This window comes from Talpa europaea, assembly GCF_964194135.1.
Source record: "Talpa europaea genome assembly, chromosome: 15".
Taxonomy (NCBI): domain Eukaryota; kingdom Metazoa; phylum Chordata; class Mammalia; order Eulipotyphla; family Talpidae; genus Talpa; species Talpa europaea.
The window spans coordinates 12,726,370-12,798,458 of record NC_140083.1 but is presented as its reverse complement, the minus strand read 5'-3'; the positions used below and the strand labels follow the sequence as shown (position 1 = coordinate 12,798,458).

The window sequence follows — 72,089 nt, the reverse complement described above, 5'->3', positions numbered from 1 at the left end:
TCTTGCTTCTTTTGACCATACCTTTTTTTTCTGGGTGTTCACCAGTGTTTTGCAACCATCCCAGGCCAGGTAGGTTCACCATGGGTTCTAGCGACTTGAAAGAGAATATTGGAAAACTTGAGATCATTTTCACAAGCTTTAATGGTAAGCAGGGGAAACAAGCCAGCAGGGAGACAGCAACTTGAGCCCCCCTGAGAATCTCCATACCTCTTCTCTGGCTCTCTCTGGTGTTCTCTCGTGGTCTTGTCCTCTTGTGATTACAGCTTGTCCTCTCATAGCCCTTCCGCCATAGCTGTTTCTGAGTGATGCCGCCCTTACATCCCTGACCCCTAGACTCAGGTGTGCACACTTGCACATGCGCACACACCATGCTTGGGTGTCCATAATCAGGTACGCACGCCCCACACCCACATGCCTTCCACATTAACAAGATCAAGGCCGCAGGTGATAGCCACAGAACCCAATGACTTAAAAGCCTGACCAACTTCATTACCCTACCGCCAGGTTTTACATATCGTAGGCTTCACATGTATAAGCTAGTTTCTAAAACCAGTCCTAAAAGGTTGATTCTGTCTTTAGGCTCCTCATTTTATAGCGGAGGCAAAGAAGTGATGCTGGTGATCTATAGTTCTGAGCTAGTAAGTGATCAAAACTAGGCTGTCTAATTCCTGAATCCATATTCCTGAGCACTGTCTTAGTTGGGATTCATTTTGGATGTAACAGAAAGTTAAAATAACAGTGGCTTGAACTAGATTAAAGCTCATTTCTCCCTTATGTAAAAGTTCAGAGGTTGACAGTGCAAGACTAGACCAGACACTCGGCTCCACACAATGCTCAGGGCTCTAGGCTTCCTGATTCCAGTGCCCTGATTTGGCAGTTTCCCCTTATCTGAGAGGGATACATTCCAAGATTCTCAGGAGATACCTGAAACTGCAGATAATACTAAACCCTATATGTGTGAATTTTTTTCCCCTGTACATACATACATACAAACATACATATATACATACATACATGATAGTTTATAAGTTAGGGATAGTAAGTGATTACCAGCAATATCTGATAATAAAATAGAACAATTACAACGATATACTGTAGTGAGAGTTGTATGAATTTGGAGTCTCTCTCTCAAAAAATTGTATGTAATATTTTTAGACCATGGTTGGCTGATGGCAGTGGAAACAGATGGAAAATGAAACTGCTGGTGTGGACAGGGGTGACAACTGCGTATAGTCTATTCTCAACATCTAAAACAGATACTAGAGCTTCACCCAGTTCATAGGTATTCTAAGCAGCAGGATGAAGGAGGGGGGTAGGATAGAAAAGGACAAAACCATGCTGGTTAGTTATTGTGGACTATTCTTAGATGTGGCCTTATCACACTTTGTTTACATCCCATTGTGAGTCATAGTACTTGAAGACTGGGAAATGGAGCCATTGTTCTGGATGACTTTGTCATCAGTTAAAAACTGGAGTATTTTATTACTGAAAGAAGTGGAGAGTTAGTCAGGGTCTTGCTGGATCTATGGAGGAGGAGCGGGAAATGAAGCTGGAGAGGTGGGTGTGGGGTCAGAGATGAGAGCTCACCACTCTAATCTTTGGGTTCATCTCCCATTTCATCAGGTATCAGGGGAAGGCAGGGCTATCCCCCGACAGCCACCAGTGATGGCCATTGACTGAAGTTTGTAGTAGGTAGTCCCGGAAAACAGCACCTGAGTGTTCTCCTTGTGATAGCCTAGAAGTTGGTTCTAGGCTGAAACCCATTAGCTTATTAGGTTAAACTGGGGGTGAACGGCTTCTGGTTTAGAGTCAGAGGGTAAGGTGGGGTAGAAGGACACCAGACCACAGGCCCTGAGGGGCCCTGAATGTCCAGAGAGAACTTGGACGCCACATGCTGGCAAGTACTTTGCATTCCTATAGGTGAGTTTGCTTGAAACACACACTGAGATGGTGATAAGGGTTGTTTTATCCCCTATTTTTCTCATGGAGAGAGAGGAAATCAGGATCACCTGTGATGGTCAGTAGGATGAGGTAAGCACTTAGAATCTGTGTTTTCGTTTCCTTTTTTTTGTTTGTTTGTTTAGAGAAAGAAAAAAAATTATTAAGGAGAAAAGGAGCAGAAATAAAGTATAGAATCTGTCTTTTCAAAAATGTGCCAGGTAATCCTTATGTTCAAATAACTTAGAGAAACATCACACTCAGTGTTGAGTAATATGGGAGGATCAAATCCAGGGTGACAGACAACCAGGAGGCCATAAATTCCATGATGACATTGCTTTATGCCTTTCATCATCACCCTTGTACCTGGCACGTTGCAGTTACTCAATAACTATTTGGTGAATGGATGAATGAAGACAAGCTTATGTATCTCATGTTCTTGGTTCCTACTTTTAAAGCCATGGAATAATCCTAGGATGAGGTCACATTTTTTCATACTTTTCCATATTTAGCACCGTCAACAAGGTAGGAGAGTTTGTTCCTCTGTTTTAGAAGTACAAACTAATGCTGAGTGGCTCAAGTTTGCATTGATAGTAAGCTATAGAACTTAGATTCAAACCAGGGTCTCTAATAGACACTATTTATTCCTTATCAGGAGACTTACCGTAGCTCAGATTGTTCCTGATGAAGCAGAAAAAGCCAATTCCATAGATATTTACTATAACAGCTGACCTAGTTCACGTCTGTGAAGTTTTGTCATTGATCAGGCTGGGGTGCAGTTTGTTGAATTAGACAGTGGCCTGTTGAAACCAGAAGCGTCTGGACTCTTCTGTTCTTTCAAAAGAGGCATTGTTTCTTCAAGGCCTTTAGCTGAAGCTGAATCTTAAGGAGATGTGAGATCCTGTCATGGAGAAATTACATCAAAAGGACCCCAAGTAGACCTGGAAGAGTACAAGTGCTTGTGGGGGCCCCCATCTAAAATCTCCTCTCTTTTCTGGCAATAAATTAAAAGGACAAGAGTTGATCCCTTTTCTGATGTGCTTTTCAAGGCCACCACCCCCTTCTGTATCTACCTCCTCTGCCTGGGTTGGGATGGTCTCTGTTCCTTCTTGTGTGGACATTCCTTTAGATATTTGGCCTTAACAGCTTTCGTGTGTTTTCTTGTAGGTTTTCATCTGTTTTAGATGCAGGCAAGTTGGCCCCTCCACTGACCGACCACTGCAACCCCGGGGCATGGGGTTCAGCTAGTGGGCTTCATGAGAACTTTGCTTTTTCATTCAGCTACTTTTCCTGAAAGAAGAGTTGAAGACTCAAAGGAGACTACATGCTCCTTTGAGGCGAACAGCCGGGACTGAGTTTTGGATCCACACAGGTGATGAGTTTTGATGATACCACATGTCAACTCAGTGACTGACTGAAGCCAGATCTCCTGACATTTGATGGCAGTGAAGCTTTTTGAAAGGGTTGGCTATGAAAAAAAAGGGTGGATGTGGGAGATGAGAATAATGGTGATGGTTGAAAGTCTATCTAGGGGGGCCTTTCTGGTGGTGCAAAGAGTTAAGACGCAGCACTATGAAGCAATCCGCAGCCACTGCAGCATGAGTTTGATCCCTGGCCAGGGAATTAACCTACATGGTGCAGCAGACTGCTCCTGACTCACCCGCTGCTCCCCTCAGCAGTATATTTCAGTAGATCCACCTGTTCTGCTCCCCACTCTGTCTCTGGTGAATCCTCTCACCCCCTGCACCTCTGGTCTGTACCCCATCTCTTATATGCATAAATAAATAAATCTTTAAAAAAAGAAAGCCTATACAGGAAGTGGTGTTCGTAGCCTGAATTTGTCTTTTTCTAACTCAAGAAAAATGTTGTCATTTTTTTTCTTGGTTACAGAAAAAAAAACAAAATGTTTTATGTTTCCATAATCCCGTATCTGATTTCTTAGACTTTTGACATTTATGTCATGCCTCTAATAGTTACACTGTTTGTCTTCTGAGATATCTGCTCATTCCTCTGGGAAAAGCATTTTGTAATACACACGGATCCAGCCACCTCCCTTCATTTCCCCATCCCCACCCGCCACACCTAAGCTTCCCCAGATTGTAACTCATCAAGTAGAGGGAACTAGAGGACTGAGTTGTGCCCTCTGGTGGGGCTGGCAGGATATGACAGTGGGCAAGGCAATGGGGGCTTGAAGATTTGAGCAGGTCTACTATTGGATTATGCTAGGTGAAATGAGTCAGAAGGAAAACGAAAAATATCAGATGGTTTCACTTACATGTGGAATACAGGGAAATCGAACAAAGGGTTAGGAAAAAGACAAAATGTGCAAGCTGACCATAGCCCTGAAGCATACAGCAGGGGAGAAGGGGAAGAAGGGGTCACAACTAGTGGGAAGAGCACAAGGGACTGTGGTGATGGTTCTGGGTGATGTGGTGGTGGGAGGTATTGAGCTTCCTGCCTTTAGTTCTATGGTGCACATACATGGGATTCACCTTAATATAGGAAAGTGAGGAAATAGTAACATGCACCTTCTGAATGTTGTATAAGAATTCTTAACTTTTAATACATGAAAGAAAAAGTCAATCTCAAATTGCAAAGAAATTTAAATTTAAACAAGGCATTTCTCTCCATTCAATCATCAAAGATGCTTTTAAAAGTCACACTCAAATGATGGTGACAGAGGGTGCAGTGAAATAGGTATGCATGTGCGCTTTTGTTGGATATATAAATAGGTATAGTTCTCTTGGCTCATAATTTAGAGGCTTAAATTTTGACTCAGTCATGTGCTTCCACCAAACTTTCATTAAAAAATAAGCTGCAACTTGGAGAAAAAAAATCATACACAAAGATGTTCATGTTCATTTGTGTTATTTATGGTTTTATTTATAGCTCTATATACATGTGTTGCTTAATGACAGGCCATTTGATTTTTGGTGACCCACTGGTGTGTGTGTGCATGTGTGTGTGTGTGTATTTCCTCATGAGTAAGATTAAGTATGTCATGACCTATTTTATAGTGATTTTGTCAGAAAGTAGGAAAAATAATTCATGAAAAGCATTTATCACAAACTTGGTATGTAGCAAATAATGACAGCATAAGAAATGTATGGTTGCTTTTATTATTATTTTTAAATATCATATCCTTGTCTGTCACAGTAAACTGAGCCAATATAAATTTGTTTTTGTGAAGCCTCAAAAAAAATTACTCCTTCCAGATAAAATTAAATATAGGCATGTGTACATGTTAACTCTTGCTGCATAAAAAAAGCACCCCAAAATGTAGTGGCATAACACACTCTCAAAATCTGTGGGTTGGCTGAAGTCTCTGCTCTGAACTGGCTCAGCTGGAGCTGGATGGTTGGAGATGGCTCACTTACACGTCTGGGACAGCTGGAACAGCCGGGGCAGCACAACCTTTCCCTCCATATGGTCTTTTATCCTCAAGATCAACTTTGAGCTGTTCTAAAAGCTTTAAGAGAGCAAGTCCATTTGTTTTTTCCACCACATTTCAAGCCTCTGCTTACATTACATTTGCTAATGTTCCATCAACCAAAGTAAGTCACACGGCTAAGCCCAGAGCTAAGAACTGGAGAAATCGTCTTAACTTCTTGATTGGGGGATCTGCAAAATATCATGGCCATTTAAAAACATATCACACCAGGAGATTTTCTTTGGATAATAAAATGCAAAAGCTTTTGAGGAGGAAATTAAAGAACCAGTGCATCCTTTCCTATATTCTCTTCTCCCTCTTGCACACTAACCAGATGCACTGGAAAAGGTGGTGGCTCCATCTGCCTCAGTGCTGGATTACTCAAGATGAGCAGAGCCTTAGCTAACTTGCACTGGACATGTGGCTTGCATAAGGAACAGACCTTTGTTGTTTGAGGTCATGCAACCAAACTGAGATACTTTGCTACAAAATTTTGGTGTATCCAAACTCAAACAAAAGTTGTACAAGCATTCAAATGATATTTTAAAAGAATAATTATTTATGTGGAAAATAGTTCATTATATAATTCTACATAAACTGGCAGATGATAAGCCAGCATATACTTAGATGCTAAATAACTCTAAATTTGTCAAAACAAGCAAATAAATGCATGTGTGTCTTTGCAGGAAATATAACAGTGTGAGCAGTGGGATTACAGGTAATTTTTATTTTCGTCTTTCTTCTCTGTAAATTTTGTACAAGTTTGTAGTATCATGGTAGATCATATTTTGTACAAGTTTGTAGTATCATGGTAGATCATATTATTTGCTCTAACTACACCCTAGCACCTCCCTCTCCAATGCCATATGATTTCCCTGCTCAGTGTGGCAGGATGTTAGGTCCTAAACTCATCAGATTTGGGCTTTGCCATATGATATACTTTGGCCAATGCAATGTGATTAAATATGCCATTCTCAGTGTTGGAACAGAAGGTTTAAGGTTCATTTTTTGTTTTTATATCTTTTTTGTTTTTATATCAAGCTAACATTGGCTTACAATACTGTGTATTGTTTAGGGGAATACATTCACACCTCCTCAGATATATGTTACCACTCCACTCCCACCACCAAAGCACCCACAGTCCTTTACCCTAGGCCACTGTGCCCTCTTCTTGCCCCCCTTGTTCCCACCCCAACCTTTTCTCCCACTCTAGTGGTCTCTGTCCTGCAGTTATATTTCTAGACTTTGTTTTGGTTTAGTGTTGTTTGCTACTTTGTTTTCTTCTCTATATTCTACATGAGTGAAATCATCTGGTATTTTTCTTTCTCCTCCTGACTTGTTTCACTTAGTATAATCCCTTCCAGTTCCATCCATGTATCCATCCAATTTCATCCTATATTCATTGCAGCACTATTTATAATAACCAAATTATGGAAAAAATGTAAGTGCCCAGCAACAGAGGAATGGATTAAGAAGTTGTGGTATATACACACAATGGAATACTATTCAGCTGTTAAAAAGGATAAAGTCTTGCCATTTTTGACAACATGCATGGAAGTTCTCTAGTGCTTTCCCAGGCATGACCCATATAGGGGTTGCTCTTTCATTCTGGGTCCTGAAATGAGAAGACAGAGCAAGGCCAGGGTGTGAGATAATAGCAAATATGTGTGTGTGTGTGTGTGTGTGTGTATACATGTGTGTGTATCTATCTATCTATCTATCTATCTATCTATCTATCTATCTATCTATCTATATATATATGTACATTTATTGGTCTTCAGCCAAAATTCCTGGCACAGAGCTCCAAAATCCCTGGGAAATGCCTCGGTGGTAACATTGTGTTTTGCTCTAAAGAGGTGATGCTTGGTGGGCTCCTAGATGGGCCATGGGAAAGACCAAGTTGTGATTAGAAGCTTGAAATTCTCAGCCCAATCCCCTATTCCAAGGGAGAGAGGGAATGGACATAGAACTAATAATTGATCAGCCTTATGTGATGAAGCCTCCATAAAACCCCCAAATACAGAGCTTGGAGAGTTTCCTGGTTGGTGAACAGGTGGAGGTGCTGAGATCACCAACACATCATGTTGATGCCCGAGAGGACACGGAAGCTTCCAAGCCTTTCCCACATACCTATTCCACATGTCTCTTCCACTTGGATGTTCATCTGTTTCCTTTATCGTATCATTTTATCTTAAATTGGTAAACAGTACATAAACTATTTTCTTGAGTCACTCTTTCTTAAATCCAGAAAGGGGTTTCTGACCTAGAGCCAGTGGCCAGAAGCACAGGTGACAACGGACTTATGACTGGCATCTTATGGGACTGAGTCAATGCACCTTCCAGGTAGATGGTATCAGCATGGAGCTGAATTGTAGGACACCTCTGCAGGTGTCATGGCATTGCTTGGAGTGAGAAGATAACCCACACAAATCTGGTGTCAGATGTGCTGTGATGTGGGGATGTTCATAAGCCACAAATAGAAAGGGGCGGATCACTTACTAAACACAATATGCTCACTTCTTCACAGAAAGTGTGGCTTTTTCACTTTTCTATATTACTATAATCTGGGCCTCCCTGGTGGCACAAGGGGTTAAGTACAGCACTATGAAGCAATCTGCAGCCTCTGCAACACGAGTTTGAGCCCCAGCTGGCCATGGAGGTGACCCACATGGCGCAGCAGACCTCTCCTGCCTCACCCGCTGCTTCCCTCAGCAGTGTATTTCAGTCAGTCTGCCTGTTCTGTTCCCCACTCTGTCTCTGGTGAATCCTCTCGCCACTTGCATCTCTGGCCTGCACCCCAACTCTTGTATGCATAAATAAATAAATCTTAAAAAAATAAATTACTATAATCTTCCTATGAGCCCCATCCTGCTGAGTAACAAGGAAACTCATTTGAGTATGGCACTGTTCCCTCCCGTCTCCGCCTCTAGAATGCCAGTTAGCACCCAGGTTCACTTATCAAGTTGCTTTGGAGATGGGCAGGTAAGGACTCAGATCCCCTGCTCCTCCTAGGAACCTCACCTTTGGAGAAATTATGTCTCTGTTTCCCTGGCCACTCTTTGCCCCGGGCATCTTCTGTGGACAGCTATGACTAGAATATTCCAGTCTGTTCTTTCTCAGTCCAGTCAGGTCCTCGGGTCCCCCTAGCTTACTTGCTCCCTCTCAGCTCTCCAGGGATTTCTGTCCCTGAAGCAGGGCTGTGATTCCCAGCTTGGGAAATCTGCCCTGCTCCCCTGTTTTTGCAGCTTGCCAGCAATACCATTAACTTCCCCCTCTGCGCTTGCCTGGGCCCCCGGGGGCCTTCTGGACACTCTCCAGGCCACGTGGGCAATGGAGACACCTGGGCTCAGCCCTGCCCTGCGGCCCAGCCAGGACGGGTGGGGCCACTGGGTCTTACTCCTCTCACTCCCCTTGTGCAGATGAGCAAGAATGCGAGCTGGAATTCCTGTCCTTGGGTGAAGGTCGTGGAAGGAAGGGGCCACCTCCCAAGGGTTGGAAATGAGGGCTCTGTGGGTTCCTCAAGCCGGAACGAGATTCTCTGCTGTTTCTCCGGGAGCCAGGCTCGGGCCCCGTCTGGCAGGATAGTTCCCATCTGGTTTTCATTTCCCCGACACAGAATGTGGGAGGCCAGGATCACACAGCATTCCCTTCTTATTCCCAAGATGCCTCTGAACTCTCTTCCTTGAATTTTTTGTTCTCATCCATGCTGAATTACTTGAATGGCTCCCAGCACACACCACACTGTTTCATACTTGGGAGCCTTTGCTTGTGCCATTTCTTCTGTCCATACTGTCTTTGCAACACCCATTTCTCTGAAAGAACTTCATTATCTGCCCCCTCCCCTGACCAACCCAAGTCTCTGCCCGGGATTCTTCCTCCAGGTTGCTCCCTTCCTTCTTGGCACTTTGCACATGAACTTTATCAGAGGGAACATTCGTGTCTGTCTGCATCTATTTTTTTTTGGTAACTTGAACTTTTTTCCTTAATATATTTATTTTTATATTCCCCATACAATTGCACCCCCTTATTTTGACTCCAATCACTCCTTTCCCCACGCCTCCCCCATAGTGTGTCTCTGGTTTATAGTTGCTTGTTGATTTTGATTTTTACTTTATTACAATTAGTCTTTTCCCTGGTTCCTTATTTAAGTTTTCTAGATTCCTGCTATGAGTGAGACCATCCGGTATTTTTCTTTTTCTTTCTGGCTTATTTCGCTGAGCAGGATCTATAAGGTGCTGAGGGGCAGGGTCCCCTCTGAGGCATCTCACTTTTCTGACCCCCGGCACAGAACAAGTGCTCAAAGAGTTGGTCTAAAATTAAACCTTGGTTCAAAGTTCCAGGGCATCTCTCTGTATTATTTTTTGCGACTGCATAATTAATTGTGAATTGATAATTATCTCAAAGACATTGGATTTAAAAAAAATTACTTAATGAACAGAGTTAAGAATTCTCTAAAGCTCCCTCTAGGAGACCAGAGTCCCAGGTAAGCGCAAGGCCTTTATGATTTGTTATTTCCAAATGGGGGTAGTGAGCAGCCCTGATCCCCACCTGCCCTCAGAACCTTCAGTTCTGAAAGGCCTTGAGGGAAATGAAGACCTTGTGAGCACACACAAATCATACCATTTACACCAATTATAAAAGGGAGTCCCGCCAGCAGGCGAATCAGAAAAAGTGGTCTCTTCTAGGATTTGTGGGTGTGTAGTGCGTGTGGAATCAAAGTGTGGCACCCGTCTGCCCCCCACTCTGCATGAGAAGACTGTTGGTAGACTTTAGCACCCCTGCCCACCTCCCTGTCCCCCACCCCCCCAGCTGGGCCTGCTGTTTAAGGCCAGGCCTTCCTACAGCTGCCCAGGCTAGAGAATGGACCTTAATTGCCATCTTACCTCAAAGAGCCAATAGGGCCATGATTCCATCTGCTGGGAGTGTCTCAAGCTGAAATGTTACTTAGGGGTGTAGCAAAACTAGTATTTTCTGTTAATTTTCTCTAATAAGGCAATGTAAGTAAGGATATAGTGTTGTGATTCTTTCTCCACAAAAAAGTAACAATCCCCTTTAGGGATTGTTTCTCTTCAGTAACAATCCCCTCCTTTTGGTTTGTTCCTGTGGAAGTTCTTGTCAGATACAGTCCCCTGTGGGCATCTTTTGACCTCGGAGAGTGACAGTGAGGGTCTGGGAATCAACTTGGCCCCCTTTCTGAGTGGCCCTACAGAATTTTGTGAACCTGGCTGAAGTATGCATTTTTTCCTTTTACTTGTTATTTATTTATCTAGAATTTTATGAACTTGCCGCTCATTTACACAACTATATACTTTTGGGAGTACAACTTCACACCTCCATAGGGACACAAGCTTTCCTCACCCTCCACCAAAGTTCCTGTGCAGCTGTCCTATCACCTTCCTTCCCCGTCACTGGCTCCCCACTCCCAGCCCTCTGGTAACCACTCTATTTTCAGAGTCTAGGAATTATTTTTGCTGTTTTTTTCCCAGTTTCTTTTCTTTGATTATTTACATTATGCAAATGAGTGAACCTCTGCAGTATCTTTCACTTTCTGACTTATTTCACTTAGCATAACCACCTCCAGATCCATCCATTTTGGCACTCTTTTGACTTTTTTAATAGTTGAGTAGTATTCCTGTGAGTGCATATATATATATATATATATATATATATATATATATATATGGCATGATTTCTTTATCTAGTCATCTGTTGATGAGTATTTAGGGTGTTTCTATGGTTTGGCTATTGTGGATAGTACTGCTATGAACATAGGGGTGCCTTACTCTCCTCGTACTTTGTGTCTTACATTCTTTAGGTAAATACTCAGCAGTGGTATTGCTGGATCATATGGTATTTCCATGTTTATCTTGTTCAGGTATCTCCATTCTGTTTTCCATAGAGGCTGCATCAAATTATATTTCCACCAACAGTGGATGAGCATTCTTTTTCTCCTTGTCCTTGCCAGCATTCATTTCCAGCCTTTTTGAAACAGGCCACTCTCACAGGGCTGAGGTGACGGCTCATTGTGGTTTTGATTTGCATTTCCCTTATAACAAGTGATGCTAAATATTTTTCATGTGCCTGGAGGCCATCAGCATGTCTTCTTTGGAGAAGTGTCTACAGAGATGTCTTTGACACACAGCAGAGAGTGAAGTGTGGTTTACTGAGGAAGCCTCCATGGAAGAGGCAGCAGAACACCTGGCAAATCCCGGGCTGACATCACTTGACAGAGAGATGTGTGTTAGATTGACTTGAAATGGACACACCCCAGAAATGGCTCCAGGGGAAGGATCATCCCGTGTACTGCTCTACCATGTATAGCAAAAGGATCTGTTTTGCATGTGCCTCTAATGTCTCAGCACTGAGCAATCTATGCAGCAGAGAGACCTTCATTGGGAAAGCTCCCTGTGGCAGGAACTGTGTGTATCCTGTTCCTTTCTGTGGACCCAGTGCCGAGGCCAATGCTCGGCTGCCATTGGAGCCAGCATGTCCTTGTGGGATAAAATCAGGGATGTGTATGTAACAGAAAACCAGCAGTTTGTAGAGTCTTCTTCCTGAAGTGACTCAGGAAGCTCCTTGCCCCAAATCACATTCCTCTACCAGGTCAAGGGAAGGAAGCCGTGCATATTCAGGCTCTTTGTACATTTGGTATTTCAAATTCAAAGCAAGCATTACTTTATGATCAAAATGAATTATCCTGACATTCTATCACATCTTATCAGACTCTTCTTTATTCAAAATGTTGTTGGTACTATTACTTAATAAACTGGAGCAAGCAATAAATTCCACTGGTCTACAGAGACTGCGGTTGGGTTCCCAGTACTAAAATGATTTTGATTATTGAGTTGGCATATACCTCTAAACATTCCTAAATCAGTGGTTGGCAGCAGCAAGATTCTGAGAGAAAGAGAAAAAAACAGCGTGCACACACACATCTAGCAGCTTCAAAGTCTCTTCCACATTAATGGATTCCTTATGGATGACATGGCTGTAATTGTGAAAGAGGACAAAGAACCAGAAAAAAAAAACTTATTTTTTTAAACAAAAAAATTTTTTTTAAATATTCCTTTAAAGTCAATTTTCTGAAGAGAGTTGGGGGGCAAGCTAACATAATGGAACTCTTAAAAAACGTGTGTGTCGGCAATACAATAGGGAAGGAGACGAGGCAACCACATGAAGCTCAGCACAAAGAGAGTTCATCTGTGCTCTAGTGCAGATGTCGGTGGAGAAAACAACCAGCAGAGTAGAGAGTAGTAAAGAGGGAGAATGCCAACTCATAGTAAGAAAGTCTGGGGTAGGGGTGGGCGTGGAGAGGGGGGTGGAACATTCTAGAATTCAAAACAACAGACTAATCATATCATATTCCTAAAATCTGTATAATGAAACCTGTTTATATTATCCTCAAATTAATTGTTCAATGTTCAAATTTCAGTGTTCTGGCCAATGACCCACCAACAATTTCCTTGTTCATAACATTTTCTTTTCTGGTCCCTTGAAAAAATAACGAATGAGTTTCTCCATTTATAAAGTTCCTCTGAAATGTCTTCTGACGTCATGGAGGCTGGGAGGTCATCTTGGGACAGTGGAGGTAGTGGAGGGGTGGTGGGCGGGGGACCAGGAGGTTTGTGATTGTGAGGCAAGTTCTGATCCCATTAGCTGATGGTTGACTGACATTTTGGAACACGATTTTGCAAGAGACTGGGGAAAGGAAAAGAAGGACCATGGGAAGGAGGGACTTATAAGACAGAGAAGGCAGGAATGAACTGAGCACTCCCAGATCCGAGGAGGATTTTGTTATTGGACTCAGATCTGTAGTGAGCTTTCAGCCAGGATCTCAAGGCCCCGCTCGAGAGGCCTAGTATGGGTTTTCTTATCAGCTTTGTGCTGATCTTACCAAGCAAACTGATTCTGTGAGAAAAAAGTTAACTTCTTGTTCATAAAGCAGGCTGTATGTGGGCTTAAAGATAGGCCCTCCCTAGAAAGTTGAAGGTTATAGTTTAGAAACAAATTAAGGGAAGGTGAGCTTTCCCTCCACCCCTGGAAGTGATTTCTCAGAGAAGTGACATAAATAAAAAGTAACTACTTTCATGAAAGGTTTGTCTAGTGTCCTTGATGCTAGATTTGTAATAATTTATTACTCGGAGTGAAGGACTTAAGGGGATGTTCTTCAGTTTTTCTCAACAAACCTATCAGAGGCAGAATACTGATTGGTTTAAACAGAATCTGGCTGAATATGTAATTTCTCATAGAAAACAGTAATTCTGGCCGATCTCCAGAAGCCCCTTTGTCTAAAATGTGTGACAGAGTAAAAAAGCAACAACAACAGACTTTGCAACCAGACAGCCCACCTTGAAGTCCACTTGCTGTGGGACCTTGTGTAAATTAATGTCTCTGAACCTCTGCTTGGAGATGAGGCAAAAATGTGCCCCACGGGCTTTCTGTGACAAGTAAAAGAGATCTTATATTTGAAAACCTGCATGGGGTTGGGCACATAGTAGGTTTGCATTAAGTGTCAGCACCATTTATTTCCTATATTCTCCTGCCCCTTCCCATCTCTTGCATTCTGATTCTTGAATTTCCTTTACCCAGTGACAGAGCCTTTTCTTGCACAATAGCAACAACAACAATAATGGCAACCAGCATAACAGCATATAAATAGTTTAACAGCATTAAGTACTTACCAAATACTTCACTTCATTTGATCCTCAGAAGAGTTCTATGAATGGATGCCATTATGGGCTCCATTTTACAGAGGCAGAGACCAAATCTCAGGGAGGTTAAGTGCTGTTTCAAATTAAGACTGTTAGAGGGAAAAAGAAGAGGAGGGTTGGGGTGGGAACAAAGCAGGGAGGGTACCTTGGTGGTGGGGGTGGTATAGCAACACACATCTGAGGTGAGAATCTAGTCCCTAAAATCATACAAAGTGTTATAAACCAATGTTACCTCAGAAAAGAAATAACAAAGCAAAAATAAATACTATTTCAATTATCCACTGTTGCATCACAAACCACCCCAAAAGTTGTGGCCTGCAGCAATGCTGTTTTATTTATCTTACGATTGTCTGAGCTGACAGACCCAGTGGGCAGTTCTTCTGCTCCAGATGGTGTTGCCTGAGGCTGTGTCTGTCTGGGGGCTGGGCTGGAACTTCCAAAGATGGTCCCCTCACATGACTGGCCATAGGTGCCGGGTGGCAGGCACCCAGTGCTCATCTGAGGTTGTCTACAGAGCACATCCATGCCACACATGTGCTCCTCCTGGGATGAGCCAGACTCCAGAAGGTTCATTCCAAGAGGAAGGAAACAGGAGCTTCCTGTTCTCTGAAGGCCTGGCTTGGCAGTCTCAAAACGCTACTCTTGCCACCAATGGTTGCTCAGTGCACTCAAAGACCCAGTGAGATCTAAGAGCAGAGGCAACAAGTGCTCAGTGGAGGAGCAGCTGGGAGGGAAGGAGTGGATGACAGTTGCGACTATAGACTATTGACCACAAAGGCTTCACTCAAAGTCACAGAGCGAGTGAGTATCCCAGTCAAGAGGCCAACACATCAGCCTGATTTCAGAATCCATATGCTTGGCCACTAGGTCATTTACATACATGTGATAACATACAATTAAATGCCAGGTCGTTGGAAAACATGGTAAGTGCAATATAATTTCACAGGAGAGATTGGCCCGAAACAAAGAGTTTTGAAGACCCTACACTGAAAAAAGTAAACTTCCTCCCCACAGCCTGCAGAATAAAGGTTCTGGAAATGTCGCAAAGGTTATGTATCCTGAAAATTAAAACGAATTCTTTCTATATTTTTCCATTTAAAAAATTTGGATATATTTATTAAACCTCAGGTGTTTTCTGTGTGTTTGATGGGGGCTAGAGATGAGGTGGTGGTGAGGGCAGTGGTGGTGGGGTGGGGTGAGGCCTCTGACTTACCTTTCAGGTAACTCATGGCTATGTGGGAGAGATCCCAGAGGCCTAGACTTGGCCAGGGGAAGCTCCAGAGGGAAGCAGAATGTTGCCTAACTCTGATTAGGGTTTGACATGAGACAGAGGAGGAAGGGAAAATCTGAACAAGACAGAGTTGGCAATGAGAAGTGAGTAGCTAGGTGGGTGGAGAAAGGGATTAGGTTGAGTAAAAGGGTCTGGATTTGAAAATGGGAGGGCTGATTAATAATTACTCGATAATAGGAGCTCAATTGGTGCCCCAACTTCAGAGATAGCCCATAGTAGCACTGAGAACCAGATTACAAAGAATGAAGATCCTTATGAAACCCAAGCCCAGCTGTATAAACTGTTTCAGCCTTGGCCCCACTGAAGGCAGATGCCTGGAGAGTCCCCCTGTGGGCTGGGTAGGAAGGATCACCCCAATGGCTGATCCAGGATTATCCAGGCTCACTCAACTTTCTTTCTAGTTTTATATGGAAAGGGATTAATAAGCATAAAGCACCCAGTCAGAACCCTTCTTCTAGCCCACTCCATAGTGTTCACTAACCCAAAGCTCTCTTCTAGTACCTTCCCGGTGAAGGTATGGATTTAGGGACTTTTTAGAACCATTCTGAGCAAACTTCATCTTCAGACTATTTTCCTGCTAAGGTGGCTTCTATCATTCTCATTTGCAAAACCTTTTCTCTTTCTTTCACATTTGAAAGAAACCCAGTAAGACTGTTGTCATTTTTTTTTTCACGTCAATTACAAATATTTAGAATCCCTGTCAAGGGAATGAAATAAAAGCAGATGTTTTCCCTTATGCTAGCCCCTAGTAATACCACATTAGAAAACAGTATTTTTCAAGTCTCGTCAAAAAATATTTCAAGGAAATAAACATTTGTTGAATGCAAACAAGAACAGAAGATGGCATTTTTAATATTCATATGGAATCCAGAGCTAAGGGATCTGAGGCCCAGAGTGACCGTGTGACCTGTGTCAGGTCCCAGGATGTGTTGTCAGCCCCATCGGAGTCTGAGCTACGTCTCTCAAATCCCAGCCAGATGTGCTTTCTGTTATTGCTGTGACTAATGGCTCGAAAAGATGATCACAGGTCCTCAGGCCTCCCTGTATCTGGGTTCTTTGCAATATAACTCAGGAGCTCTTCGTATGTCGAGGTACACTATTTCCCAACTTCTTGAATCTGGGTGCCTTTGTGACGTTCTTTGCTGGTGATAGAATTGGATAGAAGTGATGGTGTCCCATTTCTGAGGCTTGGTCTCAAGAGGCCACTCTGTGGACAAGCCGAGGCCAGCCTGCTAAAGGACTTGGAGTCACAGGGAGAAGTTTCCAGTTACACCATTAAAAGTCTGAATAGCCAATAACTTGTCAACCAGCATGTAGAGAAGAGGCTGGCATCTAAGGTCAGTGCTCACAGTGGCTCATTAAACCTAATTGAGTTCAGAAAAACTGCCCAGCTGACTCATGAACAATATATATTTCTTATTTTAAGCAGAATCTAGTATACTTTTCCTTAAAGAACCAGAGAGTGAATATTATATTTTGTGAAGCTTAAGCTCTGTCATGCCCCTTTGCTATGATAAAGCCAATAAATAGATAAGCTAGATTGTAAGTAACAAATATGAACAAATATGTCCAAATAAACTATTCACACAACCTGTACTCTGCACTCCCTTCATATGGTTCTGTATTTTGCTCACCTAAAAGATATATACTTTTTTTTTATTTATACAAGCACTGGGTACAGTCAGAAGTGAGGGAGGGTGAGAGAATTCACCAGAGCCAGAGTGGGGAACAGAACAGGTAGACCGATGAAATACACTGCTGAGGGGAGCAGGGGGTGTGGCAGAAGAGGTCTGCCACACCATGTGGGACCCTCGCCGGCGGCTGGGGAATCAAACCAGTGCTGCAGAGGCTGCGGGCAGCTTCACAGCCCAGTGCTCAACCACTGCGCCACTAAGGGAGGCCCTAAAAGATATTTCTATAACACCTACTACATGTTTGGAATTGACCAGAGACTACAAAGATAAAGATATATTATCAGTCCTTGGCCTTGAGGGACTTAAAGTTAGGGCAGACCGGGGCCTCCCTGGTGGCGCAGCAGTTGGGCGCTGGGCTGTGAAGCTGCCCGCAGCCTCTGCAGCACCAGTTTGATCCCCGGCCGCCAGGCGAGGATCCCACATGGCATGCAGACCTCTCCTGCTGCCCGCTGCTCCCCTCAGCAGTGTACGTCCTCACTCTACCTGTTCTGCTCTCCGCTCTGGCTCTGGTGAATTCTCCCACCCTCCCACGCTTCTGACCGTATCCAGTGCTTGTATAAATAAATAAATAAATCTTAAAAAAAAATAAAGTTAGGGTAGACAGACATACAATCAAAAATGCACTTTTGAAGACTTACACTTAAAGACTTTTGAAGACTTGCACTTTTAAAGACTTACACTTTAAACAAAAGATGGAGAAGAAAGAAAATTTTGCTTTCACTTCATCCTTACTTTATTCTTCTCTATATTTGAATTGGTAGAGATCTCTATTTTAGTGCAGAATTCTTTTTTTCCCTTCTCAAATTTTTTGATTTTGCCAACTATTTACATGATTATATAATTTTGGGGGTACAACTCACAATGTCATGTCTCTATTTGGGCACATGCTTCACTCACCCTCCATTAAGACTCTAGTGCCAAGGTCCTAGCACCTCTCTCCCCTACATCCTCTTCCCTTCTCCACAGCCTTAAGGGAAGAGGTCATGTCTGTTTATCACAGTCCACAAATAAGACTTGACTTTGTACCATATGGGAGCTCAGATAAAGGTTACTAGGTTGTCCCAGACAATATATATTTACTCTACACCATTATGTTCACAGCTCTGTGTGTGTGAATTTGATAATGCAAAAAACCCTGAGAGATGGTATAGTATAAAAATGGCATTACTTGGGTGAATTCATTTGAATTCATTGGCTCCATCAATTAGTTTCCTCACCTGTATTATTTGAGAATTGTTGGAAGAATTACAACATTCCATAGCATGGTGCCTGGAAGTAGTAGATGCCTAATTAGTGATGGTTTTTCTTATGTAAGGAGGCAAGACACATACACCAACCCATCGGGTAAATAGTCAGTGGCATATAACTGGCAAAACATGAAAAATTGGACAAGAGGGGAGGAAGAAACCACATGGGCTGGAATGGACAAAACAGATTATTAATGTTTCTTAATCAAGGCTTCCTTTTAGAATACATTTCATTTTTAAATCTAATGTGGATGCTACATCTAAATGTTCAACTTTCATTCAAGGATCACTAACAGAGGTATAAAGAGAGAGAGGAATACATTTTTTTTCTAGGAGAAAAATTCCTGTATTGGATAAAAAATTCACAACAGGCACTGCTGACTCATACATATACATGAGTGTGTGTGTGTGTGTGTGTGTGTGTAATATGCATGCTACATGCATCAGGGATAGCCATAAAAATTGTTCATATGTTCAGAAACAAAGAGTTTTGACATAATTTCTAAAGTTGTAGAGATCCGCAGTTATAAGATCTTGCAATCCACACCATTTATCTCATGGTTGAGATGAAATGACTTTTTTGATAAAGTAGTGAAATGACTTTCTTGAGGCTATACAAGTAGGAAATTGTTAAGCCAGGTCTTGAACCTTATTCTTCTGGATTTCTGGCCCAAAGCTCTTACCACTAACTCCTTTCTAGTAAAGACCTAAGGAGTTGTTCCATAATGCCACTGGATAGGCCTTCTTAGAGGTATTATATAGGGGTTGAAGAGTTTCCAGTACTATGGACAGAGGTGAACGTGAACAAAAACTCTGCTGAAGTACAGCACAAAATGGTCCTTATTTATTGAACACTTGCTATATGCCAAGGTGCCTGTGTCCAGGGCTTTGCATATGTAATTCATTTATTCTACTGCATGCCATCTAGGCTAGGACAATAATGAAAAGACACACATGGCACTTAACTCATAGAACTTCTAGTCTCCCTACAGAACAGAGACTCCACAAGGCTTGTTTTACCGTATCTGTTTCACATGTGATTAAAAGCACCTAGAGAATAACAGCAATGGTTACCATTTAGTGACCATCAACCCCGCATCAGATACTTTTCCTGAGCACTTTCTGAGTTAGTCTGTTCAATGGCCCTTTAGAAAAGGAAATGGAGGACTAGGAAGAGGAAGTGGCTGGGAGTAAGAGGTAGAGTGAAGACTTGAACAAGATGTTTGGTATCAATGTCTGTGATGCTAACTACCATTGATACATACACTAGCCAGTTGGATTCCTGCTCTTACTCTTTTTACTAAAAGATCATGCACGTTATGTCAAAATTCTGCTGTGATAGCCAGGACCCAGAAAACACACATTACTTTGTCTACAGACAAACCCTGTTCTCAGCAGATGTTTGCTTGAGTGTTTACCATATTTCAGAATATTGTGTGTGTGCATATCACATTTAGGTCAAGCTCTCAGCACATTGTTGGCCCTTGATCTACATCCTCAGCATTGTAGGCAAATGGTAACATCAGAAATAAACAGAAATTAAGAAGTAGGGGCTGCTAGAAGCAATATTACTGGATCTGCGTTTGGACAAAAATATGTTTGTATTTTTGCAAGGCTGGGTTTGCTTTATTTAAATATAGAAACAACAAGTATCTACATAAAACTTCACACAACAGTTGAGCAATTTCTGCAGTTATATGTCAACCATCAAATTTATTATGTAATATAATTTGCCCATCAGCTTAAACCATCCCATTGCAGCGTATGGACACACTCCTTGAGAATAAAAAACAGACTTGAACAAATTTCAGTTTCACATAAATTCTATTAAAGAAGAATAAAAAAGTAAAATGAAATTTCTCCATTTTCTTCTACCTTATGGGTTTCTTTGAGGTTTAATAATAATATAAATAAAGCAAATTTGAGATGAAATACAAAACAGTGAACAATAATTTAGAAACACTTTGAAGAAGCAAGTATTATATTCCAGTGTTGCCAGGCTTTCAACATAAGTAAGACAGAAAACAGCAAGAACTCTCATTTATTCTATCAAGAAAGCATAAATATTGGCTCTAAATGAAGCCAACCTCTTGCAGCTGTACACTAGCTCTCAACTATTAAAAAGATTCTTAAATTCCCAGGGAAACAAAATCAATTTCAGCCATATAAGTCTGTATATAAATCTACTGTGCTTTATTCCAAATATTTTCTCATCAAGGAGTTTGGAACAAAAATTTTTTTGAAAGAGAAAGTCCCCAGTTTACCCATTCCACCATTACAAATATTTGAATGACTTCCAGTAACTTTGCTTAGAAAATCTCAAGGTCTAACACGCCAAAGACAGCTCAGCATTAATGTCAATACATTTCATGATTTGGCAAGCTAACCATTCATAGCAATGGACTGGAATTCTGATTGCCATTTTCATATATTGTCTTTCACTTTTGTCACAGCACACTGAATGGTGTTACACTTGCTCTTTTGGTGAGATACTTACTTTCTGGGGTTATGTTAAAAATTCATTTAAAATTCATTCTGTTAAGGCTTAAAATGAGCTAAATGATTACTGTTTTAATCCCAAGTCAATATGTGTAGTCAGGACTTGAAAGAATTCCAATCACTATAGCCTTTATTCATATTTTCAATGGATAATAATGCTGTGGGGTCATTTTCCTTGGTGCTGATTTGTTATATTTTTTATTTGTGGTAACTATGGCTGCTGGTATAGAAACTGTTGTTCTGTGCTGTTCAGCTCAAGCACAGAAAAGGATATTAATTTTCTTATTAGACTTATTAAGAATCTGCAATCGCAAAGTGAATCATACATATTCACTAATGTGTGGAGAACAGAGTAGAATAGAAATGTAGTTTCCCTACTTTAATGTGCATTAGAATATCCTGGAGACTTAGGTTCCCTAAGTCCCACAACCTACTGGATCAGAGATGCTTGATTTGGGTGGTGTGAGTAGAGCTGGGACTCTGATTTCTAGCAAGTTCTGATGCTGATGCTCATGTTGTCAGTTCGAGTCCATCTTTTGAGGAATAGAGATATGAAGTCACATGGTCAATAACAAAGGCTAAAGCACCTTGGGCTCCAATCTTGCTTTTCCCACTAACAAGATCATTGATTTGGGGGTAATTTACTTAATTTATTTTGAAGTCTTCGTTTCCTCATCTGCTCAATAGGGGCTTTGTAAAGATTTAGATAAGTCTTTATGGTCACAGCACTGGACAGATATCTGGTATGTGATTAATACATAACAACCCTGGTGACTAGAGATGATGTTGTCTCCTTTTCCAGGATTCATCTGGTTGCATACCAGTCTTTTCTTTCAAATCCTCATATACCTGGCAAAGTATGTGCTAAAGATGTCTAGGTTAGGAGTTTTCTGGTGGGTGAATTTCTCAGGTGGGTCCTAAAATTCTTGAGCCTTAAGAACTTTCAACTAAATACCAAATGGAATGCTTATCTGATTTCCTGTCATTTGGATTATTTTTTATTTAAGTTGCTTGATAACCACAGCTCCACAGCTATGTGTCCTATAAATGATCTTTTTAAGAACAACATCAGTTTATTTTCAAAATCAAACTCAAGTCTTTGGAGACTAATATCGTTTCTCTCCATATTTTGTTATTAAGAGGTCTGGTGTTCTGCCAAGGCAACATATTAATAAATTTTGCTGGAGATTTTCATTGTCATGTGAACGTTGAAATTGGCTCTCAATTACACAAAGCAGCCAATTCAACAGGATACGTGTATTGGATTTACAATGGACACATCTGTGAAAAAATACTTTAAAATCTCTGATTTTGTGGTTTGCTTTTAATTTGTTTGAAAAGGCATGATCCACCAGTCATAAGAATCTCAGCCAATTTAGGTGAAGTTTATTTTGAGAAATGTATAATTTTACTTTAGTCAAACGTTAGTAAATGAAATTGTCTGGCATTCAAACATTTATGTTTGTTGCTCACTTAACACAAGTCCCATTTCCATGGTAGGTGCCAGACAGGGGCTAGACAGTCACCCTGTCCTTGCAGAGTTTATAGTTTAGTGAGAAGGATAAAGGCATAGGTACTAGAACTTCATTTTAACAAGCTTAAAAATCTCCAGTCTTTACCAGTTACCCAGCTGTGGAAAGTAAATTCTCTGCTTTTGTCCATGCCCTGTTAGCCATCACCACAGCTTCTGAGGCTTCCACAGCACTAGATGATCTTCCAGAAGTAGGATCCTTCTGAGCTTCTAACCAGAGGAGAACATAGCCTTTCCTATGGTTTTATTGAGCAGATGAACTGAGAGAAGAGAAATCAAGGCAGCTCTGCAGCCTGCAATTAGTTGTCACATAAACTAATTAGTGCAATGACATATTGAAGCCAGTGTCAGACTGTGTGCCAAGCTTGATTTTGATTTTTAAATGATGCAGGGGTTCATGCTCACATGACCTGTTATGAACTGAATGTGTCCCCTGACTCTATATCATTGAAGCTCCAACCCCCGACAGGATGGGATGGGGCAGGAGGCCTTTGGGAGGTAATTAGGGTTAGGTGAGGTCATGAGGGTGGGGTCTTCATGATGGGATGGGTGTCCCATGAGAACAGACCAGAGAGCTTGCTTTCCATCTGCACATGTCAGAACAAGGCAAGAAGGCAGGAAGAGAACACCCACCTTGGCTGCTACCTTGACCTTGAACTTCCCAGCTTCTAGAGCCATGAGAATAACTGTCTTGTTTAAAACACCCAGTCTGTGGCCTATCATTATGGCAGTCTGAGCAGATGAAGGCATGAACTTAGAAAGAACACAGGGATTTGTACAAAACTGTAAAAAATGCTTCAAATTTGTCTTTTATTAACCCCAAGCAGCGTCTTCTGCCTTCTCTGCCAGGCAGGCTCCTTACTGTTGCCTGCACACAATTAGCTCTTTCGGGCCTCTGGTATGCACCCCTTTTTGCATTTTTCTTTACCTAAAATGCTCTCCCCGAACCTTCCACTTCAGGCTCAGAGGCTCCTCCCTAAGAAATTTTGCATGATTAACCTTTCTTCATTGCAAAATTTGCTTCACCACCCACTCTCTTATGTCCTGCTGGTTCCAGGATGTAGGTCTCATCTCCTCACTGAGTCCATGAGCATCTCTATGACAAGATTTTTCAAATCTTTTGTGTCCTCCATTGGCCCTTTTTAGAGGTTTGTGCAAATAAAATGGGAATAAAATTGACTGAATGAAAACTGAGATAGATGCTGAGAGCCAACGAATGTTCTGAGGCAAATGAATCAAGCAATGCAAGGAAATAACAATAAAACCCTGGCTCCAGAGCCTGCGGGTGGGGGTCGGAGAGGGACGTTCTGGACAAGTGAGTTTAATAGATGGCTGAAGATTTATCCTTTTAAACACTAAGGGTTTTAATAATCTTGGATGGAAACCTCCCCAATATATTCATCTTGCCTGCCTTTTAATAGGGTGCACCGTGAGTCGGGGTGTCATTAAAAGTGGTAGGGTGCGATAACACAGGGAAGCCCTCAGGCCCTTCCGAGGCATGCAGAACCATTTGTCCTCATTCTAAATGGCTGCAGATTGCTGTGTTTTTATTGTTATTTTGTTTTTTAGCTTTTCTGGGTCCTCCCTTGCTGCTGGACTGTCAGTCTCACTCTTGCCTGTGACTGACTGTGCCATCTCTACTCCCTGCTTCTAATTTGCTGCTTCTCATCTGAAATGAGTTTGGAAATCAAATGCTCGAGCTCACTGTGGTTATTGTCATAATGATTCTTGTTAGAGATGTGTGTAAACTGAGAGCCAGGGCTGTGTGTGGGTTTGCCAGGGTCTCCAGGGCTAGCGTGTGCAGGAGATGAATGCACGTATGTCATGAATATTTAGTTCACCTTCTCTGAATCCTTTTAAATTTACTTCCTAGTCTTATTTTTTGGCTCTGAAAAGAGAATTTCTTGAAAAATACACTTTTCATATATATTAGGAATTCAGTCATGTGACATTCGATAGGTCATGATCTAGAACCTACAAAGAGGAAGATTCAGGCTGGGCACTGTAGGTGAACCCTCTAAAATGGACACTATGCTGGCTCACTCACTGTTTTCTGTAGCACACAGCACACAGTAGGTACTCAGTAAAACTTGTTGAATCAGTGAGGAGAATTTTATAATCTGAGCAGAATTAATATATTGACATACATGCACATACAAACCTACAAAAGATGGTAGTGAGTCATAACAGAAATTCGAGTATTACAAGACCCCAAATTATTTCATTCTGGAAAATTCAGGAGGACTTCATGGAAGAGTTGTTGTATTAAATGGGAATGAAAGGATGAGGCCATATTTCAACCAGCAAGAAGTTAGGGAAGCAAAAAGAGACAAGAATGCCACAGGCAAAGTCCCGATGCTGGAATGGGCAGGGTATATTTGGGAGGCGACTGAGTACATTTCGCTAGAGCACATGCAGGGGAGTAGGACATCACATCATAATGTTCTGTTGAGGTCAGAGTGTGGGTGGGCCTTGCTGTCAGGCTAGAATTTGAACTTCGTTTACTAGCTGATGGGGAGGGCAGCAATTTTTTTGAGCTGGGTGGGGACAAGCCTGGGGCTGGGCTTTAGAAATCCTGGTAGATGTTGGAATTTGGGAGTTGAAGGGAAACAGGACTGGAGTAGAACAGGGTACTGAGGGAAGGCAACACGAGCTTCAACTGGGATGCTGGCAGTTGGGAATACCAGCCTGGCATAGATTGGGAGATGCTGCAGAGGTAGTTTAAGAAGAGTTAGCAACTGACTTATCAGAAGTGATGGAAAAAGTACACATTGGGTATAACTCCAAGTGGTGATCTTCCCAGAACTCAGAATCCAGAAGAACAGGTTTAGAGATGCTGATGAGTTAGACTTGGGAAAAGCTGAGGTGTGAGAGCAAACTGTTGATAGCTTTGCTGTAAAAAGCATGAATGGGAAACTCCCTTGAAAAAACACTAAGAAGTAAGAAATACTTATACAATGAGTGCTTTTGTAGCCCTTGCCACAAAAAGGTATTGAAATTCTGCATCTTATTTTTAGCCTCTTCTTGACATAATTATACTAACAATTGTTCTTCTCTTCAAATAGCTTTCAAGTGGACCTTCCAAAAAAATTAAAAGGAGCTAATACTTTTTTTTTTTTTTTCCTGAGAGATAACTCTTGATAAGGTGTGATTTTAATGCTATGCAAAGTTTGAGCAGTATCTGACTTGTTCATCAATCAATAGTGGGTCTTCTCTGATTCAAGACAAGGAACAAGAAAACAAACTGAGAAAACGTCCCTCAAACAGAAGATGGGTCTTGACCTCTACTGTGAGAAACAGAAGTGTTTTCAGATTAGCCTGGAGTAAGTAGGGGAACTGGGATACTAGGATTCTATAGGATGGATGAGTAGGATTTTGACAGGCAAGCAGAAGGGAAAAGTGCATTGGGAAATTGTGTGTGTAACGCTGGCATGAAAGAATGACATAGTATGGCTAGGGGATGCAGGAAGCCACCTGGCTAGAGCACATGTGGAAGAACGACAGGGAGAGACCATGCTACTGAGGAACTTGACAGGGGTGTACAATGGGAGGTGGGCTGAGCCAGGTGGGATGGTCTTGTATACTGCATTGGAAGTGCATTTGCACTTTATTGGCAGTGGAAGCAAGTGCAGAGATTCACTGGGCAAGAGAAAAATAGGATAGGTTTAAGTAAGCTCTGGTAGATCTATAGAGGATGACTTGAAAATTGGGAAAAAGAGGCACAGATGAAGATGCCACTCAAGTGCTACTGAAAGCAAATGAGGACCCGAGCAAATGAAGTGATGAACCGGTTAGCCTATTTCAAGCATTGAGTGTGTGCTGGTGGCCAGCTGTTCCAGCAGAACAGCAAAAGTTTTTGGTCCAGCAAAATTGGATGAGCCTCCTTTTGGAGTCAAATCAGCTTTAGCTATAGATTACTGGACCAGAGACCCTGAAAAAAAATGAGAGGTTCTAGAAGATTCATACTATAGCCAGAAATCAAGGTTCATCTTTGGTTTGGGGCACAATGTTAATACAAAAGACATAGGGGAGCACAAACAATACCATGAGGTCCTGGTGGACCTGATTCCGTGTAATAAAGTTTCTTGAAGCACACTTATTCTAGACAGGAACATTCCAGGGTTGGGGACTGGGGGTGGGGGACGGGCAACATTGCTTCGAAAAAGTCCAAGGGGGAAAACTGCAACAACTCTCCATTGAAGGAGTCTCTCTTTTAAATGCAATGGACATATTCTACCCTACAGAACTGCTCTATCCAACATGGCTGCCATAAGCCACAGGTGACTAGTGAGTCTCTGAAAAACCACTAGCCCAAATTCAGATTTGCTGTAGTTGTAAAATACATGCTAGATTTCAAACACTTAGCATGAGAAAACAAATGTAAAATATACCTCATTAATGCTTTTTTATTGGTTCTCAGTTGATATGATAACGTAGACCCTATGGGGTTAAATCAAATGTATTATTGAAATAAACTTATATTTTTAATTATGGCTACTAGAAAGCTGAAAGCAATTATTGTTCTGTTAGACAGGACTACTATAGAAATTTCAGTGTTGTTTGCTATTGCAAAAGTCATATAGTTCTATCTCCTCTGATATTTCTGACCTTTTTTCCTTGTAGGGAAGTTGTCAACTTGTTATTAAGAAGAAATAAAAAATTTAATAAACAGGTCAATGCATTCTTGTCTACTTTCCAGAATTGTTTATCTGCCTTTCAATGTTTCCATGGAGATTAGTGCTACTGCAGGCTTGTTTTAATGGCTATGGTGTTCTGTACAGTTTGCATATTATAAAAGTCATTTATACAAAAAGTTGGAAAGGGTTTACTATTTGGGGCCATTAAGAGGTAAGAAAGATGGAGTGGGGCAAAGGTCTCATTAATAACCTTCATATCAGGGAAAGTTGTAGCCTGACATGTTTAAATAGACTCAACCTTTCTAAAGAAGAGGTGATTGCAAAATACTCCTCTCCCACAAAGAGCTTGGAGCCAATATCTCTATTAGAACATCAAATAACAATCGCAAATTCTCAAAAACCAGAGTGCTTGAAGGATCATTTTGCTTTCACATTGGTGAACAGCAAGTAACTGTTCAGAAAGGGCATCCCTGGATTTGACAGCAGGCCTCCAATTCTTTTTTTTTTTTTTCTTGTGGACTAGTGGAAATTGTAACGTTTGATCATAATACTGACCTTTAGCTTAATTTGCCCTAATTTTGCAGAACCTTCCTGCTTCACACTAACCACCCCCTCTGATTCTACAAATTTGGTATGTGTTAGCATTTAACAGAATGAGAAATAGCCTGAAGGATTCTCCACCAAATGGAACTGATTATACAATGAAAATAAACTTAGGCTAGGATCTGAGACACCATGTAAAGTATTTTACTATGTTTTGCAAGGCTTTTTGCATTTAGGAAGCAAGTAAGTTTGTTTTTAAACAAAAGTGGCCTCTTGAAAAAAAAGCAAAACCTTGTTCACCGTCTTTGAAGTGTAAGTGAGCAAAAAAAAAAAAAAAATCAAAAGTTAAATGATGACTATGAAATCCAAAGGGGAGAATTACAACCTGAGGCACACCCACCACGCCATGTGTCTGCTGTGCTTCAAGCAGTTTAACTATGTCTATAGACAGTCTGATAGTCTTGTAGACAGTGAACCTTTTGGACAGAACAGGCAGTTCTTAAATACCTGTCACCGACGTTATAGAGCAGAGCAAGATGGAACTGAAAGATTCTCATGTCAAGCCTTTAATATCGGTACAACAAAAATGACTTCATCTGTGCAATTAGTGAACAAACTGTTCCCACTGGTCTAATAGCTCCAGGAGGAGAAACTTATTTTGACTTTGATTTGTCCTGTTTTTCCTGCAGACTGAATGTTGCAACCTTATGTCGACTAAAATCTTTTGGCCTAATAATTATAGCCAACATTGAAAAACTCTGCCCTCAAATTATTAGTGCAAATAAAATGAGGGAGAAATAAATTAAACCCAACCCTTCCATCCCCATGTCCCATCCCCTTCTGCACCTTAGAAGTTCTGTGGTCAAAATGTTTCAGCACTTCTTCATCCATAAAAATCAAACTAAATTTCTGTTTAGTAAATTAACTTTACAGGGTTTTGTTTTGCTTCTACTGTCATTGCTTTACTGGCCTGTTTGGGGAGTGCATTCCCTAATGTTTAAAGCAAGTGAATTGTTTTACTTAAAGCAAAGAAACCCTAAGAGCTTCCTTTCTTTACCATTCAGTTTCAACTGTCTAAAGAAAGATGGTTAAAGAGAGGCATATGCTTTTTAGAAATGTATGGCTAGCATGAGACTGGTGTATATAATACCTCCTGTCACTTGAGCCATGTGAAGGACATTTTCAAATATTAACATGTCCCAGAAAAATTAGAAAATGGATATTTTTGGTCTTAACTTTGACTCCAAGGTGAACCTAAATAAGCAGACCCATTGCTCTTGACTTCATCAAAGTTTGAAAAGAAATATCCACAAACCCTTTTCAAACTTACCTTTCTTCCAGGTATATCTAGGAGTCTGGGGGAACTGTTAGCAGAGTTGCTCAGATGATGCCAATTTCTTGTAGGGCCTAAGGATCCAGATTCATTATCCTAAAGTGAAAAATGAATGTGGAGCAAGACCAGTAAGTTGGCAAATTCTCCCTTAAAAGCAGCAGTAATAGGCTACGTAAGAGACGGATTCCATTTTAATTTGGGGGAGACCATGTTACCTAAACAAATTCTTTTCACTTCAACAAGTGTTTCCCTCTATTTTCATATTCTTATTTTTTTTAACACCAAATTATTTTTTTCCCTCTTAAGAGCTGGAATGATAGATGTAGTTCCACTTTTGTCATGTCATTCTACTTTCAAAAGGGCAAATGTGCTGTTAGAGATGAGAGAACACTGAAAAGAGATGATGGAGGAAGACCAAAGCCCACTATGTGCTAATACAGCTATTATTAACTTTTAACTGAATTTAATATATCCTTCTAAAAGAGGATCTGATTAGATGATTTCACTCATGATTTTTTTTTAGCACTTAGCCTGGTAGCCTGGAAGTGACAGAGCCAATGTGCCAATATTAGCCATTTCTTAGCACTTTCTAGTTTTCAAGTCATAAATTACAGAGCTGAACCAGGGCCAGGCTAAATTATTTTGGCAAAGGAGGCACATGAAGCATTTTCTCTGAGGAAAATTGGGCCACTGGATTAGATCACCATTTGATGGGCACACAACTGATTAGGGATTCTGCTCAAGAAATCATAAGTTGATTCAGTCACTTACAACTTATGCAGGTCATCGCTCTGTATCCCCCGCACTCTCAAATATTTTAAAAATGATGTGGATGAATGTTAACTGCACCAAGATGGATATAGACGAGGATAGCCAATATTTCAGTGATGTGAATAGTGTGCTTGACATATCAGCAAAGTGGTTAGAATTTAAAGGAAACAAGTTGAATGAAGACAATGTTGGGAGGAAACAGGAACTCATTCATTTGAAAAATATTTATTGAATGTTTACTCTGTGTCAGGCTGTGTTCTAGACTCTAGCTTAATTTCAAGGAACTCACATTCTAACTAAATGTAAAACCTAAAGCTGAAGCACAGAACTTCCACTTCCACTATGACCATGATAGAATAACAGGGAGCATATTACCTTCCCTCATTAAACAATTAAAAGACTTGTCAAAATCAGTAAAACTAGTTTTCAGACATTGGAAAACAATCAGTAGAACCGAGATCTCTGGGGCAAAAAAAAAAAAAAAAAAAAAAAAGACAGATGGGGTGGGGTGGATAACCAAGATGAGCCTGGTGATGCCCCAGCTTAGTTTGATGGGTTTCCAGGCCACTGTTCAAGGAAGAGGGACCAGGAGAATTTGATTTCCCTGAATTAAGGTGACAGTTTAAAGTATAGAGATGCTATGGCAGATGAACTTTAAGGGCCACAGAACTAGGGAGAAGAAAGTTTCAAGGAAAGAAAGCTGCACATCTGCAGAGTTCCCTTGAATTTTTAGCTGAGTAATAATCAGTGCATGTATTTGAGGAAACTACCAAGACTAGAAGTCACTGGAAAGGAACAGGTAGAATCATCTTTGGAGCACACACATGGCCTATGTTCCCATTAGGCAAAGCAGAAAGACTTCCTAACACATACAGAATGGAGTGGAGACTTAGGGGGATATTGCCTCAATAGTAGGGTTAAATTAGGCCTAGAAGAAAAACTGTTCTGTACCTACCAAACAAAACTTAACAGCAAGCCTTGAAAACTGTTTCCAAGTAATTTAACTGCATCCTACTGCAAAGCCCAAAAACATTCAAAGGGTTACAAATATATTCAATACTCCCACAATGCTCCACTTAAAATGGCTAATATTATCAGGTATGCTTCTAAGAAAGCAAGGACAAGATCCAAGACGAGGAGAAAATCAAGTCAGACTCAGGAATGACCTAGATGGAATTAGTAGACAAAGATATTAAAAGGGCTATTATAAATATATGCTGTATGTTCAAAGAAATCATATATATAACAAAGAGAAATAGAAGCTGTCCAAATATGACTCAAGTCAAAGTGCTATAGTTGAAAAGTGAACTGGATGTGGTTGGGATTAAGAGCAGATTAGAGAGGCAAGAAGAAAAGATGAGTGAATCTGAGGCATTTCTCAAATGGGTCTCCTCTCTGTCTCTGCGTATATAGCCAGGGTCTTACTTCAACCTTATACCATTTCTCTTTGGGATCTGTTAACCATATCTCCCTGCTTCTGGTCTTGTTTCCTTCCATCAGGTCTAGACAACAAAGTGACCTCTCTGAAACAGGATCCAATTATGTCACTTTCATATTTAATGTCTTTTGATAGTTCTCCATAGACTCTCAAATCCAACTCAGAGTGACATCTGCCTTCATGTCAGTCCCTTTGCTTATTAATCTTACCCACAAGAAGGTAAAAGTGAACATTGCTAAAGACACCTTGGCAATGATACAGCTGTCGTACAGGATTAAATTGTAGGAATTGAAGTTCGTCACAAAATACAGAAATCAGGTTTGTTTTTGTGAAGGACTTGATCAGTAACAAAGCAGTTTTACTGAATGTTATGTTGTCTGGGCATTCCTTAACAGCATGTGGCCACAATTCTCAAATAGGAGTCATGCTCTGGTTCAGACAAAGAAGGTTCATTGAAAGACTGCAGGATATGTGAATAAGGGAACATTGAAAAATTGTATTATAATTGCAATGCACTAGAAAGACCTAGATGTAGTCACTGTTCTACTGAAGAACATTTTAAATGTGAAGTACATTTTTTTCCATTTAGGCACTAAAAGAGTTGATGAAAATGATACTTTGCTCATTCTGAAAGTTACCTTCAATTATATTTCTAGTTGATATGAATACCTGACTTTGACAATATATGAACTAATAGCCATATATATTTATTAATATACATTTCTAAATATTACCAGTAAGGACCATATTCATAATATATCTGATGTTCTAGCTATCAAGTTACATGAAATTTCAACTCAGTATTACTTTCTGCTAGAAATTTAACAACTGAATCAAATGTACATAATATTTTCATGCTAAAATATTCACAAAATTGGAAAATTCACTTAGTCAAGTTCACTTTTTCTGCATTGTGTCTATTTTTTATCATTAAGTGGACATTAACTTCAGTTTAAATGTCCATTACATCCCTGCAATATTCCTATTTGCAGGACCCACTGTACTTTATTTAGGCTATTCTATTGTCCAGCACAGGGTTCTTTCTTTTGGAAATGAGACACACTGTGAGGTTATAAATGCTTTATTATTTTCAACATAGGGGAAGCTTGGTGGTGGATATGTGCTTTTATGCCTAAGAGTCCAAGCTGAGGCTCTCTTTCTTATAGCATGTAATTGTATACCAACAAATGTATATGTGATTCTTATCAAAATTAAGCTTAGTCACTAAAAGAAGATTCACTCTCTGAACTTTCTTCTGTATGTTTTTCACCTTCACCATCTGGTACTGGAGCATCTGGCCTCCTGGAAGCGAAGGAAAAAAAAAATGTTTTAAGGTTTTTCCAGTTGAAAAAAAAGCACTAACTAACTGTAAATTGGGTTCATCCTAGAATATTGCTGCTAGTAAATCTGCCAAGCCTGCGTCCTTAACTGAGAGTCTCCGGCTCTCCACCACAGCGTGCTTCTCTCTGGCTTCTCCAGCACCGTGGGGATTAAGTGCTATTCCTGTGGAGGCCACGGCCCTGTTTTCTCTTGCCAGTCCTTCCAGAAAGTGCTACTTCAGCACTTTCTGCTTCTCATTACCATGGAGACCCAACTATAGACAGAGATGCGATTTGGAGAGGTTGGAATGAGCAGTGCTAAATCCTTGCAGCCTCCAAGTGTACATGAGGTACAGAAAAGGGAAAACTAGAAATGGAAAGAAAAGGAAAACCTTTCTGTTCAGGAAAACTGCATGGAGAATTTTATAAATGGAAGAGAGTACAAGAATGGATTTTGAGACACATAGGCAATATGAAAATGTTCTGAGGGAGGACAGGCCAAAGAAATTTTTTGTTTGTTGAGGGTTTTCATTTATATGTTTTATCTTTAGAAAATGAATATAAAACATGAGATGGTAAACAGTGCCTTAAAGATTCCCTAAATATGAGAATGTTAAACTCCAATACTGTGCTATAATAAACCAAAATGAAATTTTAACAGTGTGGTTAAAATGACCAACTAGATAAGCTTAATACTGTTTGTCAGCAAATCATTTAATCAATATGATAGTAGTGTGACTCCACCTCTACTCACTCTTACCACAGAAGTAAATTAAGCAAGTCAAGTGTACCTTTGGAAAAACTAAGAAGCGAGGACAAATATAGCTGCTATGTCTTAATACTAAAGAAATGCCAGACTTACTTCTCCTTCAGACTCCTTGATGCTTATCTAAAGACTTAGGACACCAACAAATAAAACTCTACTTTGCCACAAATACAATTACTAAAATAGGAAAATATATAGTCCACTCTTTACTTTTAGTTTTTAAAAATTATGACTGAGTTATGGCTTATATTCTTTAGTGTCATACCTGGCACGCTACAGAACAGAAAGAAATGCCTGCATGGCTCCCTAGCTGTCCAATGTAAACCCATCTGCTGTACAATTTTAGATTATGCCTGAGGAAGTCACATGCAGTTCCAACAGTAAAACTTGAAAGCTAGTTACAGCATTTCTAGGTTTTGACGGATGCTTCATCTGCTTAAAACACTAACATGGGACCATGCTCTTCATCACTTTACATGAAGCAGAGGACTTGATATTAGGTACATTTTCCCCAATAAATTTATCTAGGCTGCATCACTGATTTCTTGCTGTCCTTACATTGTTTTTTTTTTTAAGATTTATTTATTTATTTATACAAGCACTGGGTACAGTCAGAAGCGCGGGAGGGTGAGAGAATCACCAGAGCCAGAGCAGGGAGCAGAGCAGGCAGAAGGACCGAAGTACACTGCTGAGGGGAGCAGCGGGCGGCAGGAGAGGTCTGCGCGCCATGTGGGGACCCTCCTCTGGTGGCCGGGGAGCAGCTGGGGATCAAACCAGCTCTGCAGAGGCCGCGGGCAGCTTCGCAACCCAGCGCTCAACCGCTGCGCCACTGGGGAGGCCCGCTGTCCTTACATTGTTAAAGGAAAAAATTCTCAGAGGGAATTATTTGATGCCACATCAAAATTATATTAGTATATAATGGCAACTCAAGCAAATGAAACAATGTACACAACTTTCTTAAAGTGCTATTTGGGATAAAAGCAGCTTATGCCTAGAAGGTACTGAAGCTACATAGTTAACTAATGTGTGTAACCCAGTCTACTTGGGTTCAAATGGGAAAATTTGGAGAAGATATTAATCTCTCCATACACAACTGACTGGCTAGATGATTGCAATGATTATAATGAATTACTAAATTAAATAAAGTACACAAAGTAAGTATACTAAAAAGTTTACTTCCTGTTGCTGTCATTATCATCATCATGATATGCCTAATATCTGCCAGGAACTATACTAGACATGATTAGCAGGTGGTTCCTGCCCTGAGAAGCTAATATTTTAGTGGTGAAGATAGAAATGCAAGCAAATTGTTATAAGGTACAATATACACAAATACAGTTGTACTAACCATGCTTGTGTGAAAAAGTAATTCATTCTACTACAGTCTGTGAAAGAAGACTCCAGAGATGGAGATTCTTGGGAAGGGTTTTGGGGTATGAGTAGCGGTTCGCTGGAAACAGAAAAAGTATGAATAAGGGAAAATAAGATTGAAGTAAAGAAAAAAAGTGGGCATGGTACAGCATTTGAAAACTAATTCATTTGGTAGCTACAGTGTAAAGTCTACTGGGTGAGGCAGTAGATGAGATTACCCATTTGTCACGAGCAAGAGGTGAATGGGTACGGAGAAGTTACATGAAATGTAAGTTTTCACTGAAATTGTACAACTAAGCTTGGCGTTCTTAAGTAATCATTTATTTTTAATTGAGATATAATTCACATATAAAATTCACCATTTTAAAGTATGCAAATTAGTGGTTTTTAGTATATTTATAAGGTACAAACATTACCACTATCTAACTGCACAACATTTTTAAGACCCACAAAAGAAACTCACTAGCAGATACTTTCTATTTTCTTTTTCCTCAGTCTCTGGCCATCACCAATCTAATTTTCTGTGTCTATGGATTTGTGAATTGAGGACATTTCATCAAAATGCAGTTGTAGGATATTCAGCCTTTGTGTCTGGCTTCTTTTAGTGAACACAATGTTTTCAAGGTTTATCCATGTTGCAGCATTCATCAGTACCTCTTTTTTATAGTGAATAGTATTCCATGGTATAGATAAACCACTTTTTGCTTGTTTGAAAACAGTAGCTGTTTTCAAAGAATCCATTAGGTTAAGTTCAACTAAGACAGTCAAAATTTAGAAAGGAAAGGACAGACAGACATACCATATTTTCTACCATACCAGATGCTGTTCACATCTTATTTCTGACTACCACCTTTTTCCCATTTCTATGAATTAAATATGGCTGTCAACCATCTCTCTGCTGTCCTTATCCTTTCTATATACCCTTTCGTGTTTCAGCCTCATGACCTAGGTCTGACCATTCACAAGAATTTTCCCCTGGAGAGAGAGATCAATTCAAGGGCTGGGGGAGAATGTAGGCAGGGTCAATTGTAAGATTTCCTTAGAAATGGGCCTCCCTGGTGGCGCAGCGGTTGAGTGCTGGGTTGTGGGGCTGCCCGCAGGCTCTGCAGCGCTGGTTCAATCCCCAGCCGCAGGGCAAGGGTCCCACATGGCGTGCAGACCTCTCCTGCCATGCCCGCTGCTCCCCACAGCAGTGTACTTCGTCAGTCTGTCTGTTCTGCTCCCTGCTCTGGCTCTGGTGAATTCTCTCGCCCTCCCACGCTTCTGACTGTACCCAGTGCATGCATAAATAAATAAAAAAATAAATCTTTAAAAAAAAAAAAAAAGAAATGAATATAGATTATGGGGAAGGGAATCTTTTCCCACTCAATTAGCAAAACTGAAAAGCCTCTAATCACTAATTCTTTAGTTTCTAGTAGGAAGCTCATCAGTAGGCAAAAAGTAGATTTTTATACCAAGGAGTAAAGGTGGAATGAGGTGAAGGGAAAGAGAGTCTCCCCTGCAGCAAGCTAGCCAGCACTGATGACACTCTGCCTCTGAGCTGGATTCTCACCTATGTGAAAAATTACTTTTCTTTTTGCTTAAGTTAGTTTGATTTGTTTTCTGCAGTCCTAAACATGAAAGGAGTCCTAAAATACAAATATCGTTGGCTTAATTTGTTTTCATTAAAGAGAGATTTATATTTGTGTTTAAAACCACAGTTACCTTAAGGACACAAAACCATATAAACATTCTTTGGAAAAACATTTATTTATATAGATAACTAATTAAAAACATTTTTCATTTTCTTTAAACTTAAAACAGCTTAATTTAAAGTAAGGTTAATGCCAAAAATTTTGTTAGTAAACATACTGCTATGTAGAAGGTTGTGGGGAGAGAGTATGGTAGTTATCATACAAATCAGTTTTTAATATCAATTACAGAACACATAAACTTAAAATGTCACATGATACTGCTATCAATTAGTGATGTTTTGTCAGAGCTCTAGGCAATAGCAATAGGTGGTCTTAAGGAAAGAGCAAAACACTAAGAATCACGAACTGAGATTGCACTGATTACATAAAGACTTCTAGAGCGTTATAAATATGACAATTTCTGCTCTGATATTTACAATAGCTAGTGAGACATATTTCAGCATTACACTTACTACAGCTACACACACTTTGGTCTTTTCTTCTATGAATTCCCATCAAGAAGGTAGAGCCTGTCCTTTATTGGTAAGTAGATTCCTGCAACCAGGTATATAATTTAATGCCTAATATCAGAAAGACAAAGAGCCAGCTGGCCCAGGTAAGAGGCTCTCACTGTTGAGTGTGGGCTCCTCATTTCCTTCCCCAGCCTCTCCCCTCTCTCTTGCTTGCTAGACCACAGCTGCTTTCTATCACTACCCCTTTGATATCTTTTCCCCCCACTCTTGTGATCAAGCTCTCCAACAGTGGACCAATTTTTTGACACTGCTTTTTCCTGACCTATATTTTCTAGTATGTGCCCTGCAGTTGAGTGGATCATCTCTCCAGGGTAACCCAGTGGTTGAACTGGCACTTACAATACAATCGATGGAGACTCTACTAAACGTGAAAAGAAAAAAATAGAATCTAGAAAACCCCATTTTTGGAACTGTCCTGTTGAGGAACTTAGGTCTATTCTGTTCTCAACCAGTCGAAATCCAACCTTCAGTCTACTCTGTTGTGTAGCACGAAGTAGACAAAGATTGGTGGCACATAAAGAATTTCCTTAATGGGCAGTAAAATCTACTGGACATGTTATAAATATAATTAACACAAAGGTATCTTGCTTTCTAGTATCCTTTTTTTTTTAAATTTTTTTTTTTAACAGAGGCATGCTTTATTTATTTATTTATTCATTTGTTTGTTTTGTTTATACATGCACTGGGTACAGTCAGAAGCTCGCGAGGGTGAGAGAATTCACCAGAGCCAGAGCGGGGAGCAGAGCAGGCAGAAGGACCGAAGTACACTGCTGAGGGGAGCAGCGGGCGGCAGGAGAGGTCTGCGCGCCATGCGGGACCCTCCTCCGGTGGCCGGGGAGCAGCCGGGGATCGAACCGGCGCTGCAGAGGCTGCTTGGCGCTGCAGAGGCTGCTGGCAGCTTCGCAACCCAGCGCTCAACCGCTGCGCCACCGGGGAGGCCCCTAGTATCCTTTTAATTAACACTAATAAATTCCCTCTGGTCTGAGTGATAAGTAGACTAAGGTGCTTTTATTTCTGGCAATCAATAAGAGTAGTCATTCTACAGTCTGGAGTGAGAGTATAAAAGTATAAAGGTTTTTTGAAGAAGCATCTCCAGGACAATGCCAACTAAGTTGGTTCTGTTCAAAGCCTGTGTAGTAACTTTAAAACAATTATATTCTTCCCTTAGCAAAATCAATATTCTGTAAACTGCTCTGTCCCACTAAGTGTGTGACCAATTGAATTTCATTTTCAGAGGTTTTTTTTCTTTTTTAAAGATTTATTTTTATTCATCAATTATACAAAACTGGGGACTAGGCCATAGTTGCAGGGGGTGAGAGGATTCACCAGAGAGTGTGGGGGAACAGGACAGGCGGATTGCATGAAATACACTGCTGAGGGGAGCAGTGGGTGAGACAGGAGAGGTCTGCTGTGCCATGTGGGTAGCTCCCTGGCTAGGGATCAAACTCATGCCACACTGGTTGGCGACAGCCTTGATAGCGCTGAGACTTCACCCTTGCACCACCAGGGAGGCCCTTCAGAGATGTTTTTTCAAAGGTAAATACTTTGTGTATTTGTTAAATATATGTTGAATGCACAACAGTATAGAGACAACTACAAGTTGTGATAGAAAAGAATGGTAAAGCCAATCATTTAGAACTTGATACATTTCTACACTAAGATATTTGTAAATCATAACCTAACATATGGAACATTTACTGTTTGTCCAGAGCTGTGCTAAATGCTTACTAATATCACTCTGGTACTTAGTCTGTGCAAGTCTATAAATGGTCAACTCTTTTATTTCCCATTTTATTGATGAGGAAACTGATACACAGAGAGATGAGGTAGTTAATCCAGGGTCATATAATGAGAAAATAACAGGTCAGACTCTGAACCTGAGTAAGAAGACCATCTCTAAACTGTCTTAACATGAACCACAACTATCATGAACTTCCTATCTTGTCAATGGTAAGTCCAGAGACTAGACTATGTATCCCGGAGTAGTAAAAGTAGTAATTATTAGATAATAATGGGAATTTTAGATCTGGAGCACAAATGTAATACAGAATTGGGTAAGGAGAAACTTTTAATCTTTTTCTGTAGTAAAATCTAGGCACTGATTGAAAACACTTATAAGGCAAGCTTACCTGTTCTCTATTTCTGAATGCAAAACTAAAATGGATTAACCTTTAAAATTTTCATTTTTATTCCCTTAAATATTTTTTAGTATGTTAGTGACAAAGGTACTCTTTTATGTATCTTTTTATTTCATTGGCATTGGAAACTCATTTTTAAATGAGTAGGAATAATTTCTGGTTACAGAAGGTGTATTGTCATATTCAAAAACTTAAGATATTAAAAAATAATTAAATAATCACATGGAAGCAGCAAACAAATATTATTTATTTGATAATTATCAGGCATTTTCTTCTATAGAGAAAGTTACATATTTTCTCTAATTTAATGATAGTAAACTTTCTAGCAAAATAGCCAGGCTATCTTCTCTCTTACCATACAAAGTCTTTTAGTTTACAATTCTGTACTCTAAGCTTCCAAATTTTTATACATACAAGACAATCAAATAATGTTTTTTCTGATCAGTATTTATTTCTATATCAACTTCAGTTTTGGTCTGTGCTCCATGTTGAGAGATCTTGACTACTTCTTCTAACAGTTATGATTCTGACTTACTACTTAAGGCTAATTTTTAAGTGTATTTACACTTCAAAAAGAAAACAGAACAACCTACTAAAAGTTCTTGGCTGAGGCTTAATATGTATCTAAGATTTTAAATAAAAGCACACTCTTTCCCTCAGGTGGCACTTTTTTTTCCCCTTCATCATCTCAGATTTTTCTCCCAACACATAGATCCTTAACTTTTATGTAAATGTGATTCCCCATGTGCCAGGACTCCTCTGTGAAGACAGTTGATTCTATCATATCTAGCTAATACTCTTGGAGTTGGTTTACTAGTAGCGGTGATAGGTGATATGAGTCACCCCTGGTCTAACCAATGCCCTGTGTGACCAATGGCATGTACTTATGAGTAATGGGTCAGAATTCAGGTTCCAGGCTGTGGCTGAGAACAGCTTTTCTGTAAGACAATGTTAATTGTTACTGGAATTCTACCCTAAAACTTGGCACCTGCTTGCAACTGAATGTTTCTCCACATTTACAGAAACTGACAAGACCGCAAACTTAACTGAGATGTATCTACAAGTGTTGGGAGTGCTGGGGGTTCTCCTGTTAGTCATCCATGGATTTTTTTTTAGGTGGTAAATATCTAAATGGAGTCTTGAAGAATATGAAATTAGCCAGATCAATAAGGGGAGTGGGGGAAGTTTCACGGAGACCAAAGAAAACATTCAAGGACACCAAAGGGAATAAGAAAACAATACATTTGGAGAACTATAAGTAGGTTTCTACAACTGCATGAGGTAGGTATGTGGGACGAGTGGCAAGAGATGAAACTAGAGAGAATCTGGGTCTTGACAGAAACACATATATGCAATTCTAAGATGCTGGACTACTTGTTGAAGGCAGCGGGAGTCACAGAAAGATCTGAGGCAATAATTATGAAGAGATTTTCTCAGGCTTTACCAACAGGTTGAAAGCGAACAGAGAAGTCACTCAGGATCTATTATAATAATTCAGGTGAGAAATGTAGAGAACTTGATCTGTACAGCAATGAATGTGGAGGCATGTGGTAAGATGTGAGTTATCAAAATGAGAAAATCTTAGTGACTGACATAGTAGGGGGTAGGGAAGAGGGCAGAATCAAGGATGACTTTCAAGTTGCTAGTGGGTAGGTAGCTGGCTGAAGCAAAGGATTATGAAATAGATTTAGATTGCGCAGGGCATGAAGTGAAGCCAGTAGGGGCAAAGGGATTGAATATCCAGCATATGATGTTTATAGGGCTACTACTTTTCCATTTATCACATTTTCTCTAGAGAGAAAAATCATCATTTTAAAGGGCATTTTAACTCTCAGTTATTATAGGAAGACTACTGTATATTTCCAGGAGCAAAAAAAGAAGTCATGGGCAATGTTAAAAATATTTATAGCATATATCCCAACGAGTACCAAAAGGGTTAGACCTGTATGCTCACTTCACATTAATATACATGTCATAATCAATCTGCTTATAAAGTGTGTGTCAGAAGCAACTTCTAGAACAAATGCCAAATACCCCAGAGATGCTTAGTTCAACTTACCAATCCATTTCATTTTTATCTGAACTGTTTGCTACTTAGATATATACTATTAGAAATCTGCTCTTAAAGATTTAAAAATATTCTTAATTTCATATTTTGGAAGATAAGTTGTAAGAAAAAGATTGTTATGTGGAATTTTGCTTTTAAAATACATGTTTTCTTGAACTGAGAACTAAGAAAAATTCAACGTATGCTGCTAGTATAATATGAATGCTGGATAACATAGCCAGCTACATTGGGATGAACTAAAACCCTACCTGGAAGGATTCTTTATAACTATCTACATACTTGCAAAAGAAACTAGTTCTGAGTAATCCATTGGCATATATTTTAAACAGGATGAACTACGTAGCCAGGTTTGCTTGGATGGAATAAAAAATTCCTAAGCAGCAATTTTTCAGCATTACTCAAAAATAATTTTTAAAAACTTACACAATTATCTGGTTTCGTAATAACCATTAACGTGGAACTAGAATTGCTTTATCTTACTTATTTCTCAACATGACTCAATTTAGATCATAGTAGAATATATTTCCTACATACTATGGTCTTAAATGAAAAACTGGCAGATAATTTTAAAAAACAGAAGAACAATTTTTAAAAAATTTAAAAAGAGAAAGCATGGGGGGGGGGGGGAAACCCAGCACCTCTTATTGATCCTACTACCAGGCAACAAAATTGCTATCAAATCTACCTCTTTTGGATACCTAAATTCATCCCTGATTTCCTGACACCACTCCTCAAATGCTAGTTTTAGTAGCATAGGATACATTTTTCATTTTTGTAACATAGCAGATTTATTCTGAAGGTGATTTCCTCAACCACAAAACACTATATAGAGGAAAAAATTAGAGCTTGAAACATTTTTATTGTAACTGATAAAGCCAATATCATTATATCAGAAGAATTACTTACTCAAGAAGATCTGGGTTCAGTCCTTCCAATATCATTTTGTTTCTTATTGCCATCACTGGAACACCCTAAACAAAGGACACAAGATAATTCAATCATTAAAAATGACCCCTATATAGGTCTCTATATACCACCTCAAGAAAGAGCTCTAGATGCCTTATTATCTGAAATAGCTCTAATTTTGCTTTCATATTAGTACAGGGATAGCATTTGAATAATACAAGATACATTTTTTTTTACTAACTTAAAGGAATCAGCACCATCCACTATTACATAAACTCAAATTAAATAATCTGAGAATATTCATTACTAATTCTGATGTATAGAAGCCAGATGTCATATTTTCACTCTTCTATAGCACTTAAAGAATAGTCATACTGATAACTCAAATGTTTAAAGCCTTATCTGGAATGATATAATACATGTTTAGCAACATGAATGTCTTTTTAAATAAAGATTTCAGAGTTTTCTACTGTTCAGTATGGCTATGTTAATGTTCTTTACATAAGCAAGTGAGCTAATCCCATTTGAACACCTGAGACACAAAATTCAAACAGAATTCAAGAACTCGCTTGAGGCTGTACTATATATCTCCCCTACACTAATACAAACATATGTAATGATAATTTAAGAAGTTTCTAAGTTGCAGAAACAATGAAAACATGTGAATCTCAAAGTTCAGGGTAGTATCAAAACAGTATAAAAAGAATTATATAGCATATAAGTAAAAATAAGAGAGAGTATAAATTTACTTGAAAAGGGAATTAATTTGATGGATAAACATTTATTGAAAACTCACAAAGCTCTGAGAGGATGTAACCAAGTCTTTTTGTCAACTCCTCTTCATACCAGCCCAAAAGAAAAGGAAACAACTAATCTGATATATTAAGTTGGAAGACCTTGATTAGGTAACCTTCAAAAATAAGTGTCACTGTGCTTTTAAAAGGTACACAGATGGGGCCCTCTCCCCTTCACATGTCTTCATCCTTTATCCCATCTGACAGGAGGGGTAAGCTGAGACACACGGTTGAAGAAGCTCAATCCCTCCCTATTGCTCATGTACAATCTTCTGTTCGGTCCTCCCATGTCACTAGCCAGTTGTGACATTCAGTTTTGAACGTATGGCACAGAAGAGGCGCCTCAGGTACCTTTGTGTTCCAGTTCAGAGCCCTAACTGGAAGTTTCTAGGCACCAACGTAGATGACATTCCCCTTCTTTTCTTTGCAAGTATCCCTAGTGAGATCCTAGCCTCAGGAGCTCATGGGACGGTTAGGAGTGAATTTATTGTGGTTAGCAGTAAAATTCTGAAATCACAATCCAACACCTCTGTGTTTGACATCATTGTGGAGGGACAGTGCTTTATGCTGAAAAAATATAACCATAATCAGCCCCTGCCCTCAGTGAGTACAGTTTAACAGGTTTTAAACAGATGATCACAATACAGTTGTGAAACTTGGGAGAGGCCCACATAATGGGCAGTGTTAGACACAGTTGAGAACCAGTAAAGGATTCACTGAGGTGAATCTTGAAGATGGGAGTTTATTTAAAATGAAAATCACAAAGACTTTAAAAATATATAAAAATCTTTAAATAATCTCTCATACATAAGTTTATCTTAAACATATTTTTCAAGAACAAATACATACTTGTCCAGAAATCTCCCTCTCCCAAAAAGTTGATTTTATTTTACATTTTACCCAATAAAATCTGCCATTAAGTCCAGGCAAGCATGTGGATTATAAATCCAATATAAAGTCTTCAAAGTTAATGACCATGTTTGTCTCATAAAAATGATCTTGCCAAATTAAATTCAGACTATCATTAGCTGTAATCTTCATTTTTAAGTCAGAAAATACAATTTTTAATTTTTACCTTGAAAAATTTCCAATAAAGACAGTTATAGAAAGTGTCCTAACATACTTTCTACCACCATAATCTCTTATTTTGACTATGGAGGTGAAAAGGTTTAAGTTCTTTACAGTTTGCTGCATGGTATTGGAACAAGAACAGACATACAGACCAATGGAATCGAATAGAAAATCCAGAAATAAACCCACAGATTTATGGTCAACTAATCTTTGACAAAGGAGCAAAGACTATGCATTGGAGCAAAGAAAGTTTGTTCAATAAATGGTGCTGGGAAAACTGGGTCGCTACATGCAAAAGAATGAAGCTTGACCACCACCTCACACCATACACAAAAATCAACTCAAAATGGATTAAAGAACTAGACATAAGACCTGAAACCATAAAATATATAGAAGGAAATATAGGCGAAACACTACGTGATTTGCACATCAAAGACATCTTTACAGACACATCACCCAAAGCAGTGATAGTGAAGGCAAAGATAAACAGCTGGGACTATATCAAATTAAAGAGCTTTTGCACAGCAAAAGAGACAATAACAAAAACAAAGAGAAACCCCACCAACTGGGAGAACATTTTTGCACCCAACACTAATGATAAAGGACTGATCACAAAAATCTGCAAAGAGCTGATGAGACTCAACAACAACAAAGAAAATAATCCAGTCAAAAAATGGGCAGAAGAGCTTAAAAGAAACTTCTCTGAAGAGGAAATGCAAATGGCCAACAGGCATATGAAAAAATGTTCAACATCACTTGTCATCAGGGAAATGCAAATCAAAACTACCATGAGATACCATCTTACACCAGTGAGAATGGCACATATTAAAAAAACTAGCAACAACAAATGTTGGCGAGGGTGTGGAGAAAAAGGAACTCTTCTGCACTGTTGGTGGGAGTGCAAACTGGTCCAACCACTGTGGAAAGCTGTGTGGAGATTTCTGGACCTACTAAACATAGAGCTTCCATATGACCCAGCAATTCCACTCCTAGGTATTTACCCAAAGGACACAGAAACATCAATTCCAAAGAACACCTGCACCCCTATGTTTATAGCAGCACTGTTTACAATAGCTAAGCTTTGGAAACAACCCAAATGCCCAAAAATAGATGACTGGATCAAGAAGATGTGGTACATATATACCATGGAATATTACTCAGCATTCAAAAAAGATAAACACATGCAATTTGCTGCAACATGGATGGCGCTGGAAGGGATCATGCTCAGCGAAATAAGCCAAAAAGAAAAAGAAAAATACCCGATGGTCTCACTCATAGCAGGAATCTAGAAAACTTAAATAAGGGACCAGGAAAATGAATAACTATAAGAAAGTGAAAATCAAAATCAACAAAAAACTATGAACCAGAGACACTTTTAGGGGGGCGGGGGCGGGAGGGGAGGGATTGGGGTCAGAATGGGGGGCTGCAATTGTATGGGGAATATAACAATAAAATTTATAAAAAAAAAATAAAATAAAATGTTAAAAAAAAAAAATAAAAAATATTAAAAAAAAAAAAAAGTTCTTTACAGTTTGCTAGGTTGAAAGAGGTTGGGAAAGCAAAGAATTTTCTTTAAAATTTATAGATTACCTGGAAGACACCCTCTCATGAGAGGTAAGCAAAGACTGTTATTTACAGGTCCATTTATATATTTATCATCATAACTGCTAAATATTATATTAAAGTTAGGAAAATGTAAGCTGTTAAGACTCGGGTACTTAAAGAGTGGAAATAACAAATGTTGGTGAGGATGTAGAGAAAAGCAAATACTCATTCACTGCTGGCGCGAATGTAATTTGATGCAGCCTCTATGGAAAACAGAATGGAGATAGCCGATCAAGATAAACATGGAAATACCATATGATCCAGCAATAGCATTCATAGGTATTTATCCATAGAGTTAGTGAAAACACTAACATGAAGAGATTTATGCACCCCCATGTTAATAGCAGTATTATCAACAATCAGCAAATTGTAGAACCAACCTATGTGCCCATTCATAACAAAGCTGGGATATCCACTGAATGGAATACTATGCAGCTATTTAAAAAGATGAAATAGTACCTTTTCAGACAAAGTGGATGGACCTGGAGGTGATTATGCTAAGTGAAATAAGTCAGAAAGTGAAAGACTTATGAAGGATGGTTTCAATTATTTGTGGAATATACCAAAACAAAAAACTCAAACAGACAAAGCACAGCAAAAATGATTCTTAGACTCTGAAAAATATACTTTTTAACAAATGGAAGGGGGAGGAGAGGATAGGAAAGAAGGGAATAGGATTTAGGCAGGGGAATTTTGAAGTCTGGAAGGTGAGAGAAACTAGTGTTTCAAGAGAAAATTGTTTATGGAGGTCTGAAAACCTCCCTCCCTCCAAAAGAAAGAAAATACTTCCATTTATTACAAAGGAAAAACAACAATAAGGAGAGAGAGACTCAGATACTTATATGCATATCCTAAATATTAGATGGATGAAAATTAATAGCACCATCACAAAACTCTCATCAAAACCACACTCCTGACAGCAATACTATTGCATGGGGCAATCTTTAAGGCACTCTGAAAATTGAAATATGGTAGGTTTGGAAGACAAAGAAGGAAGAAAATAAAGCTTTGGGCCATTTTCTTTTATGAAATTTAAGGATAAAACAAAAGAGGGGGGAAAAGCAGTTAACTTGCTTAGGGGTGTGCATTGTGAACAGACTCATATTTAGAACAAAGCAAGCATGAGACTAACAGTAGTACCACTTTTAAAATACATTAACTAGAACTAAGACTTGAGAGCATGATTTTTAAATAAAATTTACTTAATTATTTAATAGTAAAATTACTTAATTTTAATAGTAGAGGAGGAAAGTTGACTACATGAGTGGCAAAGCTAGGCATTTTACTTGCCAATTCAATGCCATTCAACTATTCAGTAAAATAGGGAAAGTTTAGGAAGTTTAAACATTTCCTAAAAAAAGCAAAAATAAAAACAATGAAGTACTAAGGAGAAATAGGAAAAAGAGCAGAGTTAATCGTTTCCATTAACTATGGTTTGACGGTACAAGGTCTTTCTACAAACTCAACTATGTTATTTATTTATTATACGTTAGCATAATCCACAGGAGAGCACTGGAAAGGTTATACAAATAAGTTGAAATAAGTTACAAAGCGGAAAAACAGAAGGGAGGAGAAATGAGGGTGAAAAAAATGTTTCCTAAAATATAGCAAAGAAAGCGCATGTGGGGTAGGGATGAGAGGAGGCAGTGGGCGGGAAGGGAGGAATGGAGGACAGGGAAGTTGACGGAATTAGATAAACTCCCTATTTTAATATTAGTTTCATAGACTTGGTTATAATTTAAGAATAATAGAAACCTGAATCTGTAAGTTCCATATTTTACCCTTGGTTTCTTGCAAGTAGTTAGATTTTAACAAAATTTGGTCTTTAGTCATTTCTGTATAATGATACAAAGAAAAATATATATAATCTAATCTCATACCCTATTTGGAGAGTTTACTGCTATCATCACCTTAATACAAAAATCTCATAAAGTTTAATGCAAAAATAATTTGGTCTATATTCCAAAAGATTAGTTTCAAGGGGATCTGCTACTATGTTTCTAATGGTGATTCTTAGAATATTTGTTGGTTTGCTATATTCTTCCTTAGCAGTTAAGGAAAACAGCCTCATTTGTTAAACATCATAAAGAAGCGTCCAATTTCTGATCTCTAAGAGACAAAGCTACTGATGGTCTAAGGAGGACATGAGAGACCTCAAAACTGAAGTCTACTGACTGTGGGATTATTTTTGGCAAGCGAGAATGGCAGTTTGTCCAACATAAGTAATGAAGAAGAGAGAAGGCAGCCGTAAGTGTGAGGTTCCAAAAAATCACGTCTGTATTTGCGTCACTGGAGAAAGTGTGTAAAGAAGCCACAGTAATGAAATTATGATGGCAACAGTAATAGTTAAAGACTAGTTTCTTATATCACAAAAACTGTTTGGAAGGTAATAGGATTGCCAATATTTACATTTGTTATTGTGCTAATGAAAGTCAAGCTACTAAAATTCCTTTACAAATCATGTTGAAAGTTTTCTAAGGTTTTAGATTAGAAATGAGGGGGATCCTCTTATTCACTTTAATAGAGATAAATGACTGTCTTTTATAAAATAACAAAAGTGCTCCCTATATTTTTTCCTCTCAATTTATATGCTTGAGTCACAACAATCGGTTAGAAAAGATGGAAAATATGAAGTTAAGTTTTTTTCTTAGATCAACAATAAAGAAAAAGATGTATTGACTTAATAGGTGGGTAGGGTTTTTTTTTTTTTAATTATTTCCTGGGAGAGGAAATAAATGGGTACTGAAAAGCTGCTTTGAGCTAGAAAAAAGGCAATCAGCCCTGTAGGCAGGCTCTTCTTAAATTTTAACTTAGTGAAATGGATTCAACCATTTCTCTGTCTTCTGATTTCCAATAATGCTAACTTCAAAATATCTACACTGTACTTTATGAAATATATTAATAGGGTATATTTAGGATAAAACCATCAGATAAAATATTCTATGTAAGATATTAACTCTGGCACTGTTGTCTCACCAAAAGTTATTAATTTGAAGCTAAATATGTGGGCAACAAAGTGCCTCACAAATTTTGACTAGTCCTATACACAGTGGGTTCTATGGTGGTAACAGTTATTCCTTTTTCAATGATTTTTTCAATATAACAGTTTCACAATGACAAAGTATTTCTCACTGACAGCCCACGCAATATCTTTAAAAAATGATGGCACAAATTATATGATGAAATGCACAAACAAGACAATAGTCACGATCAGGGCCCCAGGAAGGTGGCAAGACAGTTATTACTTTTTTCATAAAATAAATACCCATTAGCAGTTCTGCCTATGACTTTTAGGAATGGCAACTAAGGCTCGCCTAAATGATGAAAAACCTTTGAAAATCATTTCAAAAAGCTAGGTATCTATTGTTATGGGATAATTCAAAATGGAGTTGCATCAACTGCCCCATGTGGTTGATTTTTCCCTTATATATTCTTTTAACACAATAAATACTAGGTGTTAAAGACCAAATAAAATGCATGCTGTTCTCTAGCAATTTGTAGTGTATCAAGTATTTGTCGATTGAAGAATAATTTGGTGGAAGACTCATTTTCCTCCCTTTATTATAATGCAAAGCAATATTTAAAATTTAAAGACTTGTTTTGATGGACTATTTAATGCTATAACTCACTGTGAATACTTTAGCTACACTGCTGCTTTGCTATACCTTATTTCACTAAAATGATATTTGTTCTTTGAAGCATGTATTGATTAGAATTTTTTAAATTTAATTATGCTTTTATTTTCTAGGAATAAAAACTTTCAGTTAAAAGAATTTTTATAGTAAATCATTTTGGAATTCACTATTTAAATGAAAAGTGTATGTAATAAGTTCAGATGGTCTCTTGTTCAGTTTTTGAAACTATATTACTATATGTACCTATTCAAGAGAATTTAAAGAAGTTATGTACAAATACAGCAATGTTATAAAGAACAGAAATCTTAACTATAAAGATGATTCTGCTGATTGAAATCACAGAATATTCACTTTGAAACTAATTTTCCAATAGTGGTAACATGTTTGAACTGGTATATTAGGAGTTTCTTATTCAATGTCCTAAGATATCCAGAGGTACCCATTTAAAGAGAGATGGCCAGGACTAGGCATTCCATGTGGATACATACCACAATGAAGGCCCTGAATCTGACATCAATACATTATCAGTACATGGTCTAACCAACAAAGTGAGTAAAATTCATTTGTGAACTTGGGTTAGGAAAAGAGTAAGAAAGGCTGGGATGCTATATTATATTATGAAAAACTTCAGTGTTTTGTACCTATGTCTGGAGATTTTTTTAATTGCAGTTATTAATATAAATACAAAATATGTAGATATCTTGAAGTAGAGAAATATATAATTTTCATTTGTTTCAGTAAAAGTCAGTATTTTGAAATCTACTTTATTTCCTTTAAAAACATAATTAAAATATTAGCATTTTCTCCAAGTTATAAAATATTCCTTACCAAACAATTAACTTACAAGTCATGTATATTATTATAGCATACATCCATGCAAGACAAATTATCTTCTGCACCAGGACTATCCACTCCATTATGAATGTTTATACTATCTGAGATCCTTGTCAGAAACTGGTGCTAAAATGCTTTCTTCAAGTCAATGGTTTCTAAAACTTATGCGATGCTTTTCTCCCACTTGAGGTAAGCCATTTCCTTATTATAGTTCATTTGCTCCTCTTGTCTTTATTTTTCCCTTATTCACTAACAATTAGTTACTTTTTGGCAAGAACTCAAGTTTACAATAGTCAAATAGCCTACAATTCTAATGAGATTGCCATCAATGTATGTAGGTATTCTTTAACATGACTGATATTTCCAAACCCTCCTGAGGATTACGGTTCAAAATGTATTTTTCTAGAGACTCAAAGCACCATAAATAAAAATAGTTATGGTTTAAACAACTGTTCCTGGAAATGAATTGTTCACAAATGAACATTTTCATGGCAAGTGAATGTCATCAAGGATAGCTATAATGAAAAATATGTGACATCAGTACTAAAACATTCTGAGCTATATGATTATGTCCACAGTGGAATTGGCAAAGAAAACAAGAGGAACAGATAGGAATAAAAGTAGGTACATGGAAACTTCATATATCAGGAAAAAGCAAGAAGTTTAAATCTTGCTTTTTAGCAATGATTGTCTACCGTGCTCTAACAAAAAGTCTTTATAAAGACCAATATAGCAAACAATAAACAAAGGAGAGCAAATACATTATTTACAAGCAATACTTCAAATATGTACAGAGTATGACTAGTTAGTTCTGAGCTCCCTTAACTTTCAAGGCAATTTGTGAAGAGTTCAGAAGGCAGCTGCAATATTGAAAAAAATCATAATCTGTAAAACTGGCATAAGAATTCTTCACACAAGTTTTCCTTAGAGGCCAGTTTACTGACTTTAGCAGAAAATAAGTACTTCTGATAGCTTTTGACAAAAATACAAAAACTGAACTGCTTGCTTCTTGATTCTCCAGAGACTCGGGTCATAGCAAAGATAGGTAATACCTCAAAGCAACCAATTATATGAGATAGAAAGTGGAGGAAGGAGGGTAACTGTTGTTGCTTGAGTTCTATAAATCACGACTCAGTTACTACTCATATAATCAACCATTCTGTTAAGCTTTGCTTCTTTCTTTTAGTTTTAGTCAAATGGACCTGGCTGCCCATTTAGTTGATGGGAAAGATAAAGTATTTTCCCCTTTCAGATGACACTGGGCACATTCTGGCAGTATGGCCATAGACAATTCTGTCCTTTCATTTTTCACAGTTGGCTAAATTATGAATTAATTCATATATATGGGAAATCAATCCTTATACATGTACCTTTTACCTTCAACAAACAGTGAAGGCATGATTAAAACACCACAAAAGTTATCTCCCTCAAACCTTTATGTACTTAAAAAATACTTTAATATTGATTAGTAAACCTTAGGTATTTTAAAGGAAGCAAGACATATTAATATTATAATTCCTTAAGAGTTTTATAAAATGGTAATGAATAAAATAACATAGTTGTTATACTAAACCCTTACTAGTGTTTTCCACTCTGGTATATATGAACCAGCAATATATGAACCTACTTTTGACTACACTGTTGACCAGTGACGGGGAACCTATGCTGGAACTTTCTAGACCATGAAAAGTCACACTGGGGTCATATACAAGCACGATTTTAATGCTCTTAATTACTCAAAAACTATACCTCATCTAAAAAGCATTTTACTCATGATTAATTAGTCTCACCAGGTACAAGGTGTATAACTTCTTAATGAACATCTTTAATAATCAGGTAGAGATCTTTATCCTTAGGTAATGGAAGTCACATTTTCCCAGGCCAACATCCACTGCTGGCAACAGATGCATCAGAACCACCAGAACCAAGAAAATTATTCAATTCGCATTTTAAGTCAGCCAAAGAAAATAGAGCTTTAAAAAAGTCTAAATGTCCAAAGAGACTGTTTTGGCAAATATGGTTTAAAAAAATACAAGTCATTAGCTTCTTAATGTGGAAGTCGGACTTTCCCAATGCACAATTTATTACTGGCAGAGGATTCACCAAGTTCTGCCAATAAAAAGGGGAGAATTGTTGGAAAAGTGATCTATGTACACAATTCCAGTTAAGTTATAAAAGCAATATGTAATTTAGTAAAGGCTTGTGCTACACTATTATGACAACAAACATTAAATCAGAATCAATTATCTGCCACATTTGGAACACAACAGTATTACTCACTGAAAAACCTTGTATAAAACTTGCTTAAAAAGGGAAAAAAGTCAGAAAATGCCAGCAGGTGTTCCAGGAACATTCGTTAATAATCAGATCCAAATCTGGGGATCAATTAGTAGATCATAATAGATCATAAATCTAATAAGAACTTCAGAACTCATTTTATATATCAGGAAACTGAGGACTTGAGCTGTGGCATGACCTGAACTTGGTCACAGCAATGTATGACAAAGCTAAGCAAATATACCATGTTGCATCCCCAAGATAAAGAGTAAAGATCTGGGTGTACTCTTCCTGGGCATTCCAATTGTTGCACAGAGGAACAACTAAGTTTCTGGAACTATAATCATTCTTCTATTTCAGAGAGGGTGGTATCCAGGAATGACAAAAAATGATACAGAGACCAACAAGCAAGGTACTGCTTATTTCTCTCTGAAGTGATACTTGAAAGATTCTGTCAGCTTCAGTTCAAAGGATCTTATATTATTTAAGCAGTTTTAATTACCTTGGCTTTTAGTACAGATTTACAGGTATGTGATAACTGAGAAAGGGCAAATACAAAAGCAGTATGTACTAGGAGCTAGCTAGCTAGGGCTCAGGAGATAAAAGAGGCAATTTTCATGAAGGCTGAGGAGGAAAGCAAAAAATGATAGTAGTTAATCTAGAGACCCAAGAAGTATGAAAAAAAAATCTGTATATATATACGCTTGGACTTTCTATGTTTTCCAATCTGAAGCAAGGATCACTACATGGGTAGTGACCAAATTAAAGCTTTTTGTATTACTGAAGAAGCTGAAAGGGTTTGAGAAACACCTGCCTACTCTCAGTCTTACTGAGAAAATGAAATGGTTCTAAACAATAATACAGGAGGAAGCAAGAGAAAAGGTTATTTATGAGAGGTTTGAAGACCTAGTAAGTACTAAGATGCTGAATGGAAAAATATACTTTGGAAAAGACAAGAGACTTCACATAAGTGCAAATATATTGTAGGTATAAGACTCAGCGTATGTAACTCATATTAACAGTAACTCATATTATTAAATTACCAAAATATAAAGGCAATTGAAAGAAGGAAATCTTATCTTTAAGAGGTGAGAGAACTTGTGATACTGTTAATTCCCTTTTAAGGGTACAGAATTTGGGGATCTTCGGAATAGATTTTTTATACTGTTGGTATAATTTAGTCATCTTTTTAAAAAAACAGATTTGTTGTGATCACACAGCCTTCTTTGTGTTAATACCCCTCCCTAAATTACATAATATAGGCTTCCAAAACTCAGCTTTGATAAGATGTAATAATGTGTACAATGATTGGAGTAAAAGGAATAGGAATGCAGAGAAGGTAAGAATACTTGAATAAAGATTTGAAGGAAGTGAGGGAGCAAACCATGAAGATGATTGTAGTTAATCTAGATATCTGGAAAAAAGTGTTTTAGATCAAATAGCTGGGACACAGGCACTGAAGCAGGATTGCCCATGAATATATTTATTTATTCAAGGAACATCAAGGAGGCCAGTAGAAATGGAGTAAGGCCAGAGAGCTAGATATGAGATCTAGCAATAGGGGAGCTAAACTGTACAGGATCTCATGGGCCTGTGAAAGACACTGGCTTTTATTCCTACTGAAGTGGTAAGCTATATGATTCAAAAAATGAATATTTAAGTATTATTTAAATATATGTATATGTGTGTATATATACATACACACACACACACACACATACACACACACACAGATATACCCATATATGATACATATGAATAGCAATGGAATTTGGCCTAGCAATTAGTAATAAAAATGTCAAGTGGTATCTGAATCTTAGCTGGCTAGATAAATCTAGTCAATATGTAATACAATATCTTACAGTATATAATAAATATTTGTGGGATAAATGGACAGTGTATTTACCCTGAAAAGGAAAAATGAGTTTATGAAGTTGAGTTCTTATAAAATTAGAGGTAATGTATTAAGAATATAATAACTTATCCTAAGATGTCTTTTTTCTAAGATTTCAGGGCATTCTTAGAAATATTATCAAGTAGATTTCCCTACTTCTTATATATATTTGGCAAGATAAATAGAAAAGCCTTCTAAAATCATTCTGAAACTTTTTCTTTTGTTTGAAATAAACATATTTGACAGTCTATATATATTAAGCCTGGCTTAAATTTTCCTGGGTTCTAGTTTTAAAAACATGTTTATTATGATTCATATTCAAACTAGCTTTACTTTATTTTTATCAATTAAAATCCTTTATATAATTTTCATCTCTAAGCCTGGTTTATTTTTTCCCAAAACTTAGAGCCCTGGGCTTGACTGTCAATGAAGAATTTTAATTTTAAAAGTGACAAATACACTTCTCTGACAGAAAAAGTGAATGTACTTTTCTTCCTCCCCATAGTCACCACTGTAGTTTCTAAATAAGCCAATCCACTCATTCTGACTGCCAAACAGTCCTTGTTTTAAAACTATTTTGGTGATAAATAATGCTATGGACAGCAAAACTAAACAGTTCTTCTTTAGTATTAGCACTTTTGCTGCCTGATAGAACTGTACAAGAACATTAATTTTTGCATAAAATGATGGGCAGCTAGTTCCTTCAAACACTGTAACACGACTTCCTATTGGAATGAAAGGAAATTAACTTCTGCTTTTATAGACAACTGAAAATATTTCTGGTATTATATCATGCAATTATTTCTTAGAAAAAATATGAATTCTGAAGTCATATAGTACTAAAAGCATTGCCTTACATGGCAAAGAAACTTGCCCTTTTCTATGAACCTAATTATTGACAGATGAAATTCAAAATTAAAATACACCAAAAAAAAAATCACTATTTGTGCTAGCATATGAGAATTAAACTAAAGCCATATGATTTAGCAAATTTCATTCCTCTGATATTTGCAATGATAACTTTGTGTAAAGCAAAAACCTTTGTGTAAATCTATATTAAGCTATGTTAATATGAAGTATGAGAGATCAATTTTAATTAGAAGTATTTGACTTCTGTTTATTTTTTAAAATCAGGGTAGTAATTAAACATGGGAAAGAAGAGCAGAAAACTTGGTCACTCGGTTTAGCAGTTTGTTCTCAGATTGAAAAAATAACAAAGAAATCTTGAGCGTTAAGAATTTCAAATGAGGCTGCTAGACAGAGAAGACAGACCAAATTAGCTTACCACTTGAACCATTTTGAGATATCTGGCATATCTTGGATCCTTGGCTACAGTTAAGATATTTTCTGCTGTTACTTCACTTTCCTGTAGTCCATGGTCTTGTAAACTGTTCTGCTGTAGAGAGTATTACGTGTAAATCTTTAGACAATTCACAAAAGGGGTCCATCATGCTACTTAAAAGGGATGTTTCTTTTTATAATTCTAAAGCAGTAAATACAGAAAAAAGAATATTTCTAAATTTAAATACCAGTAATTTAATCATGGGATATATATTTACAAATACTTAAAATATGATTTTAAAAGAAGCTACACTTAATAGCAACAGTATATACTGTCCCCTTAAAAATGCAAATCTATTCATGACATTAAAAAATATTGGAATTTTGCTTTACTTATCTCCAGAGTGTTAATATAAAATATGAATTATAGGTGGACATGTTATTTAGAACTTTTAATAAAACTTATAAAACTATTTGGTTTGTCAATTGTTCAACTCCAATTGATTGTGAATTGATTTTCTAGGTTTATACCATCTATAAAACTGTGACTTCTTTATTAAATAGTCTTATTCTAAGTAATATGGTTATTCTTATATCTTAGAAAGCAATGCCTGAAGAAATTATGGATGAGAAGCCTATTTCTCACAGAAAATTATCTGCTTTTATATATTTCAGTCACGGATTATACCATTACTTTGGTAACATTTTCTGTAGAGTAAGATTAAATGTTAAATATTACCTACAATGAAGAATACCTGGGCTTGGTCTTTTTAGAAAAAAAATGCTTTTATCATATATACAGTTCTCATTCCACATAGAGTTCTCACTCTGCATGGTAACATATTAACTAAAACTTGTCCATATGGGAACTCTGTTCTCACTTAAGTGCAAAGCTAAGACTGTCTGTACACAGATCTTGATTTTTCTATGAACCTAACCATTTAGAGAGCTTTCTTTTGTGAATTCTCATTCATTATCTGTATAATAGCATTAAGAGGAATTTTCTTAACCGAATGACATCAGTTGAATGTCTACATTCTATGCTGTAATTTAGATAAATCAAGAAAGATCTTTAAATAGCCATAGTTTTGAAAATATGAATATGAATGTGAATTATATGCTAAGGTTTTTCCTTAGATAATTCAAATGTAAATTAAACCTGTGTAAAACTCTGAAGCAAATAAAGCATCCAAAAATCCTTTAGAATTTATATAAGACAACTGTTAAGTGTACAAAAGAGAGCAAACACACATATATTCATCTGTAAAATACAAATAGTTCAAAACATTTAAATAAAAAAATTTAACCAAGACCCAAGCATATATTAAAAAAAAAACATATGGACAGTAAACTCATACAATAGCACAATTAAGCAAATGATAATTACATACAGGTCCAATGGATTTCAAAGGTCAGCCATTAATTTTTGCCTAATAATGATGACCTCAACAAGGTTTAATTATGTCAGGTCTTACACCTTTGCTATTTGAATGACCCATTAAATTCTCTATCATATTCCTCAAATGTCTTTCATTTTATTCTCAAATTAATCTCAATCTGCACAATTGTTCTATTGTGAGTAATGATAAAATCTAAGCCATGAAATTAAAATTGCAGAAAAAATCAGTATGCAAATCTTAGGTCTTTGACTCATATATAGATTAGAGACTACAATGAATGGATGACTTTTAGAAAGCACATGATTATCCTTTATCTGATAAGAGAGTTGACTGTAATGACAATTCAAATTCTGTGTTGAGCAACACTTAAGTCCATTTCAAAATATTTTACACAAAATATAATAACAATGGAGAAGAAATAAGGAGATGATTTGAATATTGAGAACATTCTTAAGTTACTTTATTAAACTAATCAACACACTTTTCCACAATTTTTTAAATTCAGAAAAAATTTCAAAAATCCTCCAAATGAATTAATGTACAATTTTTAAACAAGATAGAGTAAGAGATATAGCAGTTCATTCCAAATTTTAGAAAATTCAGCTATGATTATTCTTAATTAACTTCTTGAAACTCTAAATAGGCAGAAGTAATACAACTATACACGTTTGAAAAATACATCATAGCTGGCATTTATAATAACACCTGAAAAAAAATCAATATAAAGTTTAACTCTTCTATACATCTGGATTTTTTCCTGTATATACATCCCAGTGATCATCAGAATGGAATTTGCTATATTAATTAAAAGAAAATTAAATTTTCTAATATCCTGTTGTTAAATCAATGGTCATCTTATTCAGTCCCTAAATGCATACTATTTAAATATATGGCTTTCCCACAAAGCCTTGCCCCATACATAACGCATGCTTAATATTTGACACAGGTGCATAAGACAGTGGAGAATAGAAGATAAAAGCTAGGATTGTTGGCCCCAAATGATCTGGGTTAAAATTCCAGCTCTTAGACTTATTGTGTGACTTTCAACAGGTTATTTAATCTCTGTGTACCTCATTTGATAAACTGCAAAGTAGAATTGATAATGCAATACTTATTTCATAGGTCCATGTGAAGAGTAAATGAGTCAATTTATGAAAAGCTCTTAGAAGAAAAGCACTTAAAGAGATGCCTGGCACAAAATAGAAACCCTTTATGTTTTAGCCATAATCATCATCACCTTCACCATCACCATCATCATTACCATGATCATGATCTAAAAAATACCCTGTGAAAAGTCCTCCAGGTATAAATGCAGGATTCCATATAGATAGGGAGTCTACTTGTTCAGCATTACCTGGTAGACAACCATTTTAATGATTATTTTATTCTGAATTTTAACTCAGGTACACAAGAGGTATACCTCTCTTGAGGTACACAAGAGATTGTTCTAAAATAAGATTTTTTTTTGAAATAAAAATCAAATTTTAATTTAAATTTATACAGAGCATAAGTGAACATTAAGACATAAGAACCAAATATAACCAAATGTATAGTGAAGCCTTTATTAGGAGGCTGACTTGAACAAATCAAATCCAAAAACACATTTTTTAGACAACTGAAACTTCTTAGATTAGTATCTCTCAAATTTTAAGAGCCTAGAAATCACCTATGGATCTTATTAAATTGTGCATTCTGACTCAGTAGATCTGGAGTGGAGTCTGAGATTTTTCGTTCTTATTAAGCCCACAGGTGATGCCCAGGCTGCTGGTCCCTGGAGCCTATTTTGAGTAACAAGGGGTTAGAAGATAGGAGGGAATTACCATTAATTTACTGTATGTGATAAAGGCATTGTGGCTATACAAGAAAATGTGAGACCTTTTCAGAGACACTCAAGGAATAACACAGGGGCTAATAAAATGTAATTCACTTCAGTAAGTGTCAAAAAGATAGTTAAAGCAATTGCAACAAAATCTTAACTGGTAAATTCAGGTATTGGAATATTCACTGTACTACAGTCTTTGTGTATGTTTAAATGTTTTTAATAGTAAAACTTTAAAAAGTAAATTTCTCATGAGAGTTTATAAAAATTTCCATAGTCACTTGAAGAAAATAATTATACTCAAAGATTTTTTTCTACTGCCATATAGGCCAATTTCCCTTTTTATAACAAAGAAAATATTAACTTAAAAAAGCTTCTCAAAAAATATCAAACAAGTAACATTTTTTTCAAACTCCATTTTCTATGTTAAGGTTTTAAAATATTACTATTCAAAGTTTTACATTTTTATTTGACTTCTTTCTTCAAATCTGCTGCTTAGTCTATTTCTCCAAACAAGATCTGCTCATTTCTTGGAAATTAAATACTTACCTGTGATTGCTCTAAAGAGGTTTCAGAATGTGAATCATTTGCCATTCTGGGGGCACTAACAGGAGATACTTCAAATGTGACATCATCAAGGCCTGGGATAGATGACAACTAGGAGAAGAAAATATTAATTTTGGCATATGAAGATAATATTAGGTGATTAAATGTAAGTTTTTAGGTGTTTGTGTTTTAAATAATTGTAATATATTAAGTTTTAATTCTATAGGAATAGGTTTATAAAATCTCACCTTTGGAGTCTGGAATTCTCCATGCCAAAAACTATTCAAAGTGACAGGCATTTGTAAATAAAGTATTTTTTGAAGAATTTATCATTAATTTAATTTAGCATATAACCATTTTTTTGCCCAGAAATTTTTAAAATATAAGGAATCCTAATGTAGGGATGAGAGCACTAGCTTCAGAGTCAAATTCTGTAGATTTAAGTTATGAACTATGTGAATTTGTAAAAATCTCCCTAAGTCTTTTAATTTTCTTACCTGTAAGGCAGGGATGAGAAAAGTAACCTTGCCGTTATTATAAACAGATTTTTATTAGAAATTCTTTGTAAAAAAAGTGCTTCGTAGCATACTTTAAATTATCTGAGAAATGACAAAACTCTTCTTCATGACTTCATGTCTAACACAGCTCATTCTTTTTTCTTTCTTAAATATTTATCACTGAATGTTACTAAAATGTGTTATTTTAACACATAAAAATAGGCATATTGCTAGTGGCTAAGAATTTCAGTATGGATTTGCAACAACCATGCAAACCTTCTTTTCTGATTTCATTCTGATTTCAATGATACATATTTGTCAAATGATTGGCTAATGTCGGGGATTAACTCTATGGCCATGGAAGTAATTTAAGGTAAACTTGCTAATATGGTAACTTAACTTGTCACTTTGGACTAATTAAACATTAAAATAAGACATGCTCATAACAAAGAATAATGAAAAAAACTAATGGTAGTAAGATCTGAAGCAGAGATATCCATTGAGAACTGTTGAGTGAAGACAGTACTTAGCACAGTGGCTATGACCTAAATAGTTTCAAGTGAGTATGGCTGCTAGGAAGTATTATGAACATGTTCAAAGCCAGTATCCTAAATCTTCTAAGCTTGAGAAATATTCTGCGAGAATTATAATGGCGAAGGTCCATAAGAAGAGGTATAAATTAGACATTCTGATCCTTATTTTACTGCCTCACAATATTTTAAGATACTTTTTTTTGATAAAAACATAAAGTCGCAAAAATATAAGTGTTTCCATTATTTTATAAGTAGGAAACATATACAGATCTGCAAGCTTTCAAATAAAAATACCTTTCCATTTTTCCTAGTTATCTTTTGTAATTTCTGACATCACAACTGGCATTTCTTCATTAGCATTTAATATATTTGCAAATGAAAAATAGCCAATATTTCTCCAAATTTTTCTCTGGAGATATCTAAAGTTTTATATAATTTTTACTATGTTACAAATGATAACTATTGAGATAATTGTGAAGTTTCCATCAAATTAAGTGAACTATACAATAGTTCAATTTGTTAACATGTGACATTACGCTTCTCACTAGTACAATGAAGCAAATTAAATTCATCTGTATCAAATTAAATTCATCTGTATCAGTTAATTGTTATAATGAACATTATGCCCTCTGTAATTAATGAATTTTTTAAAAAGCACTGTATCCCCTTAATGGATGGAAAAGCTAAAATGATTTTATTTCTAAATATAAAGTTAATTAAGTATGACTGAGAAAGTTGATATATGTAAAGCAATGTTTGCATTATAATTATTCAGAAATACAAACCTTTGCATCTAAAATATTGAGAGTTGTTTCAATTTGTTGGATACGAAGAGAAAGTTCTGCCAATTTCTGGAAAAGAAAGATTAAAACAAATAAAAAAAGGATGATGAAAACAATCAGTTAACAAGGATAACAAAGGGCAGATTTGCAAATAATAAGAAGTGGCTTGAATATTTGTCATTTTCTTTTCTTTCTTTTTTTTTTTTTAAAGATTTATTTATTTATACAGCACTGGGTACAGTCAGAAGTGCAGGAGGGTGAGAGAATTCACCAGAACCAGAGTGGAGAGCAGAATAGGCAGACTGATGAAGTACACTGCTGAGGGAAGCAGCAAGCGCGGCAGGCGGCAGGAAAGGTCTGTGCGCCATGTGGGACCCTTGCCGGCGGCCGGGGATTGAACCAGCGCTACAGAGGCTGTGGGCAGCTTTGCAGCCCAGCACTCAACGGCTGCGCCACCAGGGGAGGCCCATTTGTAATTTTCTAATATATTATTCTCTTATTTCAGAAGTAAGAATGGGAACTCAGGTATTCTATTACCTTCACTAGCATGCTTCATGATTATTTTATACCAATATTGTCTTATATATCTATCGTACAAATTATATTCATAGTTAAGAAAAAGTTACACTTTTAGCCTTATCAAATTTATTATCAGAATCATAATCAATCATTGGCACCAAAATATAAACTCTTCCCAGAACAGTTTTTTGTCTAATGCCATATCTGCAGTACTTGATACTTAATGGAACCTAATCGTTTGTTGATGAATAAAGGAATTCTTTGTAGAAAATAAGAATAAAAATCATCCCAGACAGCATGGAACAGGATTGTCTTATAAATTACTTGAACACATAAGCACATATAATTAGTTCAAATTCAAACCTTTCAAGCTTGAGAAGTAAAAGGGATGAAATTAGATAATAAGTAGTTCATGTTGAGAACTAAAACACAGGGAAAAAATAAGAGTACTAAAAAAGCAAAAGGAATCAACCTACTATCAAAATCTAAGATAAACCAGAACCACCAAGAGCTTGCCATGCTCTACTTACTCTACAGAATTATCTACATATATATATACAGCTACACAAATAAAAGCAACATCAAGTAAGGCCTATGAGAACATTTATTTAAAACTCTCTAATCCTAAACAATATTACTCTCAGTGACACAGTCTGAAAGCAGTTGGCCAGTTTAGTTGGCAGATGTGCAGTATTCTGTCTGCTTTCTGGGATATTATCAAGATGTTGAATAACTCATAAGCAGAATTTTAACACTTCAAGAGACAGTTGTTTTGCCCAGATTTGGAGGGAAAAAACTGAGCCACTGCAGAGTAGTTAGCACTTTGTCACAAGACACTTATTTTTAAGATGAGCAACATGATAGCTACAAAGATTTTGAAATAAAATATCGGAATCTAGTTTTAATGGCATTCAAAGGTAAGTTTAACCTTGACTTGTAGGATTTGTTCACATAAAGCTTTTATGTAAACATACAGATTTATAAAAAAAGGGATGTGGGCCTCCCTGGTGGTGCAAGGGGTTAAGAGGCAGCACTATAAAGCTATTCGCAGCCACTGCAGTACAACTTCAATACCTGGCCAGGGAGGTGACCCACATGGCACAGCAGACCTCTCCTATCTCGCCCGCTGCTCCCCTCAGCAGTGTATTTCAGTAGATCTGCCTGTTCTGTTCCCCACTATCTCTGGTGAATCCTCTTACTCCCCACACCTCTGGCCTGTACCCCAGTTCTTGTATGCATAAATAAATAAATCTAAATAGGGATGAATTCCTTTCCAAATTATAGGTGTTTCCTGAACATGGAAATTAAATTGTGTTAAATATAATCAGTCTTTCAACTCACTAGAGAAGCTAAAGTAATTGCAGAAATCCTACAGAAAATTAATTTGTGAAGTGAATAATTTCTAACTTAATTAAAAAAAGGAATACTTTGGTTTGATTAAGTGAACATGGAAAAAGAAACAGAAAGACATTAAAAATTAATTTTTCATATACTTACATAAATGTGTACTTTTATGTAACAGTCACCAACATAAACACTTGGGAATTTACTTTACTATGCTACACTGTATATGCAACATATTAATTGAAATATCACAAGAAATCTGTAAGGTAGGAACTATTATTATGATACTTTTAAAGATAAGAAAACTGAGTCTTCATAAAAATAAAATAATGTGAACACAAGTAACTCCAACTCCAGATATATTTTTGAAGGAATTGTTTTGAAAGAATTTTACATTGTTAAAATATGTTGCCAGGGATTACTTGTAATGATGATGCGAATCGATGTAGGCACATCAACTGTAACAAAAGTACTACTGTGGGGAGGGTGGGGTGTTACGGGAACTCTGAGCTTTCTGCTCAGTTTTGCTCTGAACCTAAAACTATTCTAAAAAAGAAAGCTTATTAATTTTTTAAAAATGACAGAAAATTCCCAGTATTGCATAGATACAATTTTTGCTATTCAAAGGGATTAAATGATTGATCCATTTCTCACTAAGATACTATTATCCTAAAATACTAGGAATCAAATTTTTCTAATCAAATTTCCTAAAATAGATGCTGTTTATCTGGAATTATTTTAAAAATTGGTATTAAAATGTTTATAGGGTTAGATCATAAAACTAAATTGTCCTTAAATGGGCCCTCAATGATTCACACAGGATAGGCCAAGTACCAAAGTACAAATCTTAGTAAATAAGGGATTAAGGATGAAAATGTTTATTTGGAAAACTACTTGTTGAGAGGGAAGATTAAAGAGGCTTAGAGGAAATTATTTATACTTCCTAGAGCAGTTATTCATTCTCTCTGGATCTGATTAGTTTGATACGTCAATCTTTCGCTTTGGCACTCATTTTTACCTTCTCATCTACTGCTATCAAATCCTCACTAATATGAAATGTTTTGTAAAGATTACATAAATAATTTATTCATGCAAGACATGAAGGATACTGAAATAAACATCAATATATTTTAATTTATAATAATTTATCTGAATAGCCTTGATATCTAAACCAATACAAAGCATAATGAAATAAAAACAATTGCAATTTAATAATAAAGACCTGTGATTTCTACTGGTAACCAAGTCATAGGTCCTAATTCTACTTGATTTTCATTTACTAAACTCACAAAGAATATGTGAAATTTAAGGTAGTGGTAAATAAAAATAAAAAGAGTTTTTCCCATTCAAGTTTATGTTTTTGAAAATAAATGTTATTTTCAAAATCTGATCAACAGGGTTTTCCTTCTGGCTAGGCAAGATCTTTGTTGTGGACAAATATTGTTATTTTACTATCCATGGAGGTATTATCTGTCGTTTCTGGAGTTGGTTTTTAATATCTTAAAATATTAGATGTGTTACCTGGGTCATCTAACAAAGTTTTGCTAAAGCACATATTACTGTATCAATTTTGAGTTCTTCTAAAGCATATAATTAGTTTTCTGTAATTCTATATATTTTATGCAATTGGAAACATTCACTTTGTTTACTAGAATGCCAAAAAGTCCATGGCACAATTAAGAGCTTCTGCTTTTCAAAGATAACTTAGCATAATAAATGTTTTTGAGTCTGTAGTCTGTTCAATATAGAATGTTTAACAGACTCTGCTTTCTATTCACTAAATGCCACCAGCACTCCCCACTTGTATCAACTAAAAATATCTCTAGATATTGCCAAATGTCCCCTGCTTGAGAACCTCTGCTCTGAATTATAGATGACTATGGATATAAGTTACAGGAATAACTGTCCCTTTCTCTGAAAGGTTTAGCAGAGAGGCAATGGAAAGATAATAGTCTCACCCATACAGTTAACCATCCTCTTTATAAGGATAAAAAAAACCTAACAAAACTTGGTTAGGGACAATAGGTGAATTTATAAGGTACCTGGAATTTATCAGACATGCTGAAAATGTATTGATTTATCACTCACCTATTTCTAAGGTAATGCATTTTATTAAAGTGAAAATAAGACAAAAGGAAGAAATGCGGAGTAAATGGTGAAACAAGGAAACAAAAATAAAAGTGTAGTTTTTCAAGGTTGTAAATGCTCCAGTTTATATCCAATTCTCTAAGAGTAACAGTATTTTTAAATAATGGTGCTCTTGGTATATCACATTGGGTTGTGTATGCCCTAGAAGCCAGAAATGGAAGCAATCAATGGTTTTATTAAACTTCACCTGACATTTAAGGCCAGCAGTTGTAAAAACTGTAAAAGCAGTTGTAAAAGTTACAGCAGTAAATAGGGTTTTAAGCAAAAACATTAGCTGGTAGTAGTTTAAGTCCAATAATGGGCTTAAAAATTAGATGGAGAGGGCCTCCCCGGTGGCGCAGCAGCTGAGCGCTGGGTTGCGAAGCTGCCCGCAGCCTCTGACCTCTCCTGCCCTCTGACCTCCCCTCCTCTAACCTCTCTTGCCCACAGCCGCAGACCTCTCCTGCCGCCCGCTGCTCCCCTCAGCAGTGTACTTCGTTCCTTCTGCCTGCTCTGTTCCCCACTCCGGCTCTGGTGAATTCTCTCACCCTCCCGCGCTTCTGACTGTACCCAGTGCTTGTATAAATAAATAAATCTTAAAAAAAAAAAATTAGATGGAGAACATAACTAAGCACAGTAAATTTTTTTAGATTATGTGAGAATTCTCAGCATTTTTGTCAATACTTAAAGATTTTAGAAAAAAAGAAAGTTTTAGGATGTTAAAATTTTTTTTTAACAACCCAATTAAAATTTAGCTTGTTACAAGTCTGAGTAAAAACAACACATCTGACTGCCCTGTTTACAGAATACCTTTGACTTTAAAATTAATTATAAGGTGAAACCACAACTCAATTTTATCTGTAATGTGCATAGAATTTGCACTGTGGTGCCTCTATCCCCTTCCTTTTAAATTTACAATCCCACTGGATCACCATTAAGATTTTGCCAAGAAAGGCCGGAATAGAAATGCTTACTGAGGAGTTGTAAAGGAAGAAGTGATCCCAGTACTTTATAACTTTGGTCTGACTCATCTACTTTCTTTTATCTTCTAAACTTTCCCTTGTCCTGGTTCCAGTCATTAGAAGAGTTATAAAGTAACCTAGTATCCCAAAAAAAAGTTTTTAAAAAGTTAAATTCTTCACAGAATACATTGTTGAACTTTTTATTAGAGAACTCTAAAGGCAGTATTAGTGATGAAGAAAGAGTCTCAGCTATTTGTTTCAAATGCATTTTGGGATTGAGTGTAGTTGTGACTGAAGTCACTACAGTTTGGATCTGGTTAAAACAAGGATTATGAAAAACAAACAAACATAAAAAAAATTGCATTTCCCCTAATTCACTTCCAGGTCAAAAAAAATAACAGCAGAGGCTCATTTTTTGTTGAGGGAAACTCTTTTTGGTTCTCATTTAAAGTTTTAACTAAATAAGGACTACAGATCTACTAGGTGCTATTAACAAATTACAACCCACTTCAAAAACCACATTGACCTTAATGGGGAGAAAACAGCAACTTATGTTTAAGTATATGTTAGATTCCTGGAATTTTTCATATCAAAAAAAAAATTACATCAAATGGACATGCTTAGCAAAAAAGACAATCCAAATCTAAAAAATGTTTTGAAATAGCTATAAATAAGACACTGCAACTATTTACAATAGTTAAGCTTTGGAAACAACCCAAATGCCCAAAAGTAGATGACTGGATCAAGAAGATGTGGTACATATACACCATGGAATATTACTCAGCATTCAAAAAAGATAAACACATGCAATTTGCAGCAACATGGATGGCGCTGGAAGGGATCATGCTCAGCGAAATAAGCCAGAAAGAAAAAGAAAAATACTGGATGGTCTCACTCATAGCAGGAATCTAGAAAACTTAAATAAGGGACCAGGAAAATGAATAACTATAAGAAAGTAAAAATCAAAATCAACAAACAACTATGAACCAGAAATACTCTATCGGGGGTGGGGGATGGGGAAAGGAGGGATTGGGGTCAAAATAAGGGGGTTGTAATTGTATGGGTAATATAAAAATCAAATTTAAATTAAAAAAAGAAAAAGTAAGAAAATATTAAAAAAAAAAAGACACTGCAGGGCCTCCCAGGTGGCACAGAGGTTAAGTCACAGCACTATCAAGCTATCACCAGCCACTGCAGCTTGAGTTAGTTCTCTGACCCACATGGCGCAGCAGACCTCTCCTGTTTTGTCCACTGCTCCCCTCAGCAGTTTTAGTAGATCCACCTGTTCTGCTCCCCACTCTATCTCTGGTGAATCTGCTCACCACCACTCTGCTCACCTCTGGCCTACACTGCAGCTCGTGTATGCATGAATAAATAAATCTTAAAAAAAAAAAAAGAAGACACTGCAATGTCTCACTTGAAAACAACATAAACTCTTATTCAGATCAAAAGTGTAATAACAGAGTAGTGAGACATTTTCCCATTTTTACTTAACAGATCAGAGTTGGAATCCCAACTCTCTTACTTTCAGCTATGTGAGTATGAAAAAGTTAGAGAAGTGACCGCAGCTTAAATATTATACACTCAATATATGTTGGATAAATGAATGAATAAATGAATTTACTAAGCAAATGATTTAAACCTTTCTACATTTCAGTTATTTTATGTATGTAAAAGAGAGATAACTAGACTGCTTTCAAAGGACTGGGCTGTGAAAATTAAATGTATGTGAATCACTTAGTAAAACGCTGAGGCCAATAAATATTAGTTATTGTTGTCACACCAAGCAAAAAGGCCACAACTGACATTAATATCCAAACTGATAAAATACTATTTGCAAACAGTGAGTTATGTCCAAACCAGATTCCTATCTATTACGGAGAAAAAGTTAATAAACAATCTTTAAATTTCATGGGTTTCTAGTCAACCATCTTTCTCTTCAAGGAAAAAAAATAGGGACTCAGCAGTGATACAGTCCGAAAAACTGGGGGGAAGTTGAGTGAGGGAAAGAAGATGGAAAAAGATGGAGCCATGAAGCTCTGAGAATTTATCAGCAATCAATGGGTGAGAAAAACAATTATTATTATATTTTATCTAGTTATTAGCCAACAGTAAGCAGTAAACTGCACTCACTCCTCAGACAGAGAAAACTGTCAGGGATTACAAAGGTAACGAGCTATCCTTAGGGCAGCTCAACCAAGTTGCTTTCATGGTCCTTCCAGACAGCGTAGCAGGTTGAGCACAACGCTGTGAAGCTGTCCTCAGCCTCTGCAGCGCAGGTTCGATTCTTGCCCGGCCAGGCAGATTGCCATATGGCGCGGCAGACCTCTCCTGTCTCACCTGCTGCTCCCCTCAGCAGTGCTTTCGGTCTGTCTGCCTGTTCTGCTCCTCACTCTTGTCTCTGGTGAGTCCTCTCACCCTCCTGTGCCCTGGCCTGTACCCCAGCTATTTTATAAAATAAACAAACAAACAAACAAACAAATAAATATATAAAAGTTGCTTTCATAAATGTGTTTGCTGGTGGTGGTTTTATTTTTTCTTATTCTGCTAACAATCCAGGAATAGTTTCTCTCCAGATACTTCTCTATCCTATTGTGATATAAAAAGTTAAGGACTAAATTCTCAGTTTACTGCTTTAGTTTTTCCACTGTATATCCCATTTAAAGCAGCAGTGGTACAAGGTGAAATGGAAATTCACCTAATCGTTGAGTCTATTAGATAGTGAACTGAGCTCCTCACTCTATCAATTACTACTTCGTTTACTTTAGTGAGAAGACAGTGAAATTTTGATAGGTAGACAAAAACAGCCAGAATCGTATACAAGTGAAAATAGTTCTCCAGTCTCCATGCAATTTTTATTAACAACACTACTTGCTAAGGGTATGCCTTGTACTTGCATGTAAGACTCCTGTGAGTATCTCATTTTATCTTTCCCTCCTTTCTTAAACTCAATTTCAACATCCATGTTTCTCATTTTCCCCCTAATTCTCATTTGGACCTGGTACCTCATATGTAATTGGATACTTAATCCTCACTTCACAAGTCATTCACAGAGAGTATTTTTATTTGCATAATATTTGATGCCAAAGTTCTGTTTCTAGGCTATCATCTCCTTATCCTTTGATAAAGCAATGTAAAATATTTCTAATATAGGGCCTCCCTGGTGGTGCAAGGGGTTAAGCACCACACTATGAAGCAATCCGCAGCCTTGGCAGCACGAGTTCGATCCCCAGACGGCCAGGGAGCAACCCACATGGTGCAGCAGGCCTCTCCTATCTCGCCAGCTGCTCCCCTCAGCAGTGTATTTCAGTCAGTCTGCCTGTTCTACTCCCCACTGTTTCTGGTGAATCCTCTCACCCCCGAGCATCTCTGGCCTGTAGCCCAGCTCTTGTATGCATAAATAAACCTTTAAAAAATAATTCTAATATAAACTGAAACAATGTGTACTTAACATGTAAATCTTTGGGATAAGAGAAACATAACTACAAAGTAAAATGTTTTCTACTGAAATTTTGGAATTCCTTTTGTTCTCCTTAAGCACAATAAGCCTTACTGAACAACAGTATTTCACACAGACCATTAGAAGCACTAGGATCGATGGCAGCAGAATCCATGAAGATATAAAATTTGACAAAACAATTGGGTGACTTATGACACCTGCATATTGTACCTCAGGCTTTAATTCTGGTTGTACTCATCTGCCACCTTCCAAAGTGCAGGTGGATTTCTAAGCTATTCATTAAACCAATATCATAGGACCTACCTCCTCACAAACTGTAGAAAAGCGGTTGAGGAACTGTACAGTGTGCACCACAAATTGGTTTAGAAATGCCACCGTTCTTTTCTGTTGAATAGCTGGCACCTGTGTTATGTAAAAACAAACATGATTCGAACAGAAGGCTCGTACACCGCGAAGTTCCTCTTAGGTTAATAAGAACGGGGTGTTGTGCTGTGTAATATGAGTTATTTGAAATACTGCGAATAGTAATTAACTTGTTTTCCTCACCGTGGGGGTGGGGTGTCCGAGGACGACAGAAGCTGCGGGAAAGTTTGAGAGTGGGCTCTGGATTCGCAAGTAGGGGCTTTCCCAGCCAGAGGCAACCACACATAGGGGCGCACAGAAAACTTGGAGGCGGAAGAAAAGAGGTGAGATGTCAAGTCGTGACGGGCCGCGGGGCGGGGGGGGGCCCCCCTTGAGCCCAGATACTCGTGACGCGGGAATCGAGGACGGGGAGAGGTACACCACCCCCTTCAACGTCTGGGCGGGCCCCCCTCACGAGTTGAGCTGTGGGCCTCTTCCTCCCGAGGCGGACAGAACGCAGGCCCAAGGCCAGGGTGCGGGGGGGGCGTGGAGAGATGGGGGGCGCCCTGGGAACCCGGCATCCCTTCCCCATCCTCCTCCCAGCTCGCCGGAAGTCCTGCTCGGTCTTTTACAAACCTTGGTCAGGTCTATGCCTGACCCCATGAGAGGAAGCCCGTCCTCATCCATGTCCTCAGCGGGCGGGGAACCCAGGATTCGCCCACAAACCCTCCCCTTAGGGCCCGCCCAACCCGGTAATAGCGTTGAAACGCCCCCCCCACCCCTCTGCCAAGTCCCCGCCTCCTGGTCCCTTCCTGCCGGAAGTAGACGTCGCCGTCGCACGGCATTCTGGGATCGGTAGTTCGCGTCCCGAGTTGTGACGTCAGCCGCGGACGTACAGCGTGGAGCGACCTGGGCGTGGTAGTGATAAACTCTTAGCACGAAAAGGGAGGGGGCAGTTGCGGACGTTTGAGGTCATCCCTGCTTACACCCGCCCTTTATATGCTTACCTAAGTCACTGTTAATTGAAAAGTCAATTTTTTTGGAAATTCAGAAATGTTTTTATTTTTATCGCGTATGCTACTTTTTAATATCATTTTTATGTTTTTTTTACATTATTGTTCATTTTTAAACAATATTTGCTTCCCCCACCCCCTCGGGGGTCGTCCCCATAGAGATTCCTTCACCAATGCACCCGTGCACCATCACCTCAGTCCCTTTTGCTCCTCTCTCCCTCCCTCTGATCCCTCTCCCGCCTCCTCCCCTGCAGGATGTCTCTGATTTGTATTTGTCCGTTTTTGCTTTGTTGTGTATTGTACTGTACCCCTATGTTTATTGCAGCACTATTTACAATAGGTAAAACCTGGAAACAACCCAAATGCCCAAAAATAGATGACTGGATCAAGGTGTGGCATATATACACAATGGCATATTATTCAGCAATCAAAAAAAATAAAGTCATGCCATTCGCAGCAATGTGGATGGAACTAGAAGGAATTATGCTCAGTGAAATAAGCCGGAAGGAAAAAGAAAAAATATCAGTTGGTTTTACCTATAGCAAGAATATAGGGGAACCAAATAAGACATCAGTGTAAAAAAAGAAAAGTACATTTTTAATCCTAAATTCCAGATAGTCTGCTAGAACCTTTGAGGAATATGATTGAATTAGACTGAGCCATTTGCCTTCTGAGAGGTTTATACCTGGAATAGGGTGATAGAATTTGTTTCTGAAGTACTTTAAACCATGAAATAAAATGTCAAGTGCTACAGGGGAGGCAAAAAACACTGGAGATGATGTCCACTTAGATCAAGAAAAAGGCACGACAGAAATACGGGATAACTTTGCATCTGGGATTTGAAGCTCTTGGTTCAGGTTGTGGCTGCAGCTTTGAGTTTATCTAGGCCAAATCATCTCATCAAAAGTTAAGGCCCCTCTGTTAAGTGCTCAACAAAATGTTCAGTAGTGAAGCAGAGAACAATCTCCGCCTTCAAGGAGGTTATAATTTAGGGCAGACATGGAGAATCCAGACGTGCCATGCTCTAGAGGTGCAAGCATTGAACCTTAGGTGCGCACACTCACGCAAGCTGCAAAGGGCTATGGTGCCATAGATAAAAGGTGCCTTTAAATCTTCCGGGAAAATCAGAAAAGTTAGCTTTTAAACAGAAACTATAATGGAGTTAGCCAGGCACAGATTTAGGGATGAAGCCATTATCATTTTTATAGAGTGAAGGTATTTTATCTTGAATCCACTAAGATTTCTCTTTGTAGAATGTGCCTTTCCATTAATTAAAAAAAAAAAAAAAAAGCAGTGAATGATGCCACTATCAGCTGCCTCTAATTAACTCTCCCTGGCTGTTTCAGGGACTCAGTACCTGGATTTCCTAAAGCGAACATGTTATTTTGAAACACCACCACATAAAACCTTTAACGCTACTCTGGAAGTGCAATGTCAACATTTCTTCCTGTAGCCTTTTTCTAAAGTCCAAAATGGTCATATTAGGACTTTCCATATTGCCCCTGAAAAATGACTGG

The 72,089-nt window shown here is 37.8% G+C and overlaps 1 protein-coding gene across 2 annotated transcripts; it reads right to left on the bottom strand.

The window, feature by feature from the left end:
• Window positions 1-32,229: 32,229 nt before the first annotated feature.
• WASHC3 (WASH complex subunit 3) lies at window positions 32,230-70,246 on the bottom strand (the record flags this gene model as incomplete). Of its 2 annotated transcripts, none has more annotated exons than XM_084255183.1 (7): window positions 32,230-32,365; window positions 41,838-41,902; window positions 55,233-55,343; window positions 58,997-59,104; window positions 60,809-60,874; window positions 69,521-69,619; window positions 70,196-70,246. In XM_084255183.1, 7 exons carry the CDS (start codon window positions 70,244-70,246, stop codon window positions 32,281-32,283), a joined length of 585 nt encoding a protein of 194 aa, XP_084111309.1. In that variant the 3' UTR covers window positions 32,230-32,280. The 2 variants fall into 2 exon arrangements, with proteins under 2 accessions (XP_084111309.1, XP_084111310.1); XM_084255184.1 differs by having other exon boundaries at window positions 55,233-55,340.
• Window positions 70,247-72,089: the final 1,843 nt, after the last annotated feature.